Here is a 72,089-nt window from a genome sequence, read left to right as displayed (position 1 = left end):
CATTGTAGATGTCACGACTTCCGCCGAAGTTGGTGCCTCTCCTTGTTCGTGCGGCGTTCGGCGCTCGTCGTCAAGGCCTTTCTAGCTGCCACCGATCCATGTTTCTGTTTTCCATTTGTAATGTCTACACACCTGTTTCCCATTTAGTTATGGTTATTTCCCTATTTAACCCTCTGGTTCCCATTATGTGTTGTGCGTGATTGTTCCTGGTTTGTGTTAGTTGTTTTGTGTTAGGGTTTGTTATTCCCTGCGTCGATTTACTTTCCTGATTATTTTCCCGAGTAAAGTTTGTTATTTTACTCAGCTCTGTGTCCTGCGCCTGACTCTGTTCACACCTCTGCACAACTAACACCTGACAGTAGGATAATATTGAAGACATCAAAACTGTGAAATAACACATGGAATCATGTAGTAAAAGTGTTCAACAATCAAAGCATATTCATATTTGAGATTCTTCAAATAGCCACCCTTTGCCTTGATGACAGCTTTGCACACTCTTGGAATTATCTCAACCAGCTTCTTGAGATAGTCACCTGGAATGCATTTCAATTAACAGGTGTGCCTTCTTAAAAGTTCATTTGTGTAACTTCTTTCCTTCTTAATGCTTTTGAGACAATTAGTTGTGTTGTGACAAGGTAGGGGGAATACAGAAGGTAGCCCTATTTGGTAAAAGACCAAGTCCATATTATGGCAAGAACATCTCAAATAAGCAAAGAGAAATGACAGCCCATCATTACGTTTAAGACATGAAGGTTAGTCAACACGGAACATTTCATCAAGAACTTTGAAAGTTTCTTCATGTGCAGAGGATAACGTCATTAGAGTTACCAGCCTCAGAAATTGCAGCCCACATCTCATCATTTACTGTTCAGAGGAGACTGCGTGAATCAGGCCTTCATGGTCGAATTGTTGCAAAGAAACCACTACTAACGGCCACCAATGAGAAGAAGAGACTTGCTTGGGCCAAGAAACACGAGCAATGGACATTAGACCGGTGGAAATTTGTCCTTTGGTCTGGAGTCCAAATTTGAGATTTTTGGTTCCAACAGCCGCGGGTGAACGTATGATCTCCGCGTGTGTATTTCCCACCGTAAAGCATGGAGGAGGAGGTGTGATGGTGTGGGGGTGCTTTGCTGGTGACACTGTCTGTGATTTATTTAGAATTCAAGGCACACTTAACCAGAGAAACAGACGCCTCATAAGTCCTCAACTGGCATCTTCATTAAATAGTACCTGCAAAACAACAGTCTCAACGTCAACAGTGAAGAGGAACATCTGTGATGCTGACCTTCTAGGCAGAGTTCCTCTGTCCAGTGTCTGTGTTCATTTACCCATCTTAATGTTTTCTTTTTATTGGCCAGTCTGAGATATGGCTTTTTCTTTGCAAGTCTGCCTAGAAGGCCAGCATCCCGGAGTCGCCTCTTCACTGTTGACTTTGAGATGTTTTGGGGGTACTATTAAATTAAGCTGCCAGTTGAGAACTTGTGAGGTGTCTTGTTTCTCAAACTAGACACTCTAATGTACTTGTCTTCTTGCTCAGTCGTGCACTAGGGCCTCCCACTCCTCTTTCTATTCTGGTTAGAGCCAGTTTGCGCTGTTCTGTGAAGGGAGTAGTACTCAGTGTTGTACGAGATCTTCGGTTTCTTGGCAATTTCTCACATGGAGTAGCCTTCATTTTTCAGTTGCTGATAATGGGCCTCTGTACGCCTATGTAGATATTCCATTCAGCCGTTTCCCACTGCAATAGTCATTTAGAACAATAACAATGTCTGCACTGTATTTCTGATCAATTTGATGTTATTTTAATGGACAAAAAAAGTGTGCTTTTCTTTCAAAAACATGGACATTTCTAAATGACCCCAAACTTTTGAACGGTAGTGTTGTGTACCCACAAGTTTTATCAACACGGTTTTCTTACTTTATTTGACTGTTTTTCTACATAATTTCTTTATCTCAACAGACCAGAGTTTAATAGACCATCAAGAGTTTTATTTTTCATTCATTTTACCTTTCAAAAGACAGTCAACAAAAAAAGCCCTTCAGTCTTTTGGAACGTAGCAAAGCAAGCCTGTTTAAATGTATACTGTTAAATGTATATTACCAATCAATAGTTCAAATTTAAATAAAAAAATTACACATTTTATGCCAACTTGCATACCTGCCGAACTGCTCATTTGATGAATACATCATTTAAAACGGTCGGACCCTAAAAATATGACTCAATGAATCATTTACGGGGTAACTATCGGGCTTGTTCTCAAGGCATATGGCAGCTCCACAGGACTTAAAAACCTCTGAAATTGCTTTGGCAAGCCGCTCAAGGAAAGGAGCAATAGAAAGGGGAAATAAGTCATTACGGGACGTTCTGCTATACTCTGAAAACACTTTGGAGAACCCTTTTCTTCTCTCCACACTGCCTATATGGAATAAGTGTTGATCTCAGTCATTATTGACACGCCCAGCCATCTCATAACCTAGTTATTGACTGAGCTATTTGGTGCAGCAAATTATACTGCTCCCACAGAACAGCTTTATATTCTAGCACTAGCCATGTGAGTACAACTACTTGGGAAAAGACAAGAGTTACAGAATAGGGTTTTTGATTCAATGAAGAAGTGCTAGTTGTGGCAGTTGGACAGAGGCAATATGGGAATAATAGACCTGTCTAGGGACAACCTTGTTAAATTGAATGTCAAGATGCTTCGAGTTATACTTTGTGTGAAATTGCATGTGGAATGTGATTGTTATAATTCTATATATGTGCATACGGTACACGAGTGCCGTGTTGCAATGTGGTTATGAATGCATACTTTATGTTCATCACAATAATCACCATCATCATACAATACAGTATGAATGCCGAGATATCCCTTTCTTATATAGTTCTCCTGTGAAACATGCTCACGTTCTCCCCTCTCTGACTGGACGTCGAGTCCGATTGTTTGTTCAGTGTTCCTGGATAGCGAGTGCCTGAAACGTTCTGTTCGACCACCCGTGGAAAAACACCTCGTACACAGAGTCACGGTGCTGACTTCATTGTGTCTACGCAGCAGCGGAGAGGGGAGGGGAGGAATAGGGAAAGGGGAGAGAGAGAGAGAGAGAGAGAGCGATGTAAAAGAGGTGAGACTAAACCATGCTGCTGCACTAGTGTTTTCTTTCAAGTCATTAATCTCTCAGTGGGTGCCCAACAAACACCAGGGCCGGGATGAGAGGGGCCTAGAATCACACAGACCAGTCTTGGCTCGAACCCTGCACAGTCTCCCTTCCAAACAACGCAACCAAGTGTTAAATGTACGCATGCCAGCCCCAGCCAGTTTAACACAACATCACATGACGATACGTGGAGCCTCGATGGAGAAAAAAAACTCACAGAATACATTATTCATTGATTTTATTGTATAATTCTATAGATATGCATTACATAGTTACATATACTGTATAGACTGTCATTGTTTACAAATGTTTCCCTCAGTTCTAATAAATATTGAATCTATAGTATTAAAAATGAATATTTTTCTCCCCCCTTTTTTCTCTCCCCAATTTCATGGTATCCAATTGGTAGTAGTTACAGTCTTGTCTCATCGCTGCAACTCCCGTATGGACTCGGGAGAGGCGAAGGTCGAGAGCCACACAACACAGCCAAGCCGCACTGCTTCTTGACACCAAAGGAAGAGGGGAGTGATGGAGAGAGGAGGAGAAAGCGGAGGAGGAAGAGGGGAGTGATAGAGAGAGGAGGAGAAAGAGGAGGAGGAAGAGGGGAGTGATGGAGAAAGGAGGAGGAAGAGGGGAGTGATGGAGAGAGGAGCAGAAGGAGGAGGAAGAGGGGAGTGGTGGAGAAAGGAGGAGGAGGGGAGTGATGGAGAGAGGAGGAGGAGTGATGGAGAGAGGAGGAGTGATGGAGAGAGGAGGAGGAAGAGGGGAGTGATGGAGAGAGGAGGAGGAAGAGGGAAGTGATGGAGAGAGGAGCAGAAGGAGGAGGAAGAGGGGAGTGGTGGAGAAAGGAGGAGGAGGGGAGTGGTGGAGAGAGGAGGAGGAGTGATGGAGAGAGGAGGAGGAGTGATGGAGAGAGGATGAGGAGCGATGGAGAGAGGAGGAGGAGTGATGGAGAGAGGAGGAGGAATGATGGAGAGAGGAGGAGGAGGAGTGATGGAGGAGGAGGAGTGATGGAGAGAAGAGGAGGAGGAGGAGTGATGGAGAGAGGAGGAGGAGGAGTGATGGAGGAGGAGGAGTGATGGAGGAGGAGGAGTGATGGAGAGAAGAGGAGGAGGAGGAGTGATGGGGAGAGGAGTGGGAGGAGGGGAGAGATTGAGGAGAAGGGGAGTGATGGAGAGAGGAGTACGAAGGGAGTTGTGAAGAGAGGAGGAGGAGGAGGGGAGGAGGAGGGGAGTGATGGAGAGAGGAGGATGAGGGGAGTGATGAAGAGAGGAGGAGGAGGAGGGGAGTGATGGAGAGAGGAGGATGGGAGTGATGGAGAGAGGAGGATAGGAGTGATGGAGAGAGGAGAAGGGGAGTGATGGAGAGAGGAGGATGAGGGGAGTGATGGAGAGAGGAGGAGGAGGGGAGTGATGAAGAGAGGAGGAGGAGGAGGAGGAGGGGAGTGATGGAGAGAGGAGGAGGGGAGTGATGGAGAGAGGAGGATGGGAGTGATGGAAGAGGAGGGCGGGAGTGATGGAGAGGAGGAGGAGGGGAGTGATGAAGAGAGGAGGAGGAAGAGGGGAGTGATGGAGAGAGGAGGAGGGGAGTGATGGAGAGAGGAGGAGGGGAGTGATGGAGGAGGAGGGGATTAATGGAGAGAGCAGGAGGGGAGTGAAGGAGAGAGGAGGTTTTTCTGTAAAATAGCCCATGGACCCACTTTGTTAAGATAACAGAGTGCCGCAGCGCTATCACCTGGGGCAACAGCCAATCGGCAGCACTTTCCCAGAATCCTATAGGGAATCCTATCTCTCTTTTCTGACCCCCCTGTAGGTAATGAGATGGGTCCTGCATGCCTAGTTAAGTGTGCACATTATCCATAACCTGATCATGGAGAGATGGAGATAGAGAGAGGGAAAGAAGGGTGGAGAGAGAGAGAGTGAGACGGAGTGAGATAGAGCAGGGTGGGAAGAGGAGAGAAAGCATTTCAGGGAGACGTAGGGCCTTTTTGAAGAGGACACGGGCGCTGCACAATCATGGCATACTTCAAACAGCCTTCATTAAAACATTGCCTGGAGACCAGAAACCCCCGCTCCTTCTCTCCACTTTTCTCTCCCTCTTTTCTTCTCTCTCCCTCTTTCTCTCCTCTCCTCAGCTGTAGTGACAGCAGGTAAAGAGGGAGTGAAGGAGGGAGGGACAAAGAGGAGAGAGAGAGGAGAGAGAGAGAGAGGGAGATAAGAGAGAGATCAGCGAGGCAACAAAACGGGGTCTTTGGAGTGGATAATGTATTTTCTTAGGGACTTTTTTCTCTTGTGGTTGCTCATGTATGCCCAGGAATCCTTTCTGATCCTATTTTGTCCTTCTCTATGGTGATGTTACAGAGAGAACAATATGTGTGCATGTGCTTGAGTGAAGAATTCAAATGGGACCATTGCCAATGGCTAAGGATTGTCGGAGCCTACTGTAGCTTGTCTGGTCCGAGTGTAAAAAACCATTAAGAACTCCTGCTCTTTCCATGACATAGGCCGACCGGGTGAATCCAGGTGAAAGCTATGATCCCTTATTGATGTCACTAGCTACATTAGTGTGGATGAAGGGGAGGACAACCGGTGAAAGAAGGATTTTTAAGCCTGGAGACAATTGAGACATGGATTGTGTATGTGTGCCATTCAGAGGGTGAATTGGCGAGACAAAAGGCGCATGTGCCTTTGAAGGGGGTATGGTAGTAGGTGCCAGAGAGAATAAGGGTTAGCTTCAGGATAATGTTATGACCATGCACTATACAAGAGGACAGTAAAAGTATCACCCACAAACAGTACAATATTAATAACTCCTTAATCCACACTACTCTTAGTATAAAAACCTTTCCTACCATCATCGGGTTCAACATTTTATCTGATGAATATCTCATGAATATAGCATTATAGTCATTATAACTTGAATGCCTGTTCTACTATTCCTGACAGCAGTCTTCAGATGTATATCGCCACCGGTTAGATCAGTTGAAATTATAATCGGCATGAAAAACGTAGTTTCATTTTCCATTATTTGTTAGCAGGTATTTTGCTGCTCATCATGATGGTGTACTCCTGAGAGTTGGTGAAAGATCAGTGACTCAGTCCACTGGTAATTCATCAGAGTACAGCAGACTCCCGTTTGATTAGACGTTTGGACGTGGACATCGGCCAGAGGGAGGTAATGAAAGCAGGAGTAGCTCGTCACTTAGCGGCACACGGATATTTGTCACCACTCGATGATACGGCCGAATTGTCGAACGCGATGAAACAGCTTGGTGACAGAAGTCAGTAAAAAAGTGTCACGACAGCTTCATTCGTCTCATATATTGATTGACGTGTGGAAGAGAAAACGAATGACACTTCGAATCACCTTTTTTGAAGAGACGTTGTATCCTTCTCTTTTACATGATTAAGGCAGAAGAATATTGAACATGTTTTAAAAGTTTGTTTTAAAAAATAATCCAATGTTAGTGTCTCTGGGCAGTAGATAACGTGTCCTTTGTGAGAATGAAGATGTATTTTCCAATGTCTTAGGAGAGAAATGTCTTGTTGCTAAGGTAATGAGATCTCCAGGGGTCCGGAGCTCACAAAAACTGTTTGTGATGAATAGATAATTATACATGGGGAGAAACAAAGCAAAGATGGGATCAGCATGTTACACTTATCCCGCTCATTGCATTGCCTCTGTGAGGGGGGTCGACACTATAAAGTGTATCTGATGCAGCTTTGATTCTCCTTCCCCTTCATCTCTATCCGCAGCACAAAACGTACAATATGTTACAAATTTGCAAAACGTATGATATGTTACGACTTCCAATTTGTTGTGGCTGTCATTAGCCAGGTGGCTAACGCTAACGTTAGCTCACTCTAGGGGTTAGGGTTTAAGGTCAGGATTAAGATTAGGAGTTAGGTTAAATCACTCATTCGACGGAGGGCCGAGTGTCGGGTTTTCGCTCAACCCTTGTACTTAATTGATGAACTAAAGTCACTAATTAGTAAGGAACTCCCCTCTCCTGGTTGTCTAGGTCTTAATTGAAAGGAAAAAACAGTTAAGGTTAGGGGAAGGGTTAGCTAACATGCTAAGTATTTGCAAAGTAGTTCAAAAGTAGTAGCTATGTTGTTGCAGCTATGTTGTCAGAACAGAACCTGCACAAACTGTGTCCCCATGGCACATTTTCAGGCTGTCGCCCGCATTGCCTTCGTTGTTGTTTTCCTTATTAATAATAACTTTGGACATGTGTGTGTTCCTAGCAAAGTAAGTACCTTATTATGTTATCAATATAGTTTCTGTATATTGGGTTGTCATTTCTACTGTAGCATAACGCACTGTATGAATGCATGGAGCATAATGTATTTACTGTTTTATTCACATGTTTTCAAGTACTGGTGACAAATCATGCATTCCGCTTCTTGCATAGATTGTAATGGACACATATGATGTGTGTAAAATACTTTTTGGAAGATTGTACTGATTATGATGAGCTAAATGCCAGGTATGTGTGGCGCCATGTTTGTTGATATTACACAATGCATTCCGGTTGTCACGTAAACGTCTCTCAGACCAAAGATGTTATAACAAAACGAGGTGAAGGGATGGTTCACTTCACTGACTTAGATTGTAACTGTTGTTCCTCAGGGTTTCCAGATAAGACCCCTCTTTCCAGGGGTATTATTTTTGTTTATCATTTAAACTTCTCCTTTATTTGGCCCATATTTATTGATGAATCCCCCCACAATACCTTCCCCCATTTCCACCCAACAATGCTGTTTAGACGCGTTTGTTGCATCACACATTCTGTTGCTATTGTTCCAATCACATGTTTGCGGTCAACAATGATCACAAATATGTGATTGTTTACATCAAAGGGTTAATTAGCTAAAATGCTAAAGTTGTCCGTGATGAGATTAGAACACGCAACAATTTGGCTAGCGAGACATTTGCGTTCTACGCATACTCATCCACCCGACCAACTACCCTCCTTTCGTTTTTGCCTAAGTAACCTATCATACTAATTGGAGTGTCTCAGATTGATGTTATGTCTAGTCTATGAGACCAGTCTGCATGCTGCGGTTACTGAGAACCAGAGTTGAAGAACACGGTACAGAATAGTTCCAATATTGCTTCAGATACCAGAACTAGAGGCCCGTAACTGTACTAAACCCTGATGACAAAATGACCAGGTGTGACTTATACCATTACCTCTTTTCCTTGTAGCCCTGGATAAACACACCTCATTCAACTCATTGAGGGCTTGATAATCGATTAGTTGACAAGTTGAATCAGGTATGCTTGTTCAGGGTTACAATAAAAAATGTGTGCTGTTTGGTGTACTCGAGGACCAGCGTTAGGAAAACACAGATTTCTACACCGAATTTCCATGGGCTCAAAGCTCAAATCCATGACTCATTCTTCTCTCCTGAGCATCCAACTTAATTAGAATATAATGATTATAAACGGTCCTATCAGAAAGGCCTTAATCAAAACAAAACTTTCATTTTTCTAAATAGGCCTCCAATGAGCTGGTGGTATTAAAATGAAGCACACTATCGTGTTCCTTGTTGGAGGGAAGAGGAGAATGCTGCCGTGATGATTTCTAAATCCTATCAGGGGGTACTACGGTGGCACATTGGCATTTATTATCAGTCAGTGTTTAATCAAGCGCAGGAGTGATTAAGTAGCAAATTGAGGAGCTTGTCATTTCTCAAAATTGAGTTTGTTGTGTGTGTGAGCAAGGGATATTATTTGTTATCATCTCACAGCCATTTAATGAGTAAGATTCTAATTCTGTTATTTTTACAAAACTAAATTATTCTTTTACCATTTTGTTTGACATTTGAACTAACTTTGATTGCCAGATTTACGGCTTTGCTCCAACTGAGACACCGTTTAAAGCTGCATTATGTAACTGTTTGGGCGACCCAACCAAATGCACATAGAAATGTGAGTCATAGATCTGCCATTCTCATTGAGAGCAAGTCTAAGAAGTGTTAGATATGTTCTATATGCACAATTTCTACGCATCCTGTTCCTATGTTGTTTGCGTCTTTTACTTCCGGTTTTGTACACCAGCTTCAAACAGCTAAAAATACATACTTTTTGGTTATTGAAAATACAATTGAAGTCGGATGTTTACATACACCTTAGCCAACTATTTTTAAACTCAGTTTTTCACAATTCCTGACATTTAATCCAAGTAAAAATTCCCTGTTTTAGGTCAGTTAGGATAACCACTTTATTTTAAGAATGTGAAATGTCAGAATAATAGTAGAAAGAATGATTTAATTCAGCTTTTATTTCTTTCATCACATCCCAGTGGATCAGAAGTTTACATACACTCAATTAGTATTTGGTAGCATTGCCTTTAAATGCTTAAACTTGGGTCAAACATTTCAGGTAGCCTTCCACAAGCTTCCCACAATAAGTTGTGGCCCATTCCTGCTGACAGAGTTGGTGTAACTGAGTCAGGATTGTAGGCCTCCTTGCTCGCACATTCTTTTTCAGTTCTGCCCACAAATTTTCTATGGGATTGAGGTGAGGGCTTTGTGACGGCCACTCCAACACCTTGACTTCGTTGTCCTTAAGCCATTTTGCCTCAACTTTGGAGGTATGCTTGGGGTTAAAGCTTTAACTTCCTGCAAACCATAGTCTGTTTTTTTTTAATGGTGGTTTTGGAGCAGTGGCTTCTTCCTTGCTGAGCGGCCTTTCAGGTTATGTCGATACAGGACTCGTTTTACTGTGGATATAGATACTTGTGTACCTGTTTCCTCCAGCATCTTCGCAAGGTACTTTGCTGTTGATCTGGAATTGATTTGCACTTTTTGCACCAAAGTACGCTCATCTTTAGGAGACAGAACGTATCTCCTTCCTGAGCGGTATGACGGCTGCTTTGTCCCACAGATGAACATGGTACCTTCAGGCGTTTGGAAATTGCTCCCATGGCGATCTACAACGGCTCATTTCTTTGGATTCTTTGGATTGTCCCATGATGTCAGAGCAAAGAGGCACTGAGTTTGAAGGTAGGCCTTGAAATACATCCACAGGTACACCTCCGATTGACTCAAATGATAACAATTAGCCTATCAGAAGCTTCTAAAGCCATGACATCATTATCTGGAATTTTTCAAGCTGTTTAAAGGCACAGTCAACTTAGTGTATGTAAACTTTTGACCCACTGGAATTGTGAAACGGTGAATTTTAAGTGAAATAATCTGTCTGTAAACAATTGTTGGACAAATTACTTGTGGCATGCACAAAGTAGATGTCCTAACTGACTTGCCAAAACTATAGTTTGTTAACAAAAAATGAGTGGAGTGGTAGAAAATAAGTTTTAATGACTCCAACTTAAATGTTTTTAAACTTCTGACTTCAACTGTATATTTTACAGCTGTTTAGACGGTACAATTATTCTCTACACTTTAGATTTTGTCACATAAACTGAAATTAGGATAACTATTTGAATTTTATCAACAAGGAAATGGAAGAGCGATTTCAGCATATTGCACCTTAAAGGAACAAAATGGCCCCAATGTAGGTTTTGCTGTCCAACGATCCATGTAACATCCCTCTAGGTTTAACTCAATAGTTAATACGCAAAGGAAACTATGAAACTTTATAGTCCGCGTTGGCTTCGTCAATGATTAAACGAGTTACAGCCAGGTATGTGATACATTAACACCATTCTCATCTGAGCATCGGAAATGTTCAAAACCTGATCAAGCTAAATCTGTAAGCATAAATCGTGTCATTACCGTAGGTTCATCTGAAAACGAAAGCTGTTAAGGGTTTCAGAGATCACAAAGTGTGTTTTTCACGGGATTCTGACACTAAACGTAGTTTCAAGTAGCTAACTGTTCAAATTATGATAAATGTCTTGCCTGGAGAAAGAGGTTTGTCTTTATTTGTACTATTTTCTATGTTGTGGAATAGTAGACATCAAAACTATGAAATAACACATGGAATCTGTAGTAACCAAAAAAATGATTAAACAAATCAAAATATGTTTTATATTTGAGATTCTTCAAAAGTAGCCACCCTTTGCCTTCATGACGGTTTTGCACACTCTTGGCATTCTCTCAACCAGCTTCATGAGGAATGCTTTTCCAAACGTCTTGAAGAAGTTCCCACATATAATGAGCACTTGTTGGCTGCTTTTACTTCACTCTGCGGATGCCAGGTCATCTGATGCAGCACCATCACTCTCCGTCTTGATCAAATAGCCCTTACACAGCCTGGAGGTGTGTTTTGGGTCATTGTTCGGTTGAAAAACAAATGATAGTCCCACTAAGCGCAAACCAGATGGAATTGCATATTGCTGCAGAATGCTGTCATAGCCATGCTGGTTAAGTGTGCCATGAATTCTAAATAAATCACTGACAGTTATCACTGACAGTATCACCAAAAAAGCACCCCCACACCATCACACCTCCTCCTCCATGCTTCATGGTGGGAACCACACATGCGGAGATCATCTGTTCACCTACTCTGCATCTCACAAAGACACAGCGGTTGGAACCAAAAATCTCAAATTTGGACTCATCAGACCAATGGACAGATTTCCACCGGTCTAATGTTCATTGCTCTTATTTCTTGTCCCAAGCGAGTCTCTTTTTCTTATTGGTGTCCTTTACTAGTTGTTTCTTTGCAGCAATTCAACCATGAAGGCCTGATTCCCGCAGTCTCCTCTGAACAGTTGATGTTGTGATGTGTCTGTTACTTGAACTCCTTGAAGAATTTATTTGGGCTGCAATCTAATTTATCTTATTAACTTATCCTCTGCAGCAGAGGTAACGCGGGGTCTTCCATTCCTGTGGCGGTCTTCATGAGAGCCAGTTTCATCATAGCGCTTGATGGTTTTTGCGACTGCACTTGAAGAAACTTTCAAAGTTCTTGAAATTTTCCGTATTGACTGACCTTCATGTCTTAAAGTAATGATGGACTGTTGTTTCTCTTTGCTTATTTGAGCTGTTCTTGCCATAATATGGACTTGGTCTTTTACCAAATAGGGCTGTCTTCTGTATACCACCTCTACCTTGTCACAATATAATTTGTCTGCTCAAACGCATTAAGATGGAAAGAAATTCCACAAATTAACTTTTATGAAGGCTCAACTGTTAATATAAATGAATTCCAGGTGACTACCTCATGAAGCTGGTTGAGAGAATGCCAAGAGTGTGCAAAGCTGTCATCAAGACAAAGGGTGGCTACTTTGAAGAATTTGTTTAACACTTTGTTGGTTACTACATGATTCCACATGTATTATATCATCGTTTTGATGTCTTCACTATTATTCTACAATGTAGAAAATAGGTTAAAAAAAAATCAAAAACTTGAAAGAGTAGGTGTGTCCAAACGTTTGACTGGCACTGTATGTGTTATAGAAATAGTTGCGCAACCTTAGAAGACCACATTCGCCGTATCCATACATTTCTTGTGCCTCGTTGGTACAATCAACAGGGAGGAAACAGTAGTTCACCTCCCCACAGGGGCCAATTAGAGTATCAGGTCATTTTGCGGGTGGAGACGGCTTTTCTTTTCCTTTTCACTTCCTCGCCTGTCAAAACTTGAATCCAATAAAGTGTCTTCAACAAATGAACAGCTCTTTGAATGACTTTCTCGCAATGCTGAGAATGAAGAAAAGTGGGCAATGGAGAGAAACATGCTGACCGCATGAGTGATGTAGCGGCAACAACAACAAAAAATAGTGTTTACGCCGAGAGCATTACAAACGTGTTATCTGACCTCTAGGGTACTTGTTGTGGCGTGAAGCTAGAAGTGGGGAGTTTGAAGGTGTACCGGAGGCGGTATTGTTGGGAGTTCAGGCCAGAAGAAAACTATTTGGTACATAACTAAGGCCCCCTACAATTTTTCTTGGTGCGCTTTATAGGGGAGCGGCTGTGGTGCAGTCACACTTCATTACACCATGCTCAGCTGACTTTGGTCTTAGATCTGTCTGGTCAAGTATCTGTAACGGCTGTCGTAAGTGGAAGAAGGTGAGGACCAAGGCGCAGCGTGGTACGCGTTCATCCGTTTAATAATGGAACTGAACACTGATTCACAAAAACACAGAGAACAACCGAAACGAAGCAAACACCCACAACCAAAATGGGCAAAACAGGCTACCTAAGTATGATTCTCAATCAGAGACAACGAACGACACCTGCCTCTGATTGAGAACCATACTTAGGTAGCCTGTTTTCCCCATTTTGGTTGTGGGTGTTTGCTTTCTGTTTTTGTGTCTGCACCAGACAGAACTGTTTCAGTTCTTCTCTGAACCAAACACATAGAAATATAACATAGAAAAAAGAACATAGACTACCCACCCCAAATCACGCTCTGATCAACCTAACACAAAGACATAAAAAAGGAATTAAGGTCAGAACGTGACAGAATCAGTCCAGAAATGCAGTCATTTAGCTACCTTGCAATTTGGCACAGAACAGCTTAGAACTAAGCTCTTTCCACTGATGCCTAATAATACCATCCATCCATCCATACAACCATTCTAACCACTTGGCACAGATGTTTGGCAATGATAGGTGTTGTCCAGTAAGGTTCCTGTCGTGTTTGACCCTGTTTGTGGCCATACAGATGGCTATATAGTACAATGCAGTGGCCCAGTGGTGTGTCAGTTGGCTGTGTTTGGTTCACTGAGGTGCTATGGGTCCACACCGGCCCTGGCTTAGCCTCCAGCCATGAGTCCTTATGAGGCTTGACAGCGTGTTTACTTTGGACGCCATTTCCTAGAAGTTTCTGCATGGTTTGGCGCTCACTAACAGTTGATGGCCGGCCTCTTTATTGAATTAGTTCTGTGTCAGAGCGTGAGAGTGAGAGAGGGAGAGAGATAGAGAGAGACGGAGTGGCTTTTGTCCTCTTTCGACATCCACCTAAACCCCTTCCCCTTACTCTCTCTCCTACTGAGAGGGTCATGAATTTATGTTCCACGCTCTGACATATGCACGCGGACACTAACCCCAACACAAACATCAACAGAGTCAACCATTCAGGGGGTTTTATACATTGTTGTCGCACACAAACAGAAGTGGGTAAACTGGATGGATGTGTCGGAGATCCCATTGGATCTCTGCTTTATTCTATTGAGATGCCGCTCTTTGCGATGTGTTGTACATGTATCGCTTCCGGGCCAAATATCACATACTGACGTATAACGACCTTGTCCTGTATAGAGAAGCGTGTTCGTACAGCGAAACGACCCGCGCTTCAACCAGTGATAGCATGTCTTCCTTGACCCATTGATCAAGCAAGAAAAGACACACAAACTCACGTACGGTACTCTCCCACGCTACCAACTATAGCACGCCCACATCCCGCATCCTCCCACTTCTTCAAAGAGAATACAAATGGCTTCTTCAATCCCAACACTTTGAAGCATGGAGGTCCTCGCAGCCATTATTCAACTGGAGCGTGAGTAGCCCCGTTCTGAATGAGCTAACCTTGATCGCATGCTAGTTGTAGTGCGCTGGCACTCTAAGCCAAGATTTCAGATGCCCTTTAACCTGTCATCTATGACGGATCCGGAAGCCTCAGGAGCACTATCTCACTACTGTAACAGATATGGAAACCAAATGCAGGATAATCCCCCAGTTAGCACTTTACATCACCATTATACTAATCTCAATCCAGAGCCCATTCAGATTAGTTCAGTAAAATGATAATGCTCCGTCCATCGCTCATAAAGATTAGTCATCACACTGATAATCCCAAATCGAAGCCAAACGGTTATTTATCGGTTATTGGGTGGCGATATATGTGCTGACGGGTAAGTAATGTATGCTTTTATGGTATATAATTGATGTTATTCATTACCTAGATGTCAGCATCTGTAAAAAGGCGTCTTGGGGAACCAGTATACAGTATTCCTCGGTCATTGATTGTGGCCTGAGGGAGGAAAAACAGTGAAGAGAAAAGACACTGAGATCGATATTAGGCCACAATGTTTATTCAGTAGTGTTGTTTCAACGTATAGGTACAATACTGTCTGCTTTTGTAAGACAAAAAAAAAAAAATGCCAGTCATTATCATCACCCCCCTGGTGTAATGTACGCACCTCCCTATTCTCTCCAAGAGAGCGAGTACATTTCCAAATGGTAGGCACTTTGAAGGTTTAAAACATTGGTGAATATACATTTGTATATATAATATATCTTTTCATATACTAATAAGCAATTGGACTCAATGGTCAGAGCTCTAATAGAAATAAAAATATATATTTTTTTTAAAACAAAGAAAGAAATGTGGCCATAATGGGAATATGTATAGTGATGGTGAGAATACCGTCTTTGGGTTTTGTTCATGCAGTCCAGTACCTTCCTTTCTATGATAAGCTGAGAGAGAGGGGGGGGTTGCATGTAGAGGGCAGAAGCTTGAGGGTATAGCAGAGTGGGGAAGGAGGAGGAGGAAGGGTTGCATGGAGGAGGAGGGCCTCAGATTGGTGGTAGGAGTTCAGATGACAACGTCGATTTCACATTACCGTACAGCTCAACATCTCAAAAGGCAACTTCACTATCTGTTGTACCTTTCTCCTCGTTGCAGGTTGATGCAGAGGGGACCGTTTTAATGAGAAAGGGTGACGGCAACAACAGGTCAATCCCGTACCTTTGTACCTTTGGTGGTACATGTTGTTGTGCTTGGTAACCAACCTCACACTGTCTGATAATCGCTCTCAGGAAAGCTCTTCCCCGGTAAACAGAGCAATTCTGCGGACCAGCACCTGTATTGGGATTAGCTCAAATCGAGATGCATTGACTGACCACAACACTTGAAGCTTTAGAAAAAGGATCCAAAAGTTCCATTTCACTCTTAACAACTGGTACTGAACCACTGGGAACACCGCCGCCATCCGCACAGAGCTGACTCATTTCAATTGGCAGCTGGTGCGTGTCCAGGGGTACATAACAGGCCGCCAGAAAGGATCTCCTGACTAAACCAGCGACACGGGGAGACAAAAACACTGGGCGCGCTGGCAACACAGTGGAGTGAGACAAAGGGGAGGGGCCGACAGGTCCATTGGCTCTGGTCCAATCTGATTACCATGAGGAGATGGAGAGAGTGCTGGGGGTGAGAGTCAGAGGTGGTACAGGCAAAGTAAACTAGGGGGAAATATTGGGGGTGGAAGGGAGCCAACGCCCCTGAGCCAAATTTAACCCCAAATATACTAAACACTCTGAGCTGAACGAGACCAGCAGAGGAGCAATGCAGTGAATGTGCAATGTGAAACATCCACAAGACACACTGTAAAGTAGATCTTATATCTTTTTCTTGAGCCCCTGCCACATCTTCGCTTTTAAAGACCAATTCCCGATTATAAACTTGTACGCTGTATAAGAAATGGTTTTGACCAAGAGACACATTGAAAGATAACAAAACAAGACAAACAAAAATTAAATTAAACGCTCACTTTCCACTAGATGGGTGTGAGAGCAAGAAAATAAACATTGTAACCTGAAGGGAGAACATTTACATTGACCGTTATCAGCGTTAATATGAAGACGAAAGTACTTCATGAAAACTACAAAGGCATTTTTTTTTTTTTTACATCTGAGAAAAAAAAAAGATAAATTAATGAAATACACATTTTAGAGATCAATGTCAGACATGCTAGGACAAAAAGAAAAAAATATATGAAGTAGGATTGATACAGAATAATTATATTCAATTATTTCCACTTTTAAAAATATTCTTTACAAATACATACTGCTACAGTTAAATAGTAGTCAGTGACTAGAAACAGCTCCTTTGACAGAAGACAGATGGAATCGTTTTTTCTCACCTTTACAGATTGTGTTTTTTGTTTCGTTTTTTTCAGCCTTTTCAAATAATACACAAAATGTTTAAATACACTGAGATTTGCCATAAAATAAGCAATGCTTGGCTTTTCATTAAAAAAAAAGAAGAAAGAAAATGTCTTAATTACAATACTCTATGCAAAAGCTTTCCTTTATGTATTTTTTTTGTCAATAAATGTTTAACTTTTTTTTGTTGTTGTTGTAATTTAACAGCTTTTGTCGTTGTCATGGACTGCCATAAACTGTCACTGTGATTTGTCAATCTTCTCGCGAGGGGGTGGGGCTTTAGGCATAAAACTCCTTGGTTGGGGCCTTCTGATATGCTGCCCCAGAGGGTTTCTTCTCTCCCAGGTCGTAGCTGCCCTCATCCTTCTTCCTCATGCGGTAAACCAAGAGGAGGATGAGGAAGATGGCAAAGAGGAAGCCAATAACTCCGCCCGCAATGACAGCTGTGGACAGAGAGCAGGAGAGATCAGAGGTTAGAGGTCAAAGGCTATTCAGAGGACACTGAAGCTTACAGTATCTAGAGAGGGAACTTTAAATGCACTGTACCCTTTTGGTAAGCAATCTACCTGTCAAGCTACTCAACATTACTCCCAGATCTTGCCCTTTTTTCTTGTGTGCTAATTCTTTACATAGGCTTTCGTGATTTACCCATTAATACTTGTATGAGGTTTCTTTATAGTCCTTAATCTGTTTTAGGTCCCTCATGACGAAACAATCTCCCCTCTGCTTCAGTTTTATTTCAACATCTTGGACTGGCCCCTTGGCCCCATGGGTAAAAAGAAACCTGCCACTCTTCCAGTTGTGGGAGCCGTGGGAGCCATGGGGGACAGGAAGAGGAAAATTAGAGGTATAGAGGACAGGAGGAGGTTAGCTAGCCACGTCTCTTTGCACAGTGGGCTGGGCCTTCTGGTCTCTGGGTTTTACATTGAGTTAATCCACAGTATTTACAGGCTTGTCAAGGCCCGGGTTTCAGTGGATGTGGCCAACGTGACAGTAATTGAAAACAAATGAAAAAAGTAGCACACCTAGCAGACAGACTTTGAAAAGTCAGGGCCTCACATGTCTACAGGGTAGATCATTTGAACAATTTTGAAATACACTAGTTAGACAAATACTCAAGTTTGGATGTAACTTTTAGAAATGTCAAACTTTGGAATAAACATAAAAATCCAAATGCGCAAAGGCAACTAACTGGATGGATGTTTGTGGGATACACACCACGTGACTAAAAGTATGTGGACAACTGCTCGTCGAACATCTCATTCCAAAATCATGGTTATTAATATGGAGATGGTCCCACCTTTGCAGCTATAACAGCCTCCACATACTTCTGGGAATGATTTCCACGAGATGTTGAAACAGCCACAAGAGCATTAGTGAGGTCGGGCACTGTTGGTGGGCGATTAGGCCTGGCTCGCAGTCGCATTTCCAATTCATCCCAAAGGTATTCGGTGAGGTTGAGGTCAGGGATCTGTGCAGGCCAGTCAAGTTCTTCCACACCGATCTCAACAAACTATTTCTATATGGACCTCGCTTTGTGGGGGCATTGTCATGCTGAAACAGGAAAGGGCCTTTCCCAAACTGTTGCCACAAAGAAGGAAGCACAGAATTGTCTATAATGTAATTACATGCTGTAGCGTTAAGATTTTCCTTCACTGGAACTAAGGGGCCTAGCCTGTATCATGAAAAACAGCCCCAGACCATTATTCCTCCTCCACCAAATTTTATGCATTGGGGCATGTAGCGTTCTCCTGGTATCCACTAAACCCAGATTAATCCGTCGGACTGCCAGATGGTGAAGCGGGATTCATCACTCCAGAGAATGCGTTTCCACTGCTCCAGAGTCCAATGGCGGTGAGCTTCACACTACTCCAGCCGATGCTTGGCATTGCGCATGGTGATATTAGACTTGTGTGCAGCTACTCGGCCATGGAAACCCATTTCATGAAGCTCCCTACGAACAGTTCTTGTGCTGACATTGCTTCCAGAGGCAGTTTGGAACTCTGTAGCGAGTGTTGCAACCGAGGACAGATGCTGCTCCTAGATGTTTCCACTTCACAACAACAGCACTTACTGTTGACAGGGACAGCTTTAGCAGGGCAGACATTTGACGAACTGACTTGTTAGAAAGGTGGCATCCCATGACGGACGGTGCCATTTTGAATGTCACTGAGCAATTAAGAACGGGCCATTCTACTGCCAGTGTTTGTCTATGGAGATTGCATGGCGGTGTGCTTGATTTTCATACACCTGTCAGCAACGGGTGTGTCTGAATTAGCCAAATCCACTCATTTCAAGGGGTGTCCACATACTTTTGACCACGCCGTGTATTTCCAGCACAACTATATTGACGTCCGAATTCATCCTCATCCATTTCACTTCTTCCCAGGAACTAACAGACGGCTGTCACAACAAAGCAGAACTAAAGTAGCAATCCATTTGTAGCACACGACATGTGTATCTCTGACACTGAAGGGAAAACTGCATCAGTGAGTGTGATTTCCAGTCAGATCATTTCCCTAGTTCGCATTTCGCTAGAGCCGGGGAATTAACACTAAATTGGAGCACACCGCATTATGAACTCTGGAAGGTCCCACTGAGGGGTAATTTAGTTTATATATTAAACGGGTTATTTTCAGGAGCTGTAGAGAGCTTAGAGAGCTTGACAGACGTGGGGAGAAATCCCCCTTGCCCTTAGATGTGTGTTTTCTGCACCATTACTACCCTGACCTATTAACAGCACGATTAAGGAATGATCGGGAAATAAACGAAATGTATAACATCAATGTTAAAACGACTGTATGATAGATGATTAGGTGTTTTCATCAAGAGTCCCTTTGCAGAGCGTAGATGAAGTTGCTGCACAAGTGCCTAAAGATAAAGGATGTAGCAAAGATGCAACCAACTGAATGTGCCTGACATCAAGCAGACACATTTTGGCATCGATCCAAGCATGGCACCTGACCTACTTCATAATCAAAGACGTACTCAAGAACTCAGTGGAGAATTCAATTTGCAGTCCAGTTACCTGACAGTAGCTAGGTTTCCATCCAATTGGAGACAGATTTTAGTGTGAGTATTCAAAAATCTGCATAAAAACAATATGCGCATTTGCCCCCCCCCCATCAAATGTACTGTGAGCGATGACGTAATGCACATAAAAACAACTTTTGCGGTTCAATTCCAATGTACTGAATTAAAAAGGAGGTGGAATGGGTTTCCATCGCATTTTGAACTCTGCTGATGGTGTTGTCACAAAAACAATTGGGTTATACAGCGAATGTGCTCACTCTGGACTTGGCAAATGCCCACTAGCCAACAGCACGTAGATACAGTGCGGATAGGCTACCTACAGTGCCTTCAGAACGTATTCAAACCCCTTGACTTACTCCACATTTTGTCATGTTACAGCCTCTATCCAAAAGGGATTAAATCAATTTTTTCTTTGCCATCTACACACAATACCCCATTATGCCAAAGTAAAAACATGTTTTTTTACATTTATTTGAGCAAATATCTCATTTACATAAGTATTCACACAAATGATTCAAGCTCTGTCAAATGGCCATTTTCAAGTATTTTAAGCCGAATTAAGTCAAAACTAACTGGGCCATTCAGGAACATTTAATGTCGTCTTGAAAAGCAACTCCAGTGTATATTTGGCCTTGTATTTTAGGTAATTGTATTCCTAAAAGGTGAATTTGTCTCCCAGTGTCTGTTGGAAAGCACTGAGTATACTACTTTTATAAAGCCAGCTTCAGTTAGCTTCACATTCTAGCTCAGGCTTCATCCATACTATGACTCTAGCTGGCTTGTCATATGTGGCTAGGATTTTTTGCTTTGCTCTATTCCGTTTTTTTTTATCCTAAAAAACTCCCTTGCTGATGACAAGCATACCCATAACATGAAGCAGCCACCACCATGTTTGAAAATATGAGGAGTGGTACTCAGTGATGTGTTAGATTTTCCCCAAACATAACGCTTTTTATTCAGACAAAGTTGATTTCTTTGCAAAATTTGAGCAGTTTTACTTTAGTGCCCTATTGCAAACAGGATGCATGTTTTGGAATATTTTTTATTCTGTACAGTCTTCCTTCTTTTAGTATTGTAGAGTAACCACAATGTTGTTGATCCATCCTCAGTTTTAAGCTTTCACAGCAGTTCACAACAGTTTAAACTCTTTAACTGTTTTAAAGTCACCATTGGCCTCATGGTGAAATCCCTGAGACGGTTTCCTTCCTCTCCGGCAACTGAGTTAGGAAGGACCCCTGTATCTTTGTAGTGACTGGGTGTATTGATACACCATCCAACGCGTAATTAATAACTTCACGATGCTCAAAGGGATATTCAATGTTTGCTTTGTATCGATCGCCATGTCACCCGAATAAGACCCTCGATATATGTTCGAAAATAGCATAAAGCTTAAGTACTTTAGGCGCATAAAAAGACTAGATGGAAACCAGGTTGGTCATATAAGAAATTCAACCTAATTTCCTATTTAAAAGCTCACAACTCATAATCAACCTCTAGTCGATCACAAACAGTAGTCTAGTGTAGATGTGTAGACACAGGTGCAAGGACTGCATCCTGTGTCCACTGTCCAAACCACCAAACCCCAGTGTGGTTTCTGTACATACCTGCCAGCACCTCTGTTCTCTGGAAGAGGTTTTCCGAACGCACCTCGATGGGCTCCAGGGGGGAGCTGGGGACGCCGGTGGTGCTGGTGATCTGGTTCTTACGCTCGTCCTCTGTGACGGGTACAGGGGGCTGGGAGGAGAGAATGAGTTACAGATTGAGGGATACATACGGGTTCTGTACCAACATAATGGCCTGGAGCCTCATTTGTCAATCGTGCGTAGGCACAAGTCTGGGCGTAAATCGGCCGCGCGGGATCATTTCCACGCAAAGTGCGAGATTTAGCAACGTTTCCTCGACAGTGTGCGTACGTTTACGCACAACCGTGACCATGTGTACACATAGTGCCAAGTGGTGGAATAAGTGAACTGCTTGTCAAGCGTGGAATGTTGAAAATGTCACAATAAGTCATCATTCAAGAAAACGTCACTGTATTTACATTTGACCACGTCACTGCATTTGTACGATAACAATCCATATAAAGTAGAGTCATTTGTTCAATTAGAGGCACGTGTGAAAGTGAAACTATTGTTGAAACACTATAAAAGTCTAAGATGATGGGGAATCGAATGAGAGGCTAATCTTGCTCTGTTGGAAGATTCAGCACACGCTGCATTTGGCAGAGATTGCGTTTTTAGAGACGTGCTATCCACCCTTGTGTTTTTGGCAGCGGGGCGCTTGCCAATCGGCATCTTTCAGCCCTCGATGAGCCAATGTTTTGGATGCAATTCTCGGCAAAACAAATGTACAATCTCCATACACCATCGCACAACAGGTTGAAGTCAAGAGGGATTTCTTTACCATCAATGGGTTCCAAAATACGACCGGAGCAATAGAGGGAACCCACGTGGCCATAAAAGCACCATCCCAAAACGAGTTCAACCCTGTGAAACAGAAAAGGCTTCCACTCTTAATGTGCAGGTGATCAGTTAAGTGATGCGCAAAAGACGCTGCTGAGATTGGTGGCCAGGTGGTACGCACGACTCGTTCGTTCGGCACGACAGCGATGTCGGCCTATACGCCTTCAGGAGGGCGCTGTTGAGGATGAGGGGCTTATCGGTGAGTATATTTTCCATCGCTAAAAGCAACTAATTGTCCTAATGGTCGTCTCTTTATAGCTGTGTTTTTACTTCTAACGGTCAAGCCACAACTGAACGAGCCAAATAAAACCTTTTGGTTGCTTTTTTGTTTGTTTTTGTGACGTTGTATTTCATGGTACGGCGTTGTATACTCCCCACGGGCTTTAAAGGGGTGATATTTGAACCATATTTGGTTAATTAGGGTTGTTTGGAGATGCAAATAGCCACGGTCGTATTGCTACTATCCATCCCTAGTCTCTTCAGATCCGTAATGATTGAAGGGGCTAGGGGAACAGGAAAGGGACCACTATTGGCAACAAACCTGTGTCCCTGACTTGACTTAAGGGGAAGTGTATACACCATGGTGGGTCCAGGAGTTGATAGTGTTCCAAAATGTGAGATTATGGCTGTTGGTTCAGTAATCCAGCATAACGTACCACAGACCAGATCAACATCAGGGGTCTAAATGACTACTTGATCCTTATTGATCCTAGAATTCCAGCATTGGGGTCAATGCATGTTCAACTATTATCTGGGGGTGGTGAATTGAAAGGCCCTTAGTCAATTGTCAACCCGTTGATTTGTACAAAGGAATATCTACCATATGCAGCAGATAAGGACTGGTCATAGGGCAGTTCGGGCAAATGCTCAATGGGCTGGTCCATCTTTAGCTCAGTGGGCCGCTCTAAATAGTCTGGTGTATGGGTTGTTTGTTCTGTTCCCTCACCTCTGTTCGGACTGGCTTCCTGGGCGTTTGCATTGGCAGGTCCTCTCTGGGTGTGGCTGTCTCCACTCTAGGAGTGAAGTCTTTGGTGGAGTCCTTGGTGGGTTCTGCTTTAGGGGCAATGTACAGCGTGCTCACGGTCACCGCCTCCTCGAACACCTCCTCGCCAATGCCTGCAGAGCAAGATGAAGAGATAGCACTGTTTGTACTACTTCCCCGGAACTCAATCACTTTCACTTTAATGTCTGCTGAAGGCGAAAGGTCGTTTGAGTCTGTGTTTAAGTCCTAAATCCTGCTTTTTCACCAAGACCTTTGTTTTTAGAAGTACGTTACATTCGCATTCCTAATTCAATTGCAACAGACAAAAGCCACCTCCTGATATTCCCGAATGGGATGAGGTGGAGCTAATGTGAGGTGGAGCTAACGTGCTTCTACACCTGCATTGCTTGCTGTTTGGGGTTTTAGGCTGGGCTTCTGTACAGCACTTTGAGATATCAGCTGATGTACGAAGGGCTATATAAATCAATTTGATTTGAGTTAAAAACAAGTGTTCGCTACAGTTGTCATAGCACTTTGTTTACAGCCTGCTTTGCTTTGGCCGCCTGCCTGTCGTTAAAACGTTTTGTAAAAGGTGCTTCGATACCTAAGTGAAACCTCAGTTTCGACAGACATGCCTGTTCTGGGTGAAAGACACAGTATACAGCAGTGACTGTTTGTGTCCGCCAGCCTGCCTCCCTGTGCGTGTTGACCCAGTTGAAGGCTACGGTGACCAGACTCTTACCTGACCCTGACCCCGAGTTAAAGTCGTCGTCGTCCTCGGGGTAGTAGCCCCCGGACCCTGTGTCGTCAATGAAAAGTTCGTCCACTTCGGAGGACGACTTGGCCGCGTCCGCTATCTGAAAGAGAGAACGACAGAAACATAAGACTAAGTGTTGGAGGATTTAGACTGGAAAGAGACCACTTTTCAGTGTGCGAGTCTGACATAACTTTCCTGTAGCCACCACTTTGTCTTGCGAAAACAGTTCTAGCGGTGAACACATTCATGGATACTACGGTCTCACCTTTGGTAGGAGGCACTGAGTTTCATTGACAAGTCAACGCCAACGCTCTTATCACTGGACTCAAAGCCGTTAGTTGCCCCAAAAAGAGTTGCATTGGTAGTTTCGGGAACTACAGAATGTTCTGCCAGGTAGGACCATTGTGAAATGCTTGAACATCGTAATCCGTGTACCTCCGAGGAAACTTTTCTCAACAAACCGCACTGGATTATATCCCTGTCTCAAGAGAGATAACACCCCTATCTAAACAGATGAGCATTAAATTAGATGTCTAGCCCCGCCCGCCATCGTTGCCGGGGAGTGAAAGTCCATAGAAGTGTGTGGGTTTGTCTTACAGCTTAAACAGAGTAGCCAATAGGGAAGCTGAAATTGAACTATGCTGTTTGTGTGACTTGCAAAGGCATCAACCCCCTCGAGACTATAGCATGCTAGTTAATAAAATGTTATGTCATCCATCCTCAATTTCCTTTACACACAACATCATAGAAACTCTCTGTAATGACTGCACATTGGACAAAACATTGCCATTGCTGTGTGCGTGCATGTGGAATAGCTGGGTAGCTGGGTAGGCCCCATGGCAACCTCCATGGCAACCCCCAACCAACCTCCATTCAACCTCACTCAGAGCCCGGGTGTGATGTCTCCTCCATACTGATGCTACTTAAGAAAAGGGCCAACAATAAATCATCCCAGCGTTGCTAAGGTGCTTGTGTGGTGGTGGTGCTAGGTGCTGATAAACCTGAAACAAAATGAACTGGGATTCGATTTTACACTCGGTGCTTTTCCAGAAAAGGCCAGGGAACAAAAAGAGTTTCGGAGGGCCTGACATAAGAGATTACTCTTTTCTTTGGAAGGAAGCTGTGGTAAAGGTAGAAAAGTAGTAGGTTTGTGTTGTCTGTCTGTCTGTCTGTCTGTCTGTCTGTCTGTCTGTCTGCCTGCCTGCCTGCCTGCCTGTCTGTCTGTCTGCCTGCCTGCCTGTCTGCCTGCCTGCCTGCCTGTCTGTCTGTCTGTCTGTCTGTCTGTCTGCCTGCCTGCCTGCCTGCCTGCCTGCCTGTCTGTCTGTCTGTCTGTCTGCCTGCCTGCCTGCCTGCCTGCCTGCCTGCCTGCCTGTCTGCCTGCCTGCCTGTCTGTCTGCCTGCCTGCCTGCCTGTCTGTCTGTCTGCCTGCCTGCCTCCTGCCTGTCTGTCTGTCTGTCTGTCTGTCTGTCTGTCTGTCTGTCTGTCTGCCTGTCTGCCTGCCTGCCTGCCTGCCTGCCTGCCTGTCTGTCTGTCTGTCTGTCTGTCTGTCTGTCTGTCTGCCTGCTGTCCTGCCTGCCTGCCTGTCTGTCTGTCTGTCTGTCTGTCTGTCTGTCTGTCTTCTGTCTGTCTGTCTGTCTGTCTGTCTGTGTGTCTTGCGCACCCACACACACCTTTTTACTATGCCTGCACACAGATGAACAACTGACACACACCACACACCCACACCACACACCCACACACACACACACACACACACACACACACACACACACACACACACACACACTATTCAATACATCACAAATATAAAGAAAGAAACACTAAACAATGACACTGCTATAGTGTACAAAGGGCAAGCACACAGTGAATCAAATCAGATATTAATTCTAGAGCGGAAATTGTCAGTAAACTCCTGCCCCCTTATCACTATTGACATTTTGATCCTTCCAGGAAGACTTGCCTTTGAATTATTCTCACGAGCTGGGAGTTCCAAGCCTAGAACCCCATAACAAAGAAGTGCCATCCCCATAGAAACATTAGGCTACTAATTCTATTTCTACGCCATTCTCTCGTGTATGGAAACCCTCTTCTCCTTCCAGATAGTGTCTTCTGTGTTTGTTTACTTTCTTTCCACAGAAAGTGAGAGGCCAGACAGGGCACCGATTCTCTTTCAGCTCGTCAACTAAATGGCAATTAGGCTATTACAGCCTAATGCTGTTCCCCCTCGTGGTGCTCTTCACAAACAAAGCCTGCTCTACACATGATCTGACTACTGCGCACTGGCATTCTTTCAACTCAAGACATAAAGGCTTTCTTCCAAGCAGGCTTTTTCTTTATAAAGACGAGGGCTCCAGAGTACGGACAGACATCTGTTGAGGCTTCAAGCATACACACACACACACACGCACGCACGCGCATTTGAAATACTTTATTTGAATCCACCAATCAAATTTGCATTAAAAAAGGGATCCAAACATTTCAAAGGTCCCTGTTTGTATGACACTCAAGGGTACAGAAAGCACATCCTTCTCCACGACAGCTGAAACAGAGCAGTCCCGAGCCAAATGCTTTGCCCTAGTTTTTGTCAGGCCCGCAGTCTGGAGGCCACGCGCCGCACGCCTGTGTACGTGGCCGAGACTGCCAAATATCAGCCCCACCAGCTTGAACCTCCACCCGAGACTGTCCAAGCGTGCCACGCGGGGCCTGGTATTTCAGAAGCTTTCTGGCAAAGGCCTGCTCCATGGAGCCGTCAAAAGAGCAGCCCACTTACAGAATGAGCCCTTCCCCCTGGCCTCCCCCCACAACAACAATATTTGACACACAGGAACACATCATCATCATCATCATCATCATCATCATCATCATCATCATCGTCATCATCATCGTCACACCAGCTTCCCCTTACACAAGAATGTTTCTGTATGTGTGCTGGTGGTGAGACTACTTCACCTCTCTGGCTATCAGGTCAACAAGGCGGTCATGTCTAGCAACGCACCAATCCTTTAATGACCAGCAGCCATTCAAAACATGGACAATGAACTCCATTACATTTGACTCATGTAGAATACAAAATGGGTCATGGTTCACAGGGTTCCAGAGTGGTAGATTATATTTTGTTGGTAGGACTTGCAGCCTCGCCTTGGATGAGATGTTCCATCATGGGTGACTGAAGCCTCCACGACAACACCGAGATCTCACCCCAACTGCATCAGAGGCCGTCACTGGCTCAGTTTGCACATCAGTCCGAGTCCACCTGAGCTCCACTCCAGTCTGGTTACACAGGTCGTTGAGGTCAGGTTGAGGTCAGGACAGTCTGACCAGACACCAAAGCCCGCACAGCGCGAGTGTCCAATTTCCCATTGACATTCCTCCAGGAAGTCGTCCTCGGTGTCCATGGCTAGTGGAACCTTCCTCCCCTCTTTTCCCTTGCATTCATTTATGTGAAATTTGTTTAAAAAAAAAAATTAAAAAAAAGGCTATTTAAATCATTTTTTATTCTAGGTCTCTACAGAGTAAGGACAGACATCGGTTAAAGCTTCAAGCACACGCACATGCACCCCCCCGAGAGAGAGTGAGAGCGGTCGGATACAAAACATACAATCCCTCTTCACTGGTATGAATAAAGGGGAGAAAGCCTGTAGAGAATTCACACAGCCAATCAGAGCCTTAGCCGAGACCCTAACAAGCAGCGAGCAGCACCTAGTCGTGCGCCTGACCGACTGATTGACTGACAGAGAGACTGCGATAACAAGGGTCTAGCAGCACTGTGGCTTCTATTAGAACTGAACTACAGCAGTTCCTACTGTCTGTCTGCTCCTCATGAACAACTAGTGGCCAGCAGGAGGCTTGGTGGTGATGCAGTCGGTCTCCATAGAGACCTTGTCTAGGGAAAGAAACATAATAGACAAGAGGAGGAAGAAGAGAGGGGGAGGAGAGAGGAGAGGAGAGGCAGAAAGAGGAAAGAGAGAGAGAGAGAGAGAGAGAGAGAGAGAGAGATTATGTGCTGCAGTAGACAATCTGTTGCCAGCAGGTTGCTTTGCTAAAAGCCTGTCAAACCACCAAACCTATGCCTGGCGGTGTCGGGAAGCCAAAGAGGCTCTCTCGATGGCTTGGGCAGTTAGCTGTGAGCTAGCGCTATTGTATGTATGTGTGTGTGTGTGGGGGGGAGGGGTAGTTAGAGTAGGGGATGGGTGGCTAAGGGTCGTGGGGGTAGTGTAGGGTAGCTTGGATGAGCCATCTTGCCCCATCTCTAATCCGCGTTGACACACTGCATTCACTTCTTACACGGTCAATATTAACTCACCCCGAGACATGGGAGATGGGAGAGACGGGGGAGAGACAGGGGAGATGGGAGAGACGGGGGAGAGACAGGGGAGATGGGAGAGACGGGGGAGAGACGGGGGAGAAAAATAGTGTTCCTCAAAGGTATGCAGACACGCATGAATACACTCACACACGCATGGGCTCACACACACACGGACACACACGCACACACACGGACACACAGTAAGGCTTCACAGGAGTGGAAAACAAGAGACAGGGGACAGGGGGCAGACACTGCCTCAGACATTCTTCGTCGGTCTGGTGCTCTGCTCCCGCTCTAAAATATTTCCTTAAGAGTACCTCAAATGAACTATGAGGGCGAGCGACGCCCATGACATCAGAAAGCACTTGACTTGCAATGCCGTCCTTTCATGTTTCATAAGAATATCTACTCATGCCACCTATGGTACCTCACAGTACAGTGTCCAGGCTATATTAAGCCTTCAATGGTCACCGGTCAGTATTGTCCTCTTCTGTAAGACCATTGGCTACCGCTGTACTATCAAAAGAAATCGGTCTCCTCTCTCCTCTCATGGCAAATAAAAGTAGGGCCTGCTGAACATCGATGACTTTCTGAATGAGAAAAGGCCTGGATGTCTCTGTGTTAATCTCTAAATAATAAACTGCAGGTAGCTGTGAGTTTATTTGTAAACTCAGTGAGCCGCAGATCCATACGGCTCAATACTGCCACCACTCTGGCCTCCTTCCCGTCTCTCTCCCACTGGCACGTTTACAGGTTTTTGGGGTTTGTTATCGGCCTTGAATGGATGGACGGCTACGGCTTTTCCCTGTGGCCGACCTGGCTGGGAGGAAAAGATTGGGGAGCACTGGGCGAGTGGGCGAGAGCAATTAGCTTGAGTGGGCTAAAATGGCTGGGTTCAAGATGCAGTGTTCCAATAGTGAAGTGTTTCAAGAAGTTAAGAGTTGACTCTTGCTATTGGTCCTATGTGGAATTTAGTGTGTATCTTATTGCATTAAGAGATACCCGACAACAACAACGGACTGCTAGGTTGGCATCGGTCGGTGGCCATTTTGCAGGATAACGCTAGAACCTGCTAACACTAAACAAACCAGCAGGCAGCTAGCTTCATAATGTATGTTTGCTGGTGAGGATTTGTTTGTCGAATGCATTTGGGGGTTGAGAAATTGAGTTGAAAAATACCAACGCTGCACCAATGGAGGTGGAGTTCAAACAGGGACCCAGAAAATAAACAAAATGCTTGTGGTGGTGGAGGAAAGAAGGGAGAGTAGGGTGGTGGGGATGGGGTCGTCTCTCAGCCGCTCTTCAGAACCTTCAACTTTTATTGCCCTCCCGGGGATCATAATAAGGAACTAATCGATCGTCTTTGAGACACTGGAGGGCAGGGGCTGTTACAGCAGGAAGTTGACACAAATCAAACTCTCCCTAAAACCAGACTGTGTGACCTAGAGCTATTCCAGGAGTGTGGGGGACAGCTTTGTAGCGCGCGCGCGCGTGTGTGTGTGTGTGCGTGTGTGTGTGTGTGTGTGTGTGTGTGTGTGTGTGTGTGTGTGTGTGTGTGTGTGTGTGTGTGTGTGTGTGTGTGTGTGTGCGTGGGGGTTGACATTTACCATGAGAAGCAGCCTAATCCAGGAAACAGAATCTGTTCATCTGGCTCTGTTACTAGCAGCTCACTTTGCCACATGTTCCTTTTTGCATCACGCATAATAGCACAACATAATGCATTCATGATAGGGATTTCTGGTTCATGATTATTCTTTTTTTAAAGTATATAAAGTAGAGGTCGACCGATTAATCGGAATGGCCGATTTCAAGTTTTCATAACAATCGGAAATCGGTATTTTGGGGCGCCGATTTCAGATTTTTAAACATATATATTTTTTTTTATGCCTTTATTTAACTAGGCAAGTCAGTTAAGAACAAATTCTTATTTTCAATGACGGCCTAGGAACGGTGGTTTAATTGCCTTGTTCAGGGGCAGAACGACAGATTTTCACCTCGTCAGCTCAGGGGATACAATCTTGCAACCGTACAGTTAACTAATCCAAAGCTCTAACCATTGCATTCCAACGAGGAGAACTAATTCGCCAGAATTTTACGTAAATATGACATAACATTGAAGGTTGTGCAATGTAAGAGCAATATTTAGACTTAGGGTTGCCACCCATTAGATAAAATACAGAACGGTTCCATATTTCACTGAAATAATAAACGTTTTGTTTTTGAAATTATAGTTTCCGGATTTGACCATATTAACGACCAAAGGCTCGTATTTCTGTTTGTTATTATGTTATAATTAAGTCTGATTTGATAGAGCAGTCTGACTAAGCAGCAGCAGGCCCGTAATCATTCACTCAAACTGCACTTTCGGGCATTTTGACAGCAGTTCTTCGCAAGCACAGCACTGTTTAACTTCAAGCCTATCAGCCTAATGAATGGTGTAACCGATGTGAAATGGCTAGCTAGTTAGCTTGGTGTGCACCAATACTGTTTCAAACGTCACTCGCTTTTAGATTTGGAGTAGTTATTCCCCTTGCGCTGCAAAGTCGCGGCTTTTGTGGAGCGATGGGTAACGCTGCTTCGAGTGTGGCCTTTGTCGATGTGTTCCTGGTTCGAGCCCAGGTAGGGGCGCGGAGAGGGACGGAAGCTATACTGTTACACTGGCAATACTATAGTGCCTATAAGAACATCCAATAGTCAAAGGTATATGAAATACAAATGGTATAGAGAGAAATAGTCCTATAAATACTATATTAACTACAACCTAAAACCTCTTACCTTGGAATATTGAAGTCTCGTGTTAAAAGGAACCACCAACTTTCATATGTTCTCATGTTCTGAGCAAGGAACTTAAACGTTAGCTTTTGTACATGGCACATATTTTACATGGCACACATTTTTACATGGCACATATTGCATATTGGCACATATTACTTTCTTCTCCAACACTTTGTTTTTGCATTATTTAAACCAAATTGAACATGTTTCATTATTTATTTGAGGCTAAATAGATGTTATTGATGTATTATATTAAGTTAAAATAAGTGTTCATTCAGTATTGTTGTAATTGTCATTATTACAAATAAAAAATCCCAGAAAATCGGCCGATTAATCGGCATCGGCGGTGAAAAATCATAATCGGTCGACCTCTAATATAAAGACTTTAAAATCCTAATTGGAAAACGAAAGAGGAGCTAGACAGACGAGTGCTGACAGTATATGCAGTTTATACCTTTTGAATCCACACCGTTATCACTCGTAATAAACTGAAAGGTAAACACTGAAATGAACACAGCTGAGGTGCTCTTTCCTGTTTCAAAGCAGTGCCACACTTGCGTTGAGATGAGGGGATTACCTTTTTATTTTGTGGTGCTGTGGACGGCGGAGAGCAGACATTTACGGCTTCATTAGCAGATCTTTATGTCCTCGTAAAGATTGAGTAAACGGTCTGAGACTGCGCTGAAATGAAAACCAGCAGACCTTGCTGCTCTATGGACCTGGATCAGTTCACCCCATACTTCTGGGTAAATACGCTCAGTACTTTCAGAACCATTTGACCCGTTTCTGTTCGCCAACAAGGCCTGGACATCCGATACCCTCAAAAAGGCCTTCGAGTTCCGACACGGGGCCATTAAAAAGTTTCAGCGTAAGCTTTGATTTAGTCATCCTAACAAACAATGTGTCCAAGTCCAGTCAAGCACCTCAAACCACCTCAAACTACATCCATATGTGAACAAACACAAGCTGCAGAAGCAAACATTTGTTACAGTTTGACTGAAATAAGTCCTGCCTCGGGAGTTTTGGCAAAAATGCCAGTCTCACAAAGGAGAACAGAGAGTTTGACTAATTCCCTCCTCACATACACTGAGGATTCATCTACCTCAGACTGCATAAATAACACGAGGCAAGAATCATAAAGAAGCCGATAACACAGAGACGGAGAAAATACTTTTCTTTTGAGCGAGTGCCAAAACAAATCCAACGTTTTTCCTACAGACGACCAATAAGACACAACACACTCCAGCTATGACTTCCCCTGCTTCCTGAGTGGAAGAGAGTCAATTGCATGGTTTCCAACGAAAAACAGATGCGCACTGATAGCCTGGCCACGGGACAATAGAGTAAACTTCGCTTACACCCCTACCTGTGCAATCCTATTTACGCCGTTCGGCATGACAAAATAAGAAAAGCCAATGTGCCCCAATCTCGCTGCGGTCTCGGTGTGTGCCTGCGAGCGCTCACACGCTGCGACACATTATGGCTCATTTACTTCATCTCAGACCATGAAATAGTTTACCAGAATACCAATTAAAGCCTGTCTACTTGACTCATCCGCAGAGGCACCTGATGAGCCTAATATAAAGTTAATGTAACCCTTCAGTGAACCCCCCCCCCCTCCCCCCCACACACACACGCACACAGCACCCATAAAATAATAAGAAACAACGTGGCTCATGTGGTTTCAACATGTCGAGTTTTCAGCGAATACCTCAGCTCCGTGGCATCTAAGCCCGTAGTCCGTGACAAGAGTTCTTTCTGCACACAGCCCTCTACGGATTCCCAAATCCACCGTTCGGTATACTACCTGCCCCGGGTGGGAATTGGGAAATTCCTCAGCCCCGTTAAACAGCTTTGATATGCACTGGAAACCCAAGGTTCTTTGTCAGCTCGGAAACCCAATACGCTGGGAAATGGGCTTCACCTGCGAGTCATTTTTGTGAGGAGGGAAACTGAAAGATTTGCTGCAGCACAACAGGTTCCTTCCCTCAAGTCACAGTGGAAATAGGAGGCTGTAACAAGCATGGCTGAACAGAAACAAGCACGGGGTAGTTTTAAGTGCTTAGGCCTGTATAAAACAAGTCTCATATTCAATAGCCTTAAGACCTCTAGCTATAACAAAAAAAAAGTATCACTAATCTAGAATTCCTACATCCAGGAAAGGCGTTCTGGCTTGACTACCATACATCAAGTCCACTACCCTCACAAATACCACTGGGCCAGTCAAAATGGTGCCCGTATCAACATGAATGGTACGTCTCTTCAGGGGGCAGCTCTGTGAGGGGAGGATGTTGCTTGTTCAACAGGGGTGGGGAGAAAGGTTGAAGGGGGGCTTAGAAAAGTTTCAATCCTCAGCAAACCACTGACCCTCGAATTGATATCGTCTGAAGTGGAAAAGTAGCGTGCCGTGTTCGCAAATTCACCAATTGGCCGGTTGTGACTTGTCTGAATGACGTTGGAGACGCACTAGTGTTCATATCACACATCCCTGACTAACTCAGCAACACATTCCTTCTCACAAAGGAACGTTTCAGTAAAGGTTTGAACGATCCTTCCTTTCACATTCCCGCTCGCCGAAAAGTAACACATTATCAGCGACAAGGCAATGACCGTTGGTCCTCAAACATCTCCAGTGAAATGAGTAAGAAGACGAGAGTGGAAGAGCGGTTAACAAATGTGATCTTTAAAGGTTATATAGACTGAATTAGTCCTCCAGCCAGTTAATCATTGGCTCATATCACCTAAAGAGAGGTTGATGAGGGGAGAGAGAGAGAGAGAGAGAGAGAGAGAGAGAGAGAGAGAGAGAGAGAGAGAGAGAGAGAGAGAGAGAGAGAGAGAGAGAGAGAGCACAAAAGAGAAAGAATATGAGGAGACATTTGAACACACACACACATTTCCACAGGCGTCATCAGTTTCACCTTTAATTAATAGCCGGACCAAACCTCTACTGATGCACTTTTGGCTAGAGGCACATTAAAGCAAGATGAGGCGCTTTCAATCTCAATCATGGGGAAAATGAGAAGGCCTGCCCCGCGGTCGGCTCTAGACGCTCCCGCTGAAGAAAATGTGCACTTTCCCAAGAGCTCATTCTCCAAGTCTGAGTAACCTTCCCATGACTCATTGATCTTAATATAAAACAGATCGGATTTCCATTCCTGTAGTAAAATCCCTGGGGGCCCGGGTTGGGGGATTTTTAATTTGCCTTCTGGCCTCAAAGACGTAGATTACACCTTTCTGACTTCTCCTGCAGCACATTAATATTGTCTTACTTAGCTTTGAGCCTACAGGTGGAAGAGAGGACTGTTTTTTCTGGTAAAATAAGGAAATTAATACTTTTGCTCCCAGGCAGGTATAATTGGCTCTTCGTCATGGGGGCCTGTACACATTAGGCAGAGTATACAGGATGGATATTGCAGGAAACAGGCCTTGGGTTCTGTTCAAAGCGCTCATCTCTTTGGCTTGATATGCAACACTCGAGCGCGATTGGGCTCTCCCTGAACACGGGCCACAGGCTCAGCTGGCCCGCGTGTGGTCCAGATTCGGAGCGCCGTACCGTTCCGCCGGGAGCTGTCAACGACTGAAAGGCATTCCTGCCTGATGAAAAGCTATCGGAGGATGAATGCCGAGAGGACTTGCCAAGTCCTCTTCTCGGAGAGGGAAAACAGGTCTTCGCTTTTTCCTTATATCTTAATATGAGCCAGAGGGAGGGAATGGACGAGGATGGATACTTTTCACCAAAGATTCATTCCTGATTACTGCATTGCTGGAATAAGAAGAGGGGTGTGTACTTTGACTGTGACACGAACAGCGACTGGACCAAATCCTCTCAACAGTATTCAGCTTTATATTCCAAGGACTCGATTCAAACTGTTCACATGAAAACAAGTTACGTAAAACAGGAGCTAACACCTGGGCCGCGGGGGGGGGGGGACCTTTACAGTGCACTGCCACGGTACACAAACCTCCATACACGCGGAGAGGCACAAACACATGAAGCGGCATGCGGTCTCACATGTACATAAGCACAGGGACACACGCTCCCTCGCTTGTGCACTCCAATTTTTGTTCATGGGTCTTTACTGTACAGGGTTATTAAATTACCTCTAATCCATGCCACTGTTGCCATCGTGTCACAAGGCACTTCTCATTCACGCTTCAAACAGTCTGAGATTCCCTTCAGCGTGTCAGGATAAAGGCATGGCTTCAATCAGCATCGCTCAAAGCCTTTGTGTTCGGTTCCCCCGGGCCTCTAAAAGAGCTATGGCATCCAGGGAGGGGGGCGTGATGGATAAATTACCTGCTGGTTCAAAGTTGAATTGAATCCAGATTCTAAGCCTCGGCCAGAGTGGTGAAAAAAGTAGCTGTATGTGCCTTTGTCCGGCTTCCATCCAAGCTTTTAAACCTTTTCTTAACAGGAAACTCATGAGTTCTTCAGAGCCAGCTCATTAACCCCATGCAGCCAGAAAGGGCCGTGACATGAAAGAGCTTCGAGGAGCGACGGGTCAAAGGTGACCTGACCACAATGTCATATTGTCTTCCTCACAACATAAAGCAGAAGAGTGGCTCAATGGGGGGGTTTCCTTGTCTCTTGGTAGTCAAGGCGCAATGGAGATTGCATGTGACTTTTGACTTTTTTTGTCTTTTCGACTTTTTTTTGTCTTTTTAATTGATAACATCCAATTTTATAGGCATGGACAGGCAAGTTTTGTGTTGACGTAACAAGATTATTTTCCGAATGTATTTAGCATTCAGAGTTTAGCGTCATTTCCAATCTTATTCCTTTCATTTACCGTAAGAAAACTTAAGAATGGACCGGTGGGATGTGGAAAAGTTCATGCTCTTTCACCCACACTCAAGCTCATTTACACATATGGCCTTTTCCCCACCCACTTATCTATTTGTGCCAAAAAAAATGATGACCTGCCAAAGCTCAGTCTATCTCTCACTGCCACACTGCTGCAAATGGGCCTTTATCTGGAGAAATAAAAGTCATATGTATGAGGGAGGGTGGACGGATGGGAGGGGCGATTTCACTGCTTTGGCTGACTGCTTCAGTGGCTGATCTCCAACCCTTCCCTTAACCCTGCACAGCGCAGATGCAATGATGAAAGATGCTGACTATGATGTTGACAATGATGCTGACTAAGATGCTGACTTCTATGATGTTGACAATGATGTTGACTATGATGCTGACTATGATGTTGACTAAGATGCTGACTATGATGTTGACAATGATGCTGACTATGATGCTGACTATGATGTTGACAATGATGCTGACTATGATGCTGACTATGATGTTGACTATGATGCTGTGTTGACTATGATGCTGACTATGATGTTGACTATGATGCTGACTAGGATGTTGACTATGATGCTGACTATGATGCTGACTATGATGGAGATTGACTATGATGCTGACTATGATGTTGACTATGATGCTGACTATGATGTTGACTATGATGCTGACTATGATGCTGACTATGATGTTGACTATGATGCTGACTATGATGTTGACAATGATGTTGACTATGATGCTGACTATGATGTTGACTATGATGCTGACTATGATGTTGACTATGATGTTGACTATGATGCTGACAATGATGCAGACTATGATGTTGACTATGATGTTGACTATGATGCTGACTATGATGTTGACTATGATGTTGACTATGATGCTGACTATGATGCTGACAATGATGCAGACTATGATGTTGACTATGATGTTGACTAAGATGCTGACTATGATGTTGACTATGATGTTGACTATGATGCTGACTATGATGTTGACTAAGATGCTGACTATGATGTTGACAATGATGCTGACTATGATGCTGACTATGATGTTGACAATGATGCTGACTATGATGCTGACTATGATGTTGACTATGATGCTGACTATGATGTTGACTATGATGCTGTGTTGACTATGATGTTGACTATGATGTTGACTATGATGCTGACTATGATGTTGAAAATGATGCTGACTATGATGCTGACTATGAGGTTGACTATGATGCTGACTATGATGTTGACTATGATGCTGACTATGATGTTGACTATGATGCTGACTATGATGTTGACTATGATGCTGACTATGATGTTGACTATGATGTTGACTATGATGTTGACTATGATGCTGACTATGATGTTGAAAATGATGCTAACTATGATGCTGACTATGATGCTGACTATGATGTTGACCCTGATGTTGAATATGATGCTGACTATGATGTTGAATATGATGCTGTGTTGACTATGATGCTGACTATGATGTTGCATATGATGTTGAATATGATGCTGACTATTATGTTGACTATGATGCTGACTATGATGCTGTGTTGACTATGATGTTGACTATGATGTTGGCTATGATGCTGACTATGATGCTGACTATGATGCTGACTATGAGGGGGAAGGGGAAAATAAATGGCGAGAGGTTGATGAAGGGAGCGAGGACACACAGTCAGTACCGGCAGAGGGAGGAGGCAAGAAGCAGGAGGAAACACTAACGGTGTTACGGGAGGAACGGATGACTCAGAGCGAGGGCGTCATAACAGCAGAGGACACAAACTGGCGCTGGCACAACAAAAATATCTGGAGCATCGACCCGGTCTCAGCACAACCTGCAAGAACAGTGATCCAGGACCAGGGGGGTTAGTAATTACCTGGTCGGGGTAGCCATGCCCCGTCGCTACGTTCAAACACTGATCCAGAGACAGGTCTAAAGTTGCACACTGAGGCACCAGACCTCACTGCAAGCTACAAATGTAGACCGCACTATGAGGTAAGATGGGAAACAATAATAACCTTAAAGGCATGATCAAGTCAAGCGGCAACTTATGAAGAGTGGGAAGCCAATATTAATGTAATAGCCGATTAATGAGGCATGATCCCAGGAAAGGCCCTGGGAGCTGGGATAGTGGCCTTATGGGTTTGCACAGTCACAGACTACTCAACAGTGCATCATAGAGACATTAAAACATTGACCTAATCCTCCGATGGCCAGATGCTCGTAGAACAAAGCTGCTCTCTAATGCAACAGCTTTAAATATGTTTTGGTAACTCTGCGGTGCTGAGGACACACCTACTACCCTTTCACACAGTTACACAATTACTGGGTGGATTATCAGTTTAGGAAGTCACCCGGGGTGTAGTGGCACATGCTGAAGATTAGCTGCTATAGCCAGCGTTCAGGGAGCGATTCACAGGAAGAGATCAAACAACACTCCACAGAGAGGAAGCCATTTGAATGTGTGTGTGACGCTTGACAGAGCACTTACCGCTCCATCCGATTCGGTCTCCACGTTTGTTGAAACAAACTGCTCCACAACAAAAGGGAAATCATTTCCTCCCCGTGTTTTACATGTGCAACCCAGCTGCTGGGAGTCAACTGGAAAACAATGTAGCCGCAGTTAGTTCACAAAGCAAGGGGGTAAGCGACTCACAAGGCTCTGGACAATATCATCGACACATTATGTAGACAACTTTTGTAAAGCAGCCACAATAGACCAGCCTTTTCCGGTCTCAGTTTATTATCAAATGACAAAGGCCATAGGCGTAGAAGCTACCCTCGGACTATAAATATCAGGGCTTTTACAAAAAAAAAGCAGGTTGGCTTGGATTCTATGGCGCTTTTATGTGACTGTTCAAAGCAGCGCTTTAGCCCTGAGCTCATGTTTGAGAAAGATGAGGCAAAAGGTCTCATTCATATTCCATTCTGTGTAAATAATTGAGTTTGTGGCTACAGAAATAGGTCCTGTGCGAGTAACCACGGCTTGGCTTCGTTCTCAATCTTTAATGATTATGTGGCAGAAAGAGCATTTTCCCCCGTCAGGGCTCCTTGGAGAAGCCCACTTTATCAAGACATAAAACACACTTTTGAGACAAGAGACATACCCACGCACGCACGCACACACAGCCAGCACTATCCAAAAAGGACCGTTTTGTCCTCCGTCGGGAACCACTGATAGTCATCGCTGACAAGACTGTGCGGCTAAAAACAGCTTTAATGTATCTGCCAAACCTCACTCTCGCTACGCAGCCCAATTACATCCCTCTGCTGTAATTCCTGAGGAATGTGCGGTTCGGAAGTCCGCCGTCTCGCGTTCCCTGAGTTCCTGAAACAACACAAGGTCACCCCGTGCTCCACCCTCTGTCTTACTGCCTCCATATGGACAGGCAGAAGGTGCTGAGGATACGGTAGAAGAAGCATTCCGACTGGTCCCAGAGACACACCGAGCGCCTGTATTCATTGGTTAGCGGAAAGTTCAAACACAACATTAGAGCCTTTGAATCGGTCTCGGTAGCTGGTATGTGGAACAACTTTGAAATGCCGGTCCTCTAAGCAGGAACAGAAGATGTGTAGAGCGCTGAAAAGCTGGAGAGCAGAGATTGTGGTGGTACACACCACACTAAAGGGGAGATGCTACTATACCCCACACAAGTACAGATGTCTTTAAAGTATTTGTAGCCTAGACCCCAACAAAACCTGTCAAGATGCCTTATGTGGACAATAACTCACACATAGTAATGGGAAGCCACACAAAAAGACAAAAGGGTAACAGACTGCTTCAAAAGATGCCATGAACTCCAGAACATTCCGAGGAGGTTCGGAAGACTGTAAATCTGTACGTAATGTCGAGGCCCGGGCACTGGCTGGTAGGGTAGGTCATGTCTGGTATTTTACTAAGCCTTGGTGTTGGATGCGTTCTGGGAGACAGCCACGAGGCTCTATTTTCTCTAGAGGATATCCTGGGTCTGGAGTCTGGGAAGTCGGCCATCATTCCAGCCAGCCAATGAATCACTTGATTAAACAAATTATTGTCATCAAAGTCATCAAGCCTCACGCCTCCGGGCTAACCGGTTTAAGCATAGCATGACAATGCCAAGATTAAAAAATAAATGACCTTTGGCCCAGTCAGGGATGGGAGAAAACGGAGATATGATATACACACTATCAAAGGTGACAGATTGGGAAAGTGGATTTTCAATGAGGTCACCGGGGGCCAGAATTTGAGGAAACGCCATCCACAAAAGTCTTGGTTTTTTTTGGAGTCTTTCCTTGAAATGTTCCACCCATTAAGACTTTGCCGTTGCCTCAAAAGGAGAGTGAGGACATTAGCGTGTCAGTGGCATTTACATTTAAAATCAAAATGGATTTCATCTCACACGGTTCTTTAACGGCTCCTCCCCCCGTTTAATAAAAGTGCCCTCGTTCTCTCTCTCGGTAACGGGAGCGTTTTCGGGACACTGGATATGGCTGGACACCTGAGTCAGAGATGGCACTATATCAGGTTTTGTTCAGCTCTATAAATTATACAAGTGTACCGTTTTTCATGCTTCTATACCAGCGTGAACAATTACCCGGTTTATCTACTGGACTATTTGGACAGTGTGTCTGCCACCACTGGCCTGGAGAATCAAACTAAAGCACATCTGAAAGGGGCCTTTCAGTCATGACAGGAGACGCAGGAAGCTGTATACTTGCTTCTAAAAACGCCTAAGATTGAGGATAATAGAATGTAGCTATTTTACAAAACACAACACGGTTTAAAACGTCTTTGTACAACTGAACCAAATCTGAATTGGCGGCATTTTTCCGGAGAGCAAGAGAGTAAAACATAGCTGTGCCTTGGAGGGCAATTATTAGTTTGAAAAACATTTCCCTACGGTACGGTGTACCTAGACAGAGAACTGAAGTACTTCCTGTTTTTCTCAAACTGTTCCTATGACAACCACAACTCTTTGCTGAATATTCATGACTGCTCCATTAAATTCAAAGCCAATGAGTAGAAACGTTTACACATGACCTCAGCATTTGGATGAGAGGTGCTATTTCGAAAGCCTCCAACGAATCTCCACGGAAGTGCCTCAAAACCCTCTGGAATCTGTGGGATTTCTCATGAAAACAACATGAAATTACAGTGTTGCACTGAATCAAGTTTAGGGTTTATAATGGAAACACCAGATATTAAAGTGCATTTTTCTGCTTGGCGGAGCACAGTACAGATTTCAATTAGGTGCTTTTTTAGAACCGATAAAACATCGGAAATATGAGTGAGAACAGATGTGGGAAATGTGGCATCTTGGGAGCGGGATGGAAAAATTCAATTGAAGTCACGACTTCTTCATATATCCCCCATTTGTAGATAACACCCCACAGATTAAGCACATTCCCACTCGGATCCTTGTCTATACAGGAGAACAGAGCCAATAGGGAGAAGGAGAGGTTTCACAGGCAACAGATATACACAACAAGCTTGACCACGAAATATGAAACTCTGCGCCAATAAGATTTCTGTAACTTAGTGTGGTGGTCGTGTGCCCAAGTCCGAGCAAGGAGATGGAGCGTGTCGGTCAAAGTTTCTGTTTTTAAATCAAGTGACAAGAGAGTAACTCCGTGCCACATAAAATACGATGTGTACACCGTCACTCTAACGACGTACGCTGAGAGTGATGGTGAAGCATGTTCAGGGAGTGAGTGTTTTAATAAATAAATGAAACCAACACGTAACACAAACAAAGCACAGACATGACCCGGGAACAGAAACAATGACGACTGGGGAAGAAACCAAAGGTTTCTCCATCCGCAGGACGCCGACCAAGATGATGATCCTGGGGATCAGGAGCGGACTGGTCACCTCTGCTAAGGCGCGGGAACCTGTCGATCCAGCTGAGGCGCGGGAGCATGGTGACCTAGAGCTCCGGAGAGAGCACACCTGACAGTACCCCGTCCCCGGAGCGTTCGGCTCCAGCTACAGGACCTGGGGATCTGGAGAGACCTGGTCGCCTCCGCTGAGGCGCAGAAACCTGACGTCCCGGCTGAGGCGTGAGAGCCTGATGAGCTGGCTGAAACCTCCCCGGTTGCCACAGTCGAGGCACGGGGACCTGTTCACCCAGCTGAGGCATGGGAGCCTATCGAGCCAGCTGAGGCATGGGAGCCTATCGAGCCAGCTGAGGCATGGGAGCCTATCGAGCCAGCTGAGGCATGGGAGCCTATCGAGCCAGCTGAGGCATGGGAGCCTATCGAGCCAGCTGAGGCATGGGAGCCTATCGAGCCAGCTGAGGCATGGGAGCCTATCGAGCCAGCTGAGGCATGGGAGCCTATCGAGCCAGCTGAGGCATGGGAGCCTATCGAGCCAGCTGAGGCATGGGAGCCTATCGAGCCAGCTGAGGCATGGGAATCCGACAAACCGGCTGAGACCTCCCAGGTAGCTCCGGCTCCAACACCTGGACCCGACATCACCTCCAACACAAAAAAAGGTGAGTGTCATTGTGTGCAGATGCGTGTAACGATGGTGACAGGTGTGCGCCATAACGAGCAGCCTGGTGACCAAGAGGCCAGAGAGGGAGCACACGTGACAATCACATACAATTTTGAGGTTTCGTCTGACCTCACTCAAAACAACGATCGAATGCGTTGCATGACAATACGTCCAAATAGCGTTCCAAATATCAACGGGAGATAAGAGCATGCAATTGAATTTTTGGATCATTCATTTGTCATTTCATTGGAATGATTCAAAGCAGAAATGGCTTTTTTGACCCAATACAATGGGTATTTCTCTTGGCAACTGAGACTTACTGGGGATAGTGTTAGGCAGATGTGGGATCATGTGCTCAGGCCAAACACTTAACTCTCATTACTGTCCTAACTAGCCTAATCCAGCGCCATCCTGCTCGGCACATAGGTCTGCCCCCCCCCCCACCCCCAAGTCAGACATCCTCAAGCATTCCTAGCAGTAAAGCACCAGACAGAAGGAGCCCCCTTCGCCAAAAGGGAGACCAAATTCACACTCTCCTCTTCATTTAAAGTGTAACCAGGCTGCAGGCATGGTAGTACAGGAAGGAAGCAGACAGGTTAAACACAGGGTCTTTTCCCTGCTTTTCTCCTCCACCATAATCCTCTGAAGGAACTTTTCATTTGCTAAGCTAATTAAGGGGTGAGAGAGAGAGAGAGAGAGAGAGAGAGAGAGAGAGAGAGAGAGAGAGAGAGAGAGAGAGAGAGAGAGAGAGAGAGAGAGAGAGAGAGAGAGAGAGAGAGAGAGAGAGAGAGAGAGAGAGAGAGAGAGAGAGAGAGAGAGAGAGAGAGAGAGAGAGAGAGAGAGAGAGAGAGAAAGAGAAAGATGGGCTGCTTTATAAACAGTTACTGTTTTCAACAAAAACTTGACATCTGCGTTAAGAAAGGTGGGGAGTCACTAGTTTGTCAAATTGTGGCTCCTTACTGTCTACACATGCACGGTGGCAGGGGCCAATGTTAAACCACCGTCCATGTGCTGCCTCTCCCTAATGTGTTTCCCCAAGCCTAGAAGGCTGGACTTTGTCTTTAATAAAGACAAACAAATACATACACACACACAACCTCAGCCTCATGAAAAATCCCTTCCAAAAAGTCAAGAGAAGAGAGGGTGGGGGTGGGGGGGCTGTTCCTTTCAAACAAACGGACACACGTCCTGCAGATGTCCGCGAGGCGTACACAAACACTCCCTTCTGGAGTGTCAGCAAAGCAGAGCGTTGGTGCTGCATCTCTCGTCTTAAAAAAAAACAACAACATTCTTTTCAGCTGTCTCGATATGGAATAATAATGCAACTGTTCTCAGGGTAACTTAAGACGCGGCGGTAATGACAAGCAGCGTCTTAGCCTTGGGGGTGGGGTCGACAAAGCAAGGCTGCGTGCGTGGCTGATGACAAAAGAAGAGCGCATGGGGACAGATGCTTTCCTTCAGAGGCCCAAGGAGCCCGGGCCTGCAGAGTCCATTAGAGATTGCGTAACGCTTGGCAGATAGGGAGATTGAAAATGCTAACTTTGAACGGTAACACCACTCACCCCGTTTGACCTAAAATCATGAAATGAGGTACATAGGTCCCTCTCCTTACAAGGAACAAATGTCTCGGGGACCCATAAGGTCAGCCATGGTGGATTTTCCTCCATTTAGAATTTTGGGCTAAACTTTTAAAACTCTACTCTTCTGGCAACGAATGACCGATCTGCACGAAACTTGAAGTGTGACATCTATAGACAAAAGGTCTCTCAATGCAATATTTTTCCAACTAGTACCTAAAACCACAGGGCCACTATTGACCAATCAACATTCACGTGGGGTTGGTCTGGCACATAAATCAGTCAAGGATATTCATATTGTAACAACACAGTTGCAAACACTATAACTGGCGCTATAACGGGACAAAATGTATATTTTTGACTCAGAGTGATGACATTTGGCTCACATGCTCAGGGATATGAGTCAAGCTAACCCACGCGATATCACAGACACCGCTGGCCTGATTTTGACAAAAATTGGGTGAATGATGAGTCTTGCCATAGAGATCTGGCATTTACAAAATTACACTGATTGGCCCAACGGGGGCGCTGCATCATTTGTGGGGGGCGACATGTTTACTGTTCATTCTTGTATATTCAATATTTCTTAAATGATAGATGATGCACTTTTTTTTATTTTTCAAAAGGAGGATGGGATAAAGCCCTCTTATAGTCACTTTAAAAGAAACTGCGAGTCGGGTTCTAAAACTGCGCAGAGTCGGGGTGTATAGCTATTCAGGTCAGAACATTCAGAGAAGTTGCAAGAATCTACAGGTATGTCAATAAAGTTGGTTGAAAGTTGTATACCGTATCTAGAGGAATAGGAAATGGAAAAAGGCTTGGTTCTGGGCCTGCTAGTAAACGCAGTTTGTGTATTGATGTTGCTATTGTCTTCTTTAATACAGAAGCCAAAGACAGCCTCAGGTGTGGAGCTTGGCAGTAGTGTGGGGTGATCCAGCGGTCAGCTAGCAACCTGTGCTACTCGGGCACAACATTACTTCAAATCAGTGAACACAGAACAAATGAGGTGCTGTGTAGTTCTACCCATGGATACATCTCCCCTGACCTCCTTGTTTTACGTTCCAGTGTTATTTAAGGGCACGGGATCATAAAGCATACAATGCACATCTATAAGCACATCATAAACATTGCTTTATTGCTTCATAGCATTATTGCAACTTAATGTAAGTATGTATGCATTTATGGTGTGCTTATAGATGTGTAAATCCTTATGATATACAGTTTGTAAACAATAACATATTTTGTTATATACAAAGTGTATAGATAACCTCAAAAGTGGAATGGAATTTTTGTTGTGTTTTTCCCACTTATTTACCTTGAATGTATTGAATGAATTGTTTTAGTTATTCCTTTGAGGTCCTGCATCAGACACTGAGACAGTGCTACCCTCACATAAATCATCCATTTGAAAGTTGGTAGAGCATGGCACTTGCAACGCCAGGGTTGTGGGTTCAATTCCCGCGTGGGACCCGTATGAAAAAGTATGAAAATGTATGCACTCACTACTGTAAGTTGCTCTGGATAAGAGCGTCTGCTAAAGGACAATTTTTTAAATGTAAATAGACAATTTGGGACGAAGACCCCAGATGAAATGTCTTATCTGAAGGGTACAGTAATAACTGTGCTTGAAGGAGTGTGGTAATTAACTGCAGGTTGGCATTTTTTGTTATGAATCTTGCCCTGTAGGCAGCACTGTAGAGTAGCTGGCACAGTCACAAAGTCATAAAATCTGTTTTTAAACATAACCCTAACCTTAACCACACTGCTAACCCTGATGCCTAACCTTGAATTAAGACCAAAAAGCTAATTTCCCCACAGGAATTTAAACAATAGAGCCAATTTTGACTTTGCAGCTGGCACATCTAGCGGAATTCGCTCAGTTCTGCCTCCAGGGCAAGATTCATGACAATAAACGTCAACCTTATAATTAACACATAGATTTGCCTGGTGGTTATCAGCCAAACCACTTGATTGCCATGTCAACAGGGGTGCCAACATTGAGAATCAATGTCAAGCGTCGAGTTTCATTGAGGCAGATATACGCCTCTCACTGCTGCAGGGTACACACAGATAGAGAGAATAAGAGAAGCGATAGATTGACAGGGGGAGGGAGAAGGAGGGGGTTTATGATAGTCAAACATACATGGTGCTGTTGCAATGTATGTGTGTCGTTGCCATGCCCACAAAGCCATGGATCATACCTTGGTAGGCTACAGCCCAAAGGACCAAGGGGTCAAAGAAAATGACAGGTTGAGGGGCTCTCTTCACAACTGCGTGATGACAATGTTCATCAAAACAACAAAAATACAAAGTAAAATGGCCACTTTTGTGTTTTTGTGAGCTTTGACTTTCTCTCCAATAGTATCCAATGGAGGGAGACCCTATGAGTCAAGCAGACACAAGGGCTTCTGGATCTGAGGCTCATCTGTTAAAAACATGCCCTCTGGGGGTGACTTCATGCAAAACAATGACTCGGTAAAACACTGGTGGCTGAATCAGCTAATTGGACAACCACTCCGAGAGGAACGGAGCCAAGTGACGAGACCTGTAAAGCCACAGAGAAAAGCAGTGGGACACTCTGAATAAGAGTTCAGTTGTAGCACCAAATACACGAAAGACACAAATGCTCAATTATATTTTTCCAAGTCCATTCCAGCATTCTAGACAATTTGTGGGATAATCAGTGGGCCCCAATTATATTACCAAACATGAGGATATAGAAACAGCATGATCACATAATAAGTAAGTTTGGATATCTATAATAAAACAAATTCCATACATGTCTCTAATATGTTTGGCTCTAATGCTGACTTTCCACTGTAACACCAGTGTTACACTTAAGCAATAAGGCCAAAGGGGGTGTGGTCTAAGGCCAACATACTAAGTCTAAGGGTTGTTTTGGACACGACGCAACTCCGAGTGCCTGGATTTACAGCCCTTGGCCGTGGTATATTGGTCATATACCACAAACCCCTGAGGGGCCTTATTGCTATCGTAATCTGGTTACCAACGTAATTAGGAGAGTAAAAATACATATTTTGTCATACCCGTGGTACCAAGGCTTTAAGCCAATCTATATTCAGGGCTCGAACCCCCCCAGTTTATAACAGTGTCTAACACCCTGATGTTGCAATAGGGAAATTGTGTTTTGAGGACTAGTGAAGAGCAGCATCAACAGCATCGGCGTCTTGTGTGAGGTGTTAAAGTTCACAGTTAGCTACTGTTATCTAAATGCCAGCTGAAAAGTACCAGTGGCCTGGCTTTGGCCCCACGCCGGAGCCATGGTCCAATGAGACACGACACGAAGCCTGAGCCTTTTGGGCAATACACTAGGTAAACAACCTATTGTTACACTGCCATAAACAACTTATTTAGCTCTCACTAAAGTCTTTGTGAGCATTACAGTAGCTTATTGGGTTGCCTGGAGTTGTGTCTCACTCTGATAACCAAAACTGTCAACTGAGCTGGGCACATAACGGAACATAACGTAGCATAAAGATGTATATAACTAGGTTATACTTTCCTGGTTTAGTGTTTGAGTAGGCTAGGCACGTTTACGCAGCCAAAATGATTTTTGGAAAGGCTGCATGCAGCAATAGTGTTTATTTACATTTCACAATAATAACCTATGAATTGGCCATTACATCTAAACGACAAAAAGCTTCGTATATGGAACCAGGCTTGGTTTTATGAACTCCAAAGGCCAACTGATAACAGGTAACTTTAGCTTATAATAAGCAGTGATTTGTAAATATAAAATAAAAATGATTCTTGTCATTTCCATCCAGAAAGGTTTCCTCTATTTTTGACCAGCAACCTGCCACGTACGTAGAAATGATAGTTTCGGGAAGATGCTCAAATACAGAAATCAAACGAGACAAACTGTAAAAAAAAAAAAAAAAAAAAAAAAGAAGAAGATGTATCTCTTCAAAGCAAACTCTGAAACGTTGAAACATAGGCAAACTTGACCGGTCATTTTTTTTTTTTACATTGACTACGGTTCAAGAAATAGCTCTGTCCGGAATTAAATTCACATTGCTCCTAAATTGTAATATAACCGGCTATAATGTGTCACATTCAGGACAACAATGGGCTACAGTCACAATTGCTTCAAGTGCGTTACGGTATAACATACAAGTGTGAGTGGTCCCAGATTCAACGTTGTTTCCCCCCCCATTCTAACGTTACCCCGCAAGCAAATCGATATGGTTCACTTTTTTTTAAACTTACCCTTTCCCCCGAGAGAAAGGCCGTCATGCCGAGGGTCAAAATTATCCAAATGTTCCTCATTATTCCTTCAGTGAAATGTGTAGATACAGCCAAAATACCAAATCGTCTTCCTTCTCTCCCTTCCCTCTTCTGTTTGCGACTATCCCCCTCTCCCCTTGCACCCTCGCTCCGGTCCTTTGCGTTTCTCTCACTCTAGAGTGGAACACCGGATACGTGTTGCGTTTTCTTATTCCGCAACGCACTTTTCCCCCACCAAAATATATATATATATATATATATATATATTGAGTCAGATTGCTGCGTAGGACATTTGACTTGGTTGTTTCACAGTTGAATCCGGACTTCTATTCACTTATAGTACAGTTCCGTTAAACTCGCTACGATTCGGCCATTTCACACTTCACAGAAAGTCAACAGTATGCAGAGAGAGAGAGAGTCGGGAAGAAAACACAGGAGAGACAGTGCAATGATTGACAGTTACTCCGACCATATGGGTGCATCGTTCAAGCCAAGAGCATTGCCTATCTGTATATCACTACAACGCACTGCCATCAAATGAAATGTCCTATTGGTTGCATCTAGATGTACTTTATCGACGTTTCTGTCATTTAGCAGGCGCGCTTATCCAGAAAGACTTTCAGTAGTGAGCGCATATTCTTTTAAGTACAAGTCCCAAATGGGTATCGAACCAGCAACTGTAGCATTGCAAGCAACACGTTCTATCAACTGAGATACACGGGGACATGATATACATATAATATCACTTAATAGCTTACATAATGATAAAATATTGTTTAATGTTCCAGAAAAGTACAGTTACCATTAGTCAACTATAATAGAATGTATCATCTTAAATTGTGGATTATAATTATCTGCATCTTTTAAATCACTGCAGTCATGTCGCCAAGCCTTATCGTTCCCCTTTAACAAAGTATTACTTTACTGGAAATGACTGTGACAGCTTGAAATTATAACTGTGCTACTAACTGTTTTTCCTGATGGCCTCGATAGTCCAGTAGAGGATCATTTTAAGAAATGTTCCAGTCTGTCCATTTCTATAGTTAATTTCCATGCAAAGTCTCCCCCTGCTGGTATAATTCACTCCTAAAGAGATATGAAATGGGATCCAGTTTCAGTAGGCCTACGGTATGAATCATACAATCATATCAAGCATAAATGACAGTATTTTAATCTTGAATGAGCACTTTGTTTCAATTGTTTGACATTCTCATACTGTGAATGGCAAACATGGCTTCTAACTTACAAGTAACCATGCATTCATACTTTGTATCAGACTATATGCTTGTATATTGCCTTTCTCGCACAAATCAAATCCAATTTGATTTGTCATGTGTGCAGAATACAACGGGTGTAGATTTTACAGTGAAATGTTTGCTTACGAGTCCTTCCCAACGAGTAAAACTTGTTTGTATAAAAATAGTAACCCGAGGAATAAAATACACAAGAATAAAGCTATATACAGGGGTTGTTTAACATGATTTTTTAATGACTACCTCATCTCTGTACCCCACACATACAATTATCTGTAAGGTCCCTCAGTCGAGCAGTGAATTTCAAACACAGATTCAACCACAAAGACCAATGCCTCGCAAAGAAGAGCACCTATTGGTAGATGGGTAAAAAATAAAACAAGCAGACAATAAATATCCTTTTGAACACGGTGAAGTTATTAATTACACATTGGGTGGTATATCAATACACCCAGTCACTACAAAGATACAGGCGTCCTTCCTAACTCAGTTACCGGAGAGGAAGGAAACCGCTCAGGGATTTCACCATGAGGCCAATGTTGACTTTCAAACTGTTAATGGCTGTGATAGGAGAAAAATGAGGATGGCTCAAAAACATTGTAGTTACTCCACAATGCTAACCTAATTGACAAAGTGAAAAGAAGGAAGCCTGTACAGAAACCAATATTCCAAAACATGCATCCTTTTTGCAAAAAGGCACTAAAGAAATTCTGCAAAAAATGTGGCAAAGCAATTCACTTTTTGTCCTGAATACAAAATAATTGATTGTTCAGGGAAGAGTACCACTCTCCATATTTTCAAGTATAGTGGTGGCTGCATCAGGTTATGGGTATGCTTGTAATTGTTAAGGACTGGAGAGTTTTTCAGGATAAAAAAGTTAGTGACTGGAGCTAAGCACAGGCAAAATCCTAGAAGAAAACCTGGTTCAGTCTGCTTTCCATCAGACACTAGGAAATTAATTCACATTTCAGCAGGACAATAACATAAAACACAAGGCCAAATCTACACTGGAGTTGCTTACCAAGAAGACAGGGAATGTTCCTGAGTGGCCGAGTTATAGTTTTGACTTAAATCTGCTTGAACATCTATGGCAAGACCTGAAAATGGTTGTCTAGCAATGATCAACAACCAATTTGTCAGCACTTGAATAATTTTGGAAAGAATAATGGTCAAATATTACACAATCCAGATGTGCAAAACTCTTAGAGAGTTACCCAGAAAGAATCACAGCAGTAATCACTGCCAAAGGGGATTCTTATCGAATCAAGATGTATTCATGTTTACGTTTTCATAAATGTTTTACCCACTTTGACCAAATCTTTGCAGCCGTCTGAGGGAGAAGAGGTGCGGTCGTGCCCTCTTCATGACTGTGCAGACCTTGTTAAGTCCTTAGTGATGTGGACGTCTCTGACCTCCTCCCAGTAGGCTGTCTCATCGCCGTCGGTGATCAGGCCTACCACCGTCATGTTGTCAGCAAACTTGATGATGGTGTTGGGAGTCGTGCGTGGCCACACAGTCGTGGGTGAACAGGGAGTACAGAAGAGGAGAGGCAGTGTGAAGTGCAAAAGAGATTGCATCATCTGTGGATCTGTATGTGAAATGGAGTGGGTCCAGGGATGATGGTGTTTATTTTTCCTTTATTTAACTAAGCAAGTCAGTTAAGAACAAATTCTTATTTTCAATGACGGCCTAGGAACAGTGGGTTAACTGCCTGTTCAGGGGCAGAACGGCAGATTTGTACCTTGTCAGCTCGGGGATTAGAACTTGCAACCTTTCGGTTACTAGTCCAACACTCTAACCACTAGGCTACCCTGTGTGTCATGACCAGCCTTTCAAAGCATTTAGGCAGGTTACCTTGGAATTCTTGGGAGCAGGGACAATGGTGGTCAGCTTGAAACATGTTGGGATTACCGTCTGGGACAACAGAAGCCTTGTCACCTTGCTGCCAGACTGTTCTCTCAGCTCAGTCTCACTATCGGTTGAGAAAGGACACTGGCAAAATTCTGAGGAGGATTTCTACATAACACTGTTTAAATTAGGAGTACAATAGACCTATACCCTTTCGTAGTCAGCACTGTATAACCCTCAACTTTATGAAACACAGTTTTCCTCTTTCCTAATCACGAGCAGGGTGCTCTGCTTTTGGTTGTCTGCTTCAAACAGAAATCCCTTAACATCCCCTGTCATTGTTGAATATGGATTGTAATTACAGGCATGACCAGTCCTTTACAAGAGGTGATATGCGTCAACTGCAAACTATTTCAGAGAGCGTAGACTTTAGGACCGCAACGTTCTGAAGAGCAGAGCAAGGGCCTAATGCATGGAGAATAGAGGAGGCTTTGTGGGAATTTATTGAACTATTTGTCAGAAACTTTTAGTGAGTATAGTTCCAAGTTGGGGGTGTTGTTCTTGAATGTGGTTGTGCTTTTTATAGCAAGACGAAACCAATACATTATGTATCAGGACAAAGATATTTTATGGTGAAAGGTTAACTACACCATCAACTCTGAGTGAGTATATTGAACTCATAATAATGCTTACCAGAATTGACCAACTTAGGGTTATCTTTTTTGGATAACTTTGCATACGGCCTTGCAACTATTTGGCCCACAAGTTACTTAGTACCTATACCGTGTGTCATTTTTCTCTCTTACTACTATCTCAATAAAACTGATCATCTTTGATAACCACTATGTCATTACTTAGCTATACGTGGTAACTGCAGATAACGGGCTGGAAACAATGACTGAATTGTAATAAATAAAAGGCCCCTGTTCCCACAGTATCTGTGTAACTTAATATAAAGTGTGACCCTGTATCTCCTTCCCCATGCTTACTTCTTAAGGGAATCTTCTGTGTTCAGAGTCTGGAGCATGGCGCAACCTAGCCATTGCCAAGGCTGGTGGAATGAAATCTATAGGGGGGTTTGGCTCCCCTATAGGGGGGTTTGGCTCCCTCCCGGTCGGATCCAGCCCGTGTAAAGGAGGAGCCATGGAGGGATCACCCTCCAGCCTCCGTCCAGCGGCCCCTTCCATCCCTGCACCCTGGGTCCCATCCCCCAGTCTCCAGAGCAGGCTTAGCTCTTGCTCTGGCATCCCAGATTACCCAGCCAATTAGAGTGAAGGCAAAGCCCCTTCTGCCACAGTGGCTGGTGCAGCCGCAGCATGCTGAGAAGCTATGGCCCTGTGTTGTACGAGGATAGGACACAGGCAGCACTGACTGGTAGACATTCAAGTCACCCTGGGGGAAAGAGTCATGGCAGCTGTCTTACATCAAATGGATATCATGTATAAGTCAGTATGAAAGACGCAGGATTTACATACTGTAGCATGAGATTTACTTAGCAGTTATACATTTTATGGAGGATAGTGATGCATTGAATACATGCCATGGTATTTTGTGATCATTATATATGCTTTGAAACTGAACCATATACAATGATGGATTGATTGTACAGTAATACTGAAAGAGGAAATCACATTTCGTTATATCTCAAACAACAGCACCACCTGGTGGCAAATAATAATAGTTCCAAACATCCAAACACATTTAGACAGTCTACTGGGGGAAACCGTAAACAGGATATAAAAATTATATTTCAAGTGATAGCCCAGAGGCAAAAGTCTTAAATGTTGAGAAAAATAATACAAAAATAAACCTGCGGGCACATGTTTGGGAAAAAGCAGCTATTGTCTGTATTTCTCTCCGCCTCGGTTCAAGGCTACAATGTGAAACTCAACACACACACACACAGTAGCAGTGTGTGGGTAAAATCTCTGGGTTAAGCCTAGCCAGGAAAAAAAGCCACAATATTTTTTACAACCTGTTATGATAATTGCGTATTTTCCTCTATAACCCACTGTGATATATATAAGGCCGAGACAACAAGAAGAGAACAGTCACACAGTGGGCAGAATCATTGGTGGAAAAAAGTACACAACTGTCAAGATACCTTAATAGAAAATGACTCAAATAAAAGAGAAAGTAAAAGTCTAACAGTATTTGGCTTAAAATATACTTAAGTATCATTTACATTACATTTACATTTAAGTCATTTAGCAGACGCTCTTATCCAGAGCGACTTACAAATTGGTGCATACACCTTATGACATCCAGTGGAACAGCCACTTTACAATAGTGCATCTAAATCTTTGTAGGGGGGGGTGGGTGAGAAGGATTACTTACCCTATCCTAGGTATTCCTTGAAGAGGTGGGGTTTCAGGTGTCTCCGGAAGGTGGTGATTGACTCCGCTGTCCTGGCGTCGTGAGGGAGTTTGTTCCACCATTGGGGGCCAGAGCAGCGAACAGTTTTGACTGGGCTGAGCGGGAACTGTACTTCCTCAGTGGTAGGGAGGCGAGCAGGCCAGAGGTGGATGAACGCAGTGCCCTTGTTTGGGTGTAGGGCCTGATCAGAGCCTGGAGGTACTGAGGTGCCGTTCCCCTCACAGCTCCGTAGGCAAGCACCATGGTCTTGTAGCGGATGCGAGCTTCAACTGGAAGCCAGTGGAGAGAGCGGAGGAGCGGGGTGACGTGAGTAATAGTTAAAGTAATAGTTAAAGTATAAATCATTTCAAACTCCTTATATTAAGCAAACCAAATGGCAGAATGTTCTTGTTTTCTTCATTAATCAATAGCCAGGTGCAAATTTCTGTTCTGCTGAGCGCAAAATTGAACGTTGAACTCTGTGCAACTTCCAGCGTGGCTTTACTATGAACACTGAGGCTGTACCCACTTTAGGTTAGAGTTTTAACAGTGGCCAAGTAGGCTACTGTGGTTATTTGATCTTAATGTAGACCTACCAGAGTGACCTACCATCAAAAACAATGGAGAAAATGCATCCTATAACACGTTAACATGGAAATAACTGTTCTATCATTCAACCTATAGTAGCACCCATGGTGTGGTGTTCAACGTAGACCTACATTCCATGGGACTTTTGGGGGAAAAAACATGCAGGGCTTAACATTAACCTGTTTATCCACTTCACCTTCAAACAAGGTGACTGAAAATGTTGTTTTGTTTTGTGATGCAAGAAACCACTTAACAAAATAAAATGCATTATTATTCCCATACCATTATTGCAGAGAATAGGCCAAATTATAATACCCTCTGCCTATTGGCTACTTAGCTTATTCAAGCCTGTCTCAAAATACAACACTGCCCCTTTAAGACAAAAAGAAAATGCTCTTTACCTGACTTGCTTTTAAAAGATTTCTAGAAATGTACACGTTTTGTGCTCTTGTAGGAAGCAATCACTCCCCTATTGCTGACTACAAATGTTCTATAATTGAACTCACTAACTAGCAAAGGATAAGAACAAAATGTGCACACCTGGCTACATGCAGCTCTCACTTTGATCTCAAAACAAGCGCATCTATTCACGACCACTCATGCTGTAAACACAGTCCAGTTCAAAGTGAATGGCACAGATCCATATATGGCAAGGATCTATTTGCATATAGGCCTACTGCAGCTCTGATTGTTTAAGCGACACCGGTCTGTGTAGAATACGGGCTGAGTTGTCCAAGTCAATGCAATAGAATCCTACTCCGATGCGTTCTGCCCACAACAAAATATCTTGCATAGTTAGTTTTGTTTCAGTAAGTTGCATTGAAAGTGACTAATATTGCATTGATTCTATCACAATTGCCAGAGTAAAGGGAAACGTTGATAGTGTTAACAGAGAAAACTCTAGAACAGTGGTCACCAACTTCAAGATCACTTTTTGAGTCAACTTAAAAAATGGAAGCCTATGCAACATTAACCAATTAAAAACAGTACTATGGCAATGAGGTTTGTGCAGTAGGCTATAGGCCCAATACATTATCACTGCATATTGTCTTTGCTTGAATTGCCATGCCTCTGCATTGTTGTTCAGAACATTTAAAAACATTATATTTCAACATTTGACGTAGGCTATATGATCACACCGGTAATAGATCCCTTGTTTTATTTGTGAGGCACAGCTGAGTGAGCATACATTTAAATAATTAGCTTTGATTTTACTGGGCTGATGGTTCATCTCAGAGGAGGGAGAGAGCAGCAGACTGAGGTGACCGTGAAACTCGAGTTGCACCACATTATTTCGGCCTCAAAGCACAAATTCATGTTGTTACTCCTATGAACAGAGAAAGTGAAATATTCCTTGATGTTGAAAAAAATGACCCAAGCCGCTAATAATAACAACAACAACGCAAGCCTATAGATACACTTTCATACTCATTCATTACTGCTGCAGTAGTGCTGAGTGGGAAAAGGAAGGACGTGCCTTTTAGGACTTATAAAAGTGTTGAATACAACGTGTTGACTGTGCTGGGCAGTGGAGGCTCCTCAGAGGAGGAAGGGGAGGACCAATGAAAGTTTTTCAATGAAGGTCTACAGTAGCCTCAGCAGCACTCTGTAAGGTAGCACCATGTTTTAGCCAAAGGACAAAACCTAGGAGGCTCATGGTTCTCACCCCTTCCAAAGACTTACACAGTAATTATGACAACTTCTGGATGATGTCCCCCAATCTTTCAGAGCTCTTGCAGCATGAACTGATAGTGTCCACCCAATCAAAGGATCAGAGAATGAATCCAGTACTGAAAGCATAAGCTACAGCTAGCTAACACTGCAGTGCATACAACGTGGTGAGTAGTTGACACAAAACTGTTTTTAACAAATGAATTTCTTCCAAAATTAAGAAGAAGCAAGAGAGCGAGAACGAGAAAGAGAGGCAGAGAGAGAGAGAGAAAGCTAGCTATATTTGGTTGTATTTTTTTTTCTTCACTTAGCTCTTGAATGCAACAACCTAGTTTACTCAAATACCCAGCTCAAACAGAGAGGGATGCTATGTTAGCTAGCAGCTGGCTATGGCTATCCAACACTGAACCTCTTCCAAGTCAAAGTAAGCTTTTGGTGTTATTAATTTATTGCCACCGGTCTAACTGCTAAACTGCTTTCTGACTGTACACTGTGCTGCATGATTGTAGGTGGTTTACCAACGCGTTAATTCTGGTATGTTGACTATGTTGTGACAAAGATGTAGGCTGTGTGTAGCAGTTACAGGGCATGATATGGTTTGGCTTGGAAAGGTTTTTTCACCTGGTCACACAGCTAATGTGTGCACTGAAGTCCACAAGGAAAGGGAAAAGGTGAGAGGAGAGCCCGTAGACAGTTGAAAGAAGGAATTATATGTACAACATGCAAAGTGATCATGCTGTTTTTATGTGGCTGCTATGAAAGTGAACTGTATTCAGGGGTGTATTCATTCTTTCGATTCTGTTGAAAAACATTTCTTAAACAAAAGCAAATGGAACGAAACGGGGATAAACATACCTGAATTTGTCCAATAGAAACTCTTGTTTGCAACTGTTGGACTAATGATTACACCCTAGATCAGCTAGATGCAGGCAAGACTGTGCAAGGCGGTATTGAATGTGTCACTGTCTGTCACCTTGATTACTCAAAATTCGCACGATCTGGGCACCTACATTATAAACTTTCATAGTCATAGACTAGGTTGTAGCAACCTCATGATGGGTATAGGGAAAAGTAGTAGCATAAAACCAACTGTGTTACATTGAGCTAGGTGAATGGAATAATGAATGTCCATGGTACTGGAGTGTGTGTGTGTGTGTGTGTGTGTGTGTGTGTGTGTGTGTGTGTGTGTGTGTGTGTGTGTGTGTGTGTGTGTGTGTGTGTGTGTGTGTGTGTGTGTGTGTGTGTGTGTGTGTGTGTGTGTGTGTGTGTGTGTGTGTGTGTGTGCGCACAAGTAGAAAAAACATGTTGATTCGCCCTACTTGTAGAGGAACGCCTATGCAATCTTCCTCTCTGTCATACAGTAGCCGACCTACTTTTAGTCTTTGCCCTAGACTAGGCTACCAGGCTAAAAGGCATGCCAGCAAGCCTAACCTAATTTCATGGCCGACGATGAGCCAACTCGTTCACGTTAGCCTAATATATCTAGTTACATGTTGAACCTCCATCTTCTCAGGGCAGGGGCACAATGTATGACTTTATGGTTGGATCAGAATTGGCGTTATAATCATTGGCTGGTACACCAAGTCCACAAGTCCAAATCCCTATCTCCATCCATGGCTAATTTAGGAAAGGGATGATTTTATCTAACTAGCTAGCCACCGGAGGACAACTTCACAACGAGATGGAACCATTTTTTAAAATTCTATCAGTGCTTTTGATGCAATATGATTTGTGTGAAGTCAAATCCAAAATGGCTTCACTTGACACTTTTGTTTGGTGTGCCAGGACCATTCACAGTAGAGCTCACTCAGTTTAGCTCAACACTGATTGGCTATTATTTTATTTAAACATTATCAAGGGAGTCCAAATGCTTGCTGGCTTCTCTCGCTAATGAATTCAATGCTACAGGCGGCAACAATGTCATACTCTTTTTGGCCAGACATACTGAGACAGAGGGATGCTGTTTCGCTCAGTTGGATGCGTTCTCTGGTGAGATACATTCAGCCACTTGCGAATTGAAGGACAATTATGAAACACAAAGATCATAAATACGCACCACTGCACACAAACACACACGCAGACACACAAACGCGCACATACTATCACTCTGTGTCTGAGGGCACACTGTCACGTAGAGTAGGCCAGAAGGCTAAACTGAAAAACCGAACCTGTATCAAATAAAAAGATGGCGGCGCCGCAAAAGTACCTCTGTGCTTCTGGGTGTTTATTTACATAGTGAATACGGAAGAAAAACAACAGTACTGTCATCCGAAGTATCCATTATGGGACAGCTATAAAAAAATCACATTAAAATAACTATGCTGCCCCATCAACAGCTCAATCCAAAATGGTCCCCCCTTTGAACTGAAAGAGAGGCTCCTTTTTGTAGGGGAAGCCCCTCCCATCAGAGCATACCCAGCACTAAACAACAGTACTTTTACTTCCTCTAGATAGTCAAGTTTGATCGTCTTCTCGGCGCTCCGCCAGGGCCGTGACCGACCTCAGCGGGGCCGATCCGAGGACCTCACTAAACCATCCAATCGGTAGTAGCGACGGGCGGTGTGTACAAAGGGCAGGGACTTAATCAACGCGAGCTTATGACCCGCGCTTACTGGGAATTCCTCGTTCATGGGAAATAATTGCAATCCCCAATCCCTATCACGAGTGGGGTTCATCGGGTTACCCACGCCTCTCGGCGAAGGGTAGACACACGCTGATCCGCTCAGTGTGGCGCGCGTGCAGCCCCGGACATCTAAGGGCATCACAGACCTGTTATTGCTCAATCTCGTGTGGCTGAACGCCACTTGTCCCTCTAAGAAGTTGGACGCCGACCGCTCGGGGCCGCATAACTAGTTAGCATGCCGGAGTCTCGTTCGTTATCGGAATTAACCAGACAAATCGCTCCACCAACTAAGAACGGCCATGCACCACCACCCACAGAATCGAGAAAGAGCTATCAATCTGTCAATCCTTTCCGTGTCCGGGCCGGGTGAGGTTTCTGTCATCCGAAGTATCCATTATGGGACAGCTATAAAAAAATCACATTAAAATAACTATGCTGCCCCATCAACAGCTCAATCCAAAATGGTCCCCCCTTTGAACTGAAAGAGAGGCTCCTTTTTGTAGGGGAAGCCCCTCCCATCAGAGCATACCCAGCACTAATTATTTAAGCAATTACCTTCATCAAAGCCTACATTTCCCACTCAGCTAAACATCATGAATGATATACATTGCAAACACGTTTCTCATGATACAATATACCAATATAACATTTACAAAATCCCATCCCTACTGACATGGTGTCTTCCAATAAGCTCAGTCACATGAACGAGCCATTCGGGACAGGCACTACAAAGCCATCCCGATTCCTGTAGCTCTGGTCCTTATCCCAGCATACCCGGACGCTACAGAGACGGAGAGAGAGGAACAGAAACAAACAAACAACGCACTCATCCATATCATTGATAAGTGCAATAAACGTTGCTTAAATTAAACATGAACACTTGTCTGTATATTCTTTATACCATGAACTGTTACTGACGGGAGGAAAGAATAAAGTGTGAAATGTATGTACTAAGATAGAGTTAACTTCTCTATCTTAGTACATACAACTCTCATTGTTAATGTAGCTAATAACGGAGCAGGGAGGCGCGATGAATGTGTGTGTGTGTGTGTGTGTGTTAGTGTACTGACAGACTTCTCCGTCACACACTCCCTCTGTGGGGGCCCGTGAGGCGACTGTATTGGCACGGCTGAGGCTGCTGCGTTGAAGGTGTTCTTACTGCTTCTAACATGGATGCCGGGGTCTTCATCGTCATCATCCTCTTGTTGTTGGCTCCCTTGTGCATGAGGGTGGTGCAGCTGGCTTCCCTAGAAACCCAAAGCTAGGAAAACAGATATCAAAGTTCAAACATAACGGACATAAGTTCAGAGGTGTGGAAATACAATGCATTCGGAAAGTATTCCCTTTGGCACATTTTGTTACATTACAGCCTTATACTAAAATGAATTCAAAACATTTCCCCCCTAATCAATCTACACACAATACCCCATAATGACAAAGAGAAAACAGGTTTTAATTTTTTTGTGCAAATGTATCCAAAATAAAAAACAGAAATACCTTATTTACAGATGTTTCTATGAGACTCGAAATTGAGCTCAGGTGCATCCTGTTTCCATTGATCAGCCTTGAAATGCTTCTACAACTTGATACGGGTCCACTGGGAGTGCTGGGTCACGAGCTTACTCAGGGTCAGAGGACGAAAAGCAGAAGACTGAGGACCAATTCCAAACTGGTGCCTATTCCCTAGGCACTAGATATTAATTTGTTTGGGTTTGGGCATAAGAGTGAGGAGCAATCCTACAGTGGGAGGACAAAATCACACAAGTCATACTGTAGAATTTCCTTAAGTTCTTATGGCTGCAAGGGCAGTATTGAGTAGCTTGGATGAAAGGTGTCCAGAGGTGCCCAGAGTAAACGGCCTGCTCCTCACGTCTCAGTTGCTAATATATGCATATTATTAGTAGTATTGGAAAGAAAACACTCTGAAGTTTCTAAAACTGTTTGAATGATGTTTGTGAGTATAACAGAACTCATATGGCAGGCAAAAACCTGAGAAGAAATCCAATCAGGAAGTGAGAAATCTGAGGTTGGTATATTTTCAACCCAGGCCCCATTGAATTCACATTGGGATATGAATGAATTTGCACTTCCTAGGGCTTCCACTAGATGTCAACCATCTTTAGAAACTTGAATGGGGCTTCTGCTATGTTGTGGGACTGAATAAGAGCTTAATGAGTCAGCTTACTGGCAGAGAGCCATTTCCTGGTCATGCGCATTCCACATGATATCGACTTGCGTTTCTATCCAATAATAATAATAATATGCATATATTAGCAATTTAGGACAGATTTTGATGCAGTTCACTATGGGCACGCTATTCATCCAAAGGGGAAATACTGCCCCCTATCCTTAACAAGATTTATATTAAAATACCAGCGAAAGTAATTCTAATAACAAATATTATAAAATACAGTATACAGTGGGGCAAAAAAGTATTTAGTCAGCCACCAATTGTGCAAGTTCTGCCACTTAAAAAGATGAGAGAGGCCTGTAATTTTCATCATAGGTACACTTCAACTATGACAGACAAAATGAGAAATAAATCCAGGAAATCACATTGTAGGATTTTTTATGAATTTGTTTTGGCCTGGACCTGACAGCATAACAGCAATAGACCTCAAATTACTTACAGAACTGTCTGTCAGATTTTATGATCTGACATTAAACATCCTGTCACTCATATCTGACAAGTCTTAAATCTGTCTCAATCAGTCCTATGAGTCCTATAGGATGGGAGGTAGCTAGACATCATTCAAGCAGAGATGGCTTTCCAAACCAAACCATTTGGTTCTTTACTGCAACATAGAAATCACTCAACATTCAATGTGGGAGTGGATAGATAGCCACGTACGCACCCACACCACCGTAGCCCTCCCCCACTCCCCACACACCTTTGGTCTGTCCTTTGTGGCCTCCACCCTGTTCCTGAGGGTGGGGAACGCAGCAGGAGCCCTACCTCCTCCTGGATGCCCCTCGGGTCCTTCCGAATGAGCGTAGCAGAAGAAGCTGTACAGACACTGGGACAGACCGAGCAGATAGCCAGGTAAAGGTTACCTGAAAAACAGAGCTGAAATGCTACAGTTGGATTGGTGCAGCTAGTATGTTTATGTTTACTGCTGTTGGCACCATCTTCAGGAGACAAAGGTACAGTTATCCATCCATCCATTCATTCAGGCAGTCAGCCAGCCAGCCTATTTCAAGGTGCTAGTGAAACACTGAATCTGGGTTTGTGTCACATCATCATTCCTTTTTATTCCAAAAGACATGTACTAAGGTCATAAGAGCTATTCTGGTACTAGATGCAGACACACCGGGTGCTACGTTACCCTATAATAACCCTGATATACTATACCACCACCGCTGGTTAAACAGTACTGCCTGTCAAAGCAGTAGCCTCTGTTGAGTCAACATCTCCTCTGGAATATACAGTCGCAAAGGTCAAATCCCCACTCTGTGGTGTTTGGTACTAACCTCATACAACTGCCTCTTTATAGGTCAGTGCCACGTCTCCTGTATAAACAAAGCACTTAAAGTGATAGTTTAGCGCAGTAGGTGAAATGTTTTGTGCATGGAGATTTGGCCACCACACACAATTTCTGGACGTATTAGATGTGGTGTATAATCTACGTACATAGATTATTCTGAATATAGGCTTTAACTGCTAATCGCATTGGCTCTAAGCATCTTCTTAATAATAACCAAATTAGTATATATCCCCTCCAGCCTTGCTGCGCGGTGACTGACCTGCCATAATCATTAATAAGTGAATTAAATAATAATAATAAAAAAATACATTTATATACACCTACCCAAATAATAGTGCAAAAAATCTGTGCACAAAAATAAGTCCAGAAAATATTGTAACATTTGCTACTGCTGTAGCTGCCTGTTACCTGCTAACCTCAAGGGCTTGTGTTCATCATCCCGGATACATTGCCCAGGTGGATGTATGCTGATCTGGTCATATGAAATAACCATTGTCATTACTGTAAAATGAATCGTTAACACGTTCACGAGTGAGCGTCGTTATTGCAGAAACACTTGCTCGCTTTGTTAAAACGTTGCATTCGAGCCCTCTCGGGCAGTTTGTTGTTCTATTTGTGGCACATCTTACAATTTGCTACATTGCAACGTTCACAAAAACTAAATGGCAACATTATGTCAACCTTGTCACGTTTTACAAACTTACCGTTTCCTTCTTTTGTAGCTTCGGGCACGTATACTTTATAAAATAACGCTTATCTTCGTCCCTGACTCCCCCGATTTGTTAACAAAAAATGTAGGCCTAGGGGTGTGTTGCTAAATTCAATCTGGAGTGTCAGAGTGCGCTCAGAGAAGAGTGCGCTCAGAAGAGTGCGCTCAGAGTGCGCACTGGGCGTTCGTAAATTCCGAGCGTTGTCAGATGCGTTGTTAGATTGACCTTTGGTAAATTCCAAGCGTTTCGCTCTCTGAGCGTCCAGAGCGCAAACTGGACGCTCAGGCCGAGGAGTAGGGTTGACCCCAGCGTTCACAACGGCTGTCAAGCACCCAAGCTAAAATGATATCTTGCTGTCTTCTTCCAGAGACAAATGAGGTAATACCGCTCTGCCCATTTATCTCGCCCAAGCAGAGCTTTTTAGGCTGTTTTCATGTTGGCGTTGTTGACTGTAACTGTGCTGCTGGCAACAATTGATTATGCTTTTTTTTGCCGACGTTTACTGACACGGTCCATATTCAACGGGTGTTGAGCATTCATAAATCCATCAGTTATTCTGCACTCTGGCACACTCGGACGAAAGTGCTCTGAAATCGGAGTAGATAGCCAGAGTGAATTTACGAACGCACCCCTAGTATCTAGGCAACAGCAAATCGGTGTCTAGTGGGGAGCAGAACGTGACAGCACGCGAACAAAGAGAAGTGCAGAATCCAATGTATTGGTTAACAATGAGGAACCTATGCATTTCAAGACAGGTCAGAATTATTATAACAATTGCTGTGGAGTATCTAATGCATGTTCCTTGCTTTCATTGTAGAATTGTTTTCTTCTTCAACAGGACACAATATCTATGATACAAATAATAAAAAGCAAAGGCACACGGGTATATTTTATTTTATTTTAAATGCCAGACATTTCAAAAACACTGTAAATTCAGTTTATTTCCCACGTGAAAGAATTGACTTGTCATATTTCGTCATGATGTCATTTCCAAACTGTCAACAAAGCTAATAACAACATCTAACCTTCACAGAACATCTAATATCCTGACAATCATTTTCAATGCGCTATTTCGCTCAGACATCTCTCCCTCTCGTTTCAGAGAAGCCCATGACATCATGTTTATGAGGCCTTTGGGGTGAAGAGATGAACTCTCTCTATGAAGACATCCAAGCCCCATTCCTTGTCCTTCACGCCTGGGAGAGCACCTGAAGACTGTATAAACTCAATATCACAACTCCTCCCTGGAATAACATATCAAATCAAATGAATATTGTGAAACTACCTTGCCACAATTCTCTCCTACAATATCTTCTCATAGTTCACTCAATTGGTTTTTGTGTCAAATATCAAATTCAGTTCAATGACAGGTATACAAAGGAATATCAATAAAGGTACTATCAATGACAAACACAATTGTATTAATAAAACTCACCAGAAAGTCTGTTTACACAAGGCACATCAAATGGAGGACATATAGAGAGGTGTTAACGAATGACAATGGAAGGTTAATAAACTACACGCATACTCTACTGTATGTTTGAATAAATATGCTACTCACATGCATCTAGAACAAATGGAAGACAAATATCATTTGAGCTGTTATTTCAGGGGAAGATCTTACCTTTGAACTATTCAGATTTTTTTTAAGTGTCCAAGAGGTATCGTCAGTCCTTGTCCACGGATGACATGATCAGTGCTGCATACCTGTTACAGACGTAACTTGTGTCAAAACAAGCGGTGCTTTCTTGTTGAATCTCAGAGGGAGGTCCAGTTCACGTGGTCTTACTTTTTCTTTGTCCCGTGGATTGATGGCCACCAAGGAGCCTCTGTGGCTTAATGGCACTTAAAAAAAAAAAACGTTCATAGTTTTAGAAAAATATTATGTTACCCTTTTACAAAAGAAATGCGGGGAAATGGGTTACTGTTCAAATGATCTTTACATGGAGAATTTGTATTGGTCACACCGGTACAAGGATAGCTTTCCGTCTGAACGTTTCAGTTAAAGCATAATCAATATGATCCACAAAAGGAGTAGATGGAAGGATGGACACGCAAACGAGACTGGCCCTCAGGAATGCGAACCGAAGTGCATGGTCTTCTTCATACCTTGTAAACCTTGGCACCAGGTATTGCTGGGACCACTTCTTCACCACAGATCAACTTCTGATCTTCAAAGAACTGCCCGATACCCATTTCAGCTATATCCACACCAACAACTGGGTGTCCCATATCTGCAAGCCTGCGTATCAACAGGTAGGAGGAGATAATTCATGCAAGTACAAGTTCTTTCTAAATAAAAATAAATAAAAAACATGTCTATGGTTATAGAAGTGTAATATTATGTTGAATTTCCGCAACCTACCATTTCATATCAACGGCTTTCCCACATAGTGGGAAGAAAACCCTTTCCGTTCACAGAGAACCTTGTCAATATAGCTCTCCAACATCCTATTACATAAGAAAAATGAGCAATGTTGTACCACTGAAAAAGGCAGTGAAAGGCATCTCAGTCATTTCACACAATAAGCCTATTCAGATGACAGACACACCTTGAATTATTACACTCTGTAATTCCTTGAGAACTACAGCTAGAGATTCAGTAATATGAAAGGAAAAATAAGTACTGAGAGCCAATCTCTCCCTCTTTCCAACCTTGCTCCCATTCTCCCAGAGTCCTGACTCTATACGCCTGAGCTTCCATTCTGTAATACCTTCCACCCGCTCAGACAGCAAGAAAATAACACCAGAGGAAATGGGTGGAATGCCAGACCCAATCACATTGCCAAACTGACATTTTTACTGCTGATCAATTCAAATCAAATGTTATTTGTCACATACACATGGTTAGCAGATGTTAATGTGAGTGTAGCGAAATGCTTGTGCTTCTAGTTCCGACAGTGCAGTGATATCTAACGTTGAGATCTAACAATTCCACAACAACTACCTAATACACATACTGACCTCGCCTTCTGGATGATAGCGGTGTGAACAGGAGGTGGCTCAGGTGGTTGATGTCCTTGGTGATCTTTTGCACTATCCATCCAAACACATACAGGCAGCTATAAATAATGAGTCATCCAGAGGCCATTAACCCATAAAATATCATTTCTTCCTTCATAAATGACAAATCAAATATTGTATGTGTGGCTGGATGATAGTACCATTGACATAAGTCATAAGTAGATGTACACATGACGAATTCAAGAGCAGCAGAGAAGTATATGTAGCCAGTGATGTATATGCATTTGGAAAGTATTCAGGCGCCTTCCATTTTCTGTATTTTGTTACGTTACAGCCTTATTCTAAAATGGATTCAATACAAGTGTTCCTTATCAATCTACACACAATACCCCACAATGACAAAGCGAAAACAGGTTTTTAGACATTTTTGCAAATGTATTAAAAATATAAAACATAAATACCTCATTCACATAAGTACTCAGACCCTTTGATATGAGACTCGAAATTGAACTTCGGTACCGCTTCCATTGATCATCCTTGAGATGTTTCTACATCCTGATTGGAGTGCACCTGTGGTACATTCAATTGATTGGACATGATTTGGAAATGCACACACCTGTCCATTTAAGGTCCGAAAGTTGACAGTGCATGTCAGAGCGCAAACCAAGCCATGAGGTTGAAAAAATTGTCCATAGAGCTCAGAGACAGGATTGTGTCGAGGCACAGATCTGGGGAAGAGTACCAAAAAAATTGAAGCATTGGAGCATTGAAGGTCCCCAAGTACACAGTGGTCTCCATCATTCTTAATTGGAAGAAGTTTGGAACCACCAAGACTCCTTCTAGAGCTGGCCGCCAGGCCAAACTGAGCAATTGGGGGAGAAGGGCCTTGGTCAGGGAGGTGACCAAGAACACAATGGCCACTCTGACAGAGCTCCAGAGTTCCTCATTGGAGTTGGGAGAACCTTCCAGAAGGACAACAATCTCTGCATCACTCCACCAATCAGGCCTTTTTGGTAGAGTGGCCAGACGGAAGCTGCTCCTCAGTAAAAAGCACGACAGCCCACTTGGATTTTGATGAAACCAAGATTGAACTCTTTGGCCTGAATGCCATGCATCACATCTGGAGGAAACCTGGCACTATCTCTACGGTGAAGCATGGTGATGGCAGCGTCATGCTGACTAGTCAAGGATCATATCACCTCCACCTTACCTGTCACCGTAGACCCACCGCAATTTGCATACCGCCCCAATAGGTCCACAGACAGTGCAGTGTGATGCCGATTCCATCATCTCATCTGGACAAGAGGAATACCTATGTAAGAATGCCGTTCATTGACTACAGCTCAGCATGCAACACCATTGTACCATCCAAGCTCATCATTAAGCTTGATCCCCTGGGTTTCAACCCCCGCCCTGTGCGATTGAGTCCTGGACTCCCTGGTGGATCATTAGCAAACATTTCTACAAACTTGTTTTTGCTTTGTCATCATGGGGTATTGTGTGTAAATTGATGAGGAAGAAAATTTAATACATTTTAGAATAAGGCTGTAACGTAACAGAATGTTAAAAAAAAGTAAAGTGCTCTGAATACTTTCCGAATGCACTGTATATCATGTGCCTCTACACCTATAGTCAAACATGATTTTGCCAGAGGGAAATCGGCTGAACCAGCTGTCTCAGCAGTTATTTAAATTGTATCATCATTCGTTAACTACTGATCCCATACATTGGCAATACAAAATGGCTACTCACTCTTTATTACAGCTACTACTATTCCATTCAGGTAAAAAGATTTAGAAACAATTTTTGCATTTATTTTTCCCCTAAACAAAAATGAAATCCTCAATCAGTTATGTTACAAGTCTGGAAATGTATGACTTTTACAATACTGTGTTTACTAATGTGTAAAGAACATGGGTTTATTTATATTTAAAAAATTTATTTATTGACATTTCTTCATTCCATCATAAGTAAAAACGATTCACCCAATTCAAGTCACATCATGCCACTAAAAAGCTGAAGACAAGCCACAGAGTATTTTCGTCAATATGTCCATATTTGAAACCTAAATACGAGTCATCACTGGTTCCTCAGTTGGTCTTTAGAGTGATGAGATGCACTTTTTCTGTGAAGAAGTCCATGCCCCGAGCCTTCTCTCTGTCTGTGAGGGCATCCAGTGACTGCAGCAACTCTATATCACAGCTCTTCCCTGGAATTAAAAACACAATCACACATGGAAACTAATCACTAAATCCTCCACGACGATGTACACATCACATTTATTTCTATGTAGTTTGATCTGAAAAATCAAATACGGACAGAATTACAATCACAGAGACAATCTCCGCCATGAAACAACTTACCAAATAGACTTTGCACTTGCTCGTCGGGCACAAAAAAAGGAGGACCTAAAGAAAAAGGGGTATTCACTTTAACTCGGATGCACTTACAAGTGACACGCAAGTACTCTGCGGTCTAATACAAATAGCATATCATCATGAGCTACAATGCTAGCTACGGGAAAAGCTGTTACCTTTGTACACTTCCGGGTTGTAGAGCAAAGTGTCCAAGAGGTATCGGCAGTCCTTGTCCATTAACGACGTGATCAGAGCCGCGTACCTGTTACATACAGAAACGACAGAGTTTGCCATCAGCCAAAGACTCTTCCCATCATGCCATGCTCTGTTCTCATGTTGACTTTCAGAAGAAAATTAAGTTCATGTGGTCATACTTCTGTCTGTCCCGTGGGTTGATGGCCACCAAGGAGCCTCTGTCCCAAATCCCTCCAAACTGACCCTCAATGGCACTGTTATACAAAGTGAGAGGATGTCATACTGTAAATGGCCTCCTCCTTCTGACCCAGTCAAAAGAGAAAATGTACTGATAATAGTTTAGACTCTTACCTGGAGAAATTGTATAGATCACATTGGTACAAGGAGATATTTCTCTCTGAGCTCTGTGGAAGAAAAGCATACGAACCACACAAGTTAAACGCACTGCAACGTTAGCTCTTCCGCTATTGGAACATGACGGTGCGTATTGGCAGCAGTCTTAAAATCATTCTATGGACTCCTTTCACAAACACCAATCATTATCTATGCTGGATCCGTTGCTGGTATGAAAAAAATCCAAGACTTTGAACTTCTAGGTTAAGAATGCATTGCTTCCCCTATACACCACCACAGCAATTGTTGGTTTTCATGCGTAGATGTATGCCTCAGGAAGACCACATCCGCAGGAAGAACCCCACACTGCCACCGCTGCTGAAAGAAAATCCTCCGACACCTTGTAACATCTCGTCTTCCACATACTCCTCCATTGTAGCGTCATAGCAGCCAACCCAGCCGCTCTCTGGCACACAGTACCTTGTAAACCTTGGCTCCAGGTAATGCAGAAACGGTCTCTTCACTGTAAGTCATGTTACTCTCCTCAAAGAACTGCTTGATGGCCTTCTCTGCAATCTCCACCCCTACAACAGAATGGCCCATATCAGCCAGCCTGGAGTCGAACACGTGGTAGAAGACAGTGAAGTCAAAGGTCATTTATGGGATGTTAATTCATGAACTGTGACTTTCACTAGTTAATGTTAATTGAGAACACACGTTTGTTTGTAATGCACATCGCTTACCATTTCATGTCCAGAGCTTTCCCACATAGAGGGAAGAAGAACTTAACTCCCTTCCGTCCGTCGAGAACTTTCTCAATATTACTCTCCAGCATCCTGGAAATATAATCAAATTCATCATATGAAGTTTACCTTATGGGCCTAGGAATAACATGCATTTAATACAAGCATGAATTCACTCTTTAAGCCACGTCATTGTAAGGTAAAATAAAAGAGATCCTTACTTGTTTACGTGGGGCCGGTGCCAGCCTGTTTGGTCTTCCCTCCACCGTTCCTCCCACTCTCCCAGGGCCATCACTCTGTCCGCCTGGGCTGACAACATTTTGTTTGTCTGACACCAACTAGAGTTGGTCAATGAGGGGAGAACAAAGAGAAAGGATAGGTGAAAATGACCTCTGTCACACAACTGATCCAGAGAGGGAGTTCACGGGTGGTATTCTATATGCACGCTCACAGACACACGAGTAAAAACAGTCAATGTGGACTGTGCCAGGCTAATTGTATGGAATTGTGTCATGTCATTGTGACTCATGATCATTACGTGTGAAAGACTAGGGGTGTGCACTTTGAGGCAAAAACTACAGATAAGGTTGGAAGACTTTGGGCTTTTCATATAAAAAAGGCTCTTTGTGCACCTACCAATGCTTAGGGTCATTTGTCAATTGTGCAGGTCAGTCTGTTGAGATATTGTCCCTAAAGTGGAGAACACTACTAAAGGGACATGGAGTAGTCCAGACTCCAGACTGACCTAGTACTGGTCAATCATATGCTGATCAGGTGTGTCAAAGACCAGTGTAGGCCTATTCATGAGCAGAATTGCCTATAAACTGATCATGTTTAGACACGGTGGCCTAAACATGATCCAAAGAACAGCTATCATTCAGGATAAACCATAATTTCACAGGCAACTTCATAGGAAATACAACAGCATGGGATTTTGTAAAGGAACCTCCCCCTATAACACCGATCACCAGAGAATGAATTTCATAATCTTGCTGTAGACATTTAGAAATGAGTAAGTGGGCGTATTATTACGATTGTGTTACGCAAGTTTAGTAGGCCCAAATAGTAGTCCTGTAAACAGAGCAGCAATTATATCGAATGCATTAGTTACTTTAGCAGTGTGTATTGAAAATAGGTTGCCGTGCGCAGTCTTTCTCTAAACCAACCCCGATTCGATGTAACGAATCAGCTTACCTAAGCTTCCCGCCAAGCATAAACATTACGCTGACGAACATAACTGAACTCGACTCGTACAACATGTCCACGATCGTCGCTTACCTTCTCAAAAATGTTGATATCGATTTATACGTGATCTTCACCGAGCCACAGCCAATGAGTTGCACTACTGGTGTGGGAGGAGCCTTTGTCAACACTGCTCTCCACGTGATCGACAGCGGATGTTCATTTCAAAGGAGATGCTTTTCCCCCGCTCAACTTTCGTCCTCAGCCACGCAAAGAGCAGAATACAAAATGTACCCTAGTACAATTTATGTGACAGTACTGTATCTCTTACTAGTTTAAATATGAAATCCTTGCTCGAATCCCACTGAAAAAGGAACCATTCTGGAGTAGTCATGACAAATATCGGCAGCAGTTGATGTTAAGGGATCACGTAATTACACTGTAGCACAGGTATTACAATTAATTGTAATAATTCAGTTACACTGTAACAACAACATGTAACTGGTGGTAATCGCAGTCTGTAATTATTGGGATGTAACAACGGAATGCTTGTTATCATGCTTGTTACAAATGTTAAAGTTTTTGAAAGCATCTCAATACCCATATTTCAGCCTTCCCAGGTTGTAAGTGTTAGCCAATTGAAAACCGACCACCTCATTGACACAACTCTGCAGTAAAGGGCTCTGAAGTCTGATGCCCAGGCCCAATGGCAAAAACGGGTTCACAAACGGTTCACATGAAAAACTACTTTAAATTGTTACATCTTTAAAATTACTTTAAGCATCAATTCAACCATTTTAGACACATTAATAAAAATTGTGAGATAGTAATGCTAGATAGTGCTTGTCAAATTGTAAACCTATTAAGATTAGTTGAATAATGGTTTATAAATCCACTTAAAATGATCAAAGACAAATTCTTATTCCATAATTTAACTTTCCAAGAGTTTCACTCTTTAGGAACAGTCTCCCTTTTGGAAGCATCATGTTAAGATCTGCCCATCTGCACAACACGCTTAAAATAAGGACAACCTACAACGTGCCCACGTGTTGATACTGACATTATGTTACAGTGTGAAAGAATGGGGTCGAGTTCGAAGGTCAGTGTGCAGAATCAAGACATGAAAGATTGCAGCGAAAGAAACAATGTTGTAGGTCAAAAATGTAAATACAGGAGAGAGAAAGTTTTCTCCAGTGTGCCAGTGGCCATTGTAGGTGAGCAATTGCCCACTGAAGTCGGTTACAACGCCAATTCAGTCAATTCAAGACCCTGGTGAGGGCAATGAGCATGCAGATGAGCTTCCCTGAGACGATATCCTTTTGTTGTTTCCTCAGCTGTCTGGATGGTTAGTGTCAGATGATCCTGCAGGTGAAGAAGCCGGATGTGGTCCTGGGCTGGCGTGGTTACACGTGGTGAG

The 72,089-nt window shown here is 43.4% G+C and overlaps 2 protein-coding genes across 3 annotated transcripts; both read right to left on the bottom strand.

The window, feature by feature from the left end:
- Window positions 1–15,084: 15,084 nt before the first annotated feature.
- LOC118398279 (syndecan-2-A-like) lies at window positions 15,085–48,881 on the bottom strand. Its single transcript, XM_035793467.2, has 5 exons — window positions 48,348–48,881; window positions 24,178–24,292; window positions 23,400–23,569; window positions 21,596–21,725; window positions 15,085–17,401 (listed from the first exon to the last, which is right to left on the bottom strand). The coding sequence occupies exons 1-5, from the start codon at window positions 48,405–48,407 to the stop codon at window positions 17,238–17,240; spliced, it is 639 nt and encodes a 212-aa protein (XP_035649360.1). The 5' UTR covers window positions 48,408–48,881; the 3' UTR covers window positions 15,085–17,237.
- An 18,899-nt stretch (window positions 48,882–67,780) lies between these two features.
- LOC118398278 (probable thiopurine S-methyltransferase) lies at window positions 67,781–70,881 on the bottom strand. 2 transcript variants are annotated; one of them, XM_035793466.2, is made up of 9 exons: window positions 70,769–70,881; window positions 69,712–69,828; window positions 69,491–69,583; window positions 69,228–69,360; window positions 68,766–68,818; window positions 68,594–68,668; window positions 68,396–68,481; window positions 68,226–68,270; window positions 67,781–68,071 (listed from the first exon to the last, which is right to left on the bottom strand). In XM_035793466.2, exons 2-9 carry the CDS (start codon window positions 69,807–69,809, stop codon window positions 67,953–67,955), a joined length of 702 nt encoding a protein of 233 aa, XP_035649359.1. In that variant the 5' UTR covers window positions 69,810–69,828; window positions 70,769–70,881; the 3' UTR covers window positions 67,781–67,952. The 2 variants fall into 2 exon arrangements, with proteins under 2 accessions (XP_035649359.1, XP_035649358.1); XM_035793465.2 differs by having other exon boundaries at window positions 70,685–70,780.
- Window positions 70,882–72,089: the final 1,208 nt, after the last annotated feature.

This window comes from Oncorhynchus keta, chromosome 19 (assembly GCF_023373465.1).
Source record: "Oncorhynchus keta strain PuntledgeMale-10-30-2019 chromosome 19, Oket_V2, whole genome shotgun sequence".
Taxonomy (NCBI): domain Eukaryota; kingdom Metazoa; phylum Chordata; class Actinopteri; order Salmoniformes; family Salmonidae; genus Oncorhynchus; species Oncorhynchus keta.
Note: the sequence above shows the minus strand (reverse complement) of the source record. Positions and strands in the feature narration are given on the sequence as shown.

Excerpts from the sequence above, each read along its gene's own strand:
- LOC118398278 (XM_035793465.2), bottom strand. The coding sequence starts at position 70,749 with ATGTTGTACGAGTCGAGTTCAGTTATGTTCGTCAGCGTAATGTTTATG. Across the intron at positions 69,584-69,711 it reads CACCGGCCCCACGTAAACAA|GATGCTGGAGAGTAATATTG; the intron begins GTAAGGATCTCT and ends TTATATTTCCAG. Across the intron at positions 68,669-68,765 it reads GATCTATACAATTTCTCCAG|TGCCATTGAGGGTCAGTTTG; the intron begins GTAAGAGTCTAA and ends TTTGTATAACAG.
- LOC118398279 (XM_035793467.2), bottom strand. The coding sequence starts at position 48,407 with ATGAGGAACATTTGGATAATTTTGACCCTCGGCATGACGGCCTTTCTC. Across the intron at positions 24,293-48,347 it reads CCTTTCTCTCGGGGGAAAGG|ATAGCGGACGCGGCCAAGTC; the intron begins GTAAGTTTAAAA and ends TCTCTCTTTCAG. Across the intron at positions 21,726-23,399 it reads GGAAGCCAGTCCGAACAGAG|CCCCCTGTACCCGTCACAGA; the intron begins GTGAGGGAACAG and ends CTCTCCTCCCAG.